Genomic DNA, 72,089 nt, shown 5'->3' with positions numbered 1-72,089 from the left:
TCTTGTCCACCTTCAAATGTTGTTAACAACATTAAAAGCAAAGGATTTCATGTTCTTCCGAAAGGACCTGTTCCACCTACTGCACCTTCACATGGTTGCAGCACTCCACCTTGTCCACCTTCAAATGTTGATAACAACATTAAAAACAAAGGATTTCATGTTCTTCCCAAAGGACCCGTTCCACCTTCTGGACCTTCACGTCCATGCACCCATCCACCTTGTGGAAATAGAGTCAACTAATTCACTATAACAGTGATATTATTGCACCAACTCAACATCTTCTTTAGATACAAATGTGTGACTTTGTTTTCATTCTCCAAAATCAATAAGGGAAGATCAAGATACACATTTGTAATAAAACAATTGAATAATGTTAATATTAAATAATTTAATATTTTCATACTGAATCACACCCTTTAATCACTAACTCCTTAATTTTTCTTTTTATCTTTTGTTCCATTGAATTAAATTAAATTAAAATAATGTGTACCCGTGCGGCTCAAGAGTTTGGGAGGTTTGAAGCAAACTTAAAAAATGAGGCTCTTTATTTAAATTTTATTTTTTGAACTTTTTTTTATTCAAAACTATTTATTATTTTGTCGTAATTAATTTCATTTAAAAGTTTTTTCAATTGATAATATGGCTAATTCATTTAATCTTTATTGGGATATTGTTATCTTAAATAAGTTTTTATTATCTTTAGCTTGTGCAACTTCTGAGGAATGAAACAACTGACACAGGAAATTGTTAACATCCTCCTCTTCACTACTTCTCTTTCTCTGTTATTGTTTTGACCTAAATTTATATTGTTATTATCTTATTCATTCAAAGAGTAGTCACATATATTTTCTAATTTATTTTGATATTATTGTTATAATATTTTATTAAAGCTACTTGATTCATTATTATTATTATTATTATTATTATTATTATTATTAATGTCAATGTTCAAACTACATTTAAGTAACACATATGCTTCGATTATTGAAAGTGAAAAGTGAATGATTTCTTGTTGTCGTTGTTGTCATCTTATGCGAATAGTTCAAAATTCACTAATACTTGTATTTTTCATGTACATCAATATCAAAATCAATTAATAAATTTTAAAAATACATTAGATGGACAATAGAAAAAGCATAGAAGATAATTTGTATTTATATAACTTTAAGAGAACATTTATTGAAAGAGTAAAACCAAAACATATAATCTTTATTAATAGTATACATACAATATATATATATATATATATATATATATATATATATATATATATATATATATATATATATATATATATATATATAATTTTGAACTTTTTTCTTTTGACTATGTATTAGATCTAATAACTTTGGAGTGTAGAATTATGGTTGGCATAACACATTTTAAATGTTTGAAAATGTTTCAACTAATAGTATAAACCTGCTAAGAGGGGATGTTGAAACACATTATTTTTATATAATACATGTATTTACTTTTTTTTTTGTGATAATAAGAAATTGTAAAATTAATTTTATTATTATTGTACATTATTATAATTAGAAAATCAAATATAAATAATTTTTATGATTTTATTGTAAATAATTTTTTTTGTACGCCGTTTTATAATTATAAAATATTTAAATTTAAAAAATATTAAATTGAGAAAAACAATTAAATTTAAAGAAGTAGTCATTTAAGGAGTAAAATTAATAAAATAATTTTAATTGTTAAAAAATATTTAAAAGAGTAAATTTGAAAACTAATTATGGACATCAAAAATATTTCCCTTTATATGTATATATAAACAAGTATATATAAAAGTAAAGATGTTTAAAATTTAAGTATTTATAATGATACAATTTAAATATGTAATATATTTAATAAAAGTATATGAATACATTGTATTTAATGAATACTTTACATTTAAAGTTATAGTATAAAGTACATTCACTAAAGTATATTAGTTATTGTATTTTTAAAAATATAATATATTTATAGGAAAAGAAATTGATTGATAACAATATATTATTAATAAAGTTTATTAATTTAGCTTAAGAAATGTGATTTTTATATTTTTTTTACGTTATCGATTAATTATTAAATAAAAGAAGTTAAAACTTTGAATTTATATTATTATTAATATTGAAAACATATGTGTTTTGTATATTTGTGTTTAGTATAGTAGAAGAGTTATTATTATAACTTTTATTAAACTAAAAAATACAATTAAATTAATTTTTATAAAAATATAACTACGGAAGCGAATAATTTTATATTCGTGTGTTTTTTTATTATGAGATTCTTGTATGTAACTTATTTTTTTAATCTTTTAAATAATGAATTTTTAAATTAAAATAATTATCTTATCAATCGTTTTTTATTTTTATTAATTTTTCTTTATAACCGAATTCAAACTAAAATAAATACTTATAATAAAGAAATTTAAAAATTATTTATTTTAATTTTTATAATTATAAAATTATATTGATTATTTTTATCATAAAAAAGTGAATATACATTCTAGTCATGCATATGTTTTCACTATTGAAAGTGAATGATTTTTTTTCTAATGCAGAATCTTCAAAAATTCGTTGGTATTTATATTTTTAATATTTGATATTTGTATTTTTAATATGCATTAAAATTAGTGTCAATTAACATATTTAAACACACGATAGTGTGATCATTGATATTATTATATTTGATTTTATTTACTTTTTATGTTTAATTATTATTTTATTTTTGGATTTTGTTTGATATTTTAGATTTTATTCGATAAAAATGGATAAAGATTATATTAAATGAAGAATTCAAAATAATACATTACACCAAAGTCACCTTAATAAAGAAATTAGCTAATCTTAGACATACCGAAGACAAAACTATAATATTGATGTTAAAATTTGAATGTTTTCATAATGTCCTTCTACCTTTAAGTGTATGTTTTTTTACCTATGTATTAGATATAATAATAATAATAATAATAATAATAATAATAATAATAATAATAATAATAATAAAATAAGAAGCAATAAATACATCTAATAAAAAACATTAACTAATAACAATCAATAAATAATATATTAAATAAATATATTTGGTCTTAATGTACATGAGATTTGAATGTTTCTTTACATTAATAAAAAGAATATTCTATATTAAATGAGTATACCTCTTAAGATACTATAAAAGTTAGAATTGGGCTTCTGATTTTCTCATCTAGAAATCCAAAATGGCCACTACCTTAATTCCATTTCTTCTACTCATTGTTGTTTCAAATATAGTGATAGCAAATGCTACATTTGAATCGAATGAGGATAATAATGTGGTCATAGATTCTGCACAACAACGTCTTATTACCAACATTAAAAACAAAAGATTTCATGTTCTTCCGAAAGGACCTGTTCCACCTTCTGCACCTTCACATGGTTGCAGCACTCCACCTTGTCCACCTTCAAATGTTGTTAACAACATTAAAAGCAAAGGATTTCATGTTCTTCCCAAAGGACCTGTTCCACCTTCTGCACCTTCACATGGTTGCAGCACTCCACCTTGTCCACCTTCAAATGCTGTTAACAACATTAAAAGCAAAGGATTTCATGTTCTTCCGAAAGGACCTGTTCCACCTTCTGCACCTTCACATGGTTGCAGCACTCCACCTTGTCCACCTTCAAATGTTGATAACAACATTAAAAACAAAGGATTTCATGTTCTTCCCAAAGGACCCGTTCCACCTTCTGGACCTTCACGTCCATGCACCCATCCACCTTGTGGAAATAGAGTCAACTAATTCACTATAACAGTGATATTATTGCACCAACTCAACATCTTCTTTAGATACAAATGTGTGACTTTGTTTTCATTCTCCAAAATCAATAAGGGAGGATCAAGATACCTATTTGTAATAAAACAATTGAATAATGTTAATATTAAATAATTAATATTTTCATAGTGAATCACACCCTTTAATCACTAACTCTTTAATTTTTCTTTTTATCTTTTGTTCCATTGAATTAAATTAAATTAAAATAATGTGTACCGGGGCGGCTCAAGAATTTGGGAGGTCTAAAGCAAAGTTAAAAAATGAAACTTTTTATTTAAATTTTATTTTTCGAACTTTTTTTGATGCAAAACTATTTTTTATATTGTCATAATTAATTTCATTTAACATTTTTTTTCAATTGATAATATGGCTAATTCATTTAATCTTTATTGGGATATTGTTATCTTAAATAAGTTTTTATTATCTTTAGCTTATGAAACTTCTTAGGGCTGAAACAACTGACACGGGGAATTATTAACATCCTCTTCCTCATTACTTCTCTTTCTCTATTGTTGTTTTGACCTAAATTTATATAGTTATTATCTTGTTCATTCAAAGAGCAGTCACATCTATTTTCTAATTTATTTTTCTTATCTATTTTTATAAATTTATTCATATCTCCTTTGTGATGTATTTAATGTCTCAATTCTTCTCTTTTTTTGGATTTCTCAATAGCCTAATTCAAATCTTCTAGTTGATATATCTATATATTTTTATATGAAATAAAAAATTATAATATATAAAATACTACTAAAGATAAATATATAAAACGAATGAATTAAAACAATAAAATCTGGTTTTGGTTGTCAAGGAAGTAAACTTGATCCTATACTTGTAGTATCTTGAAGTGTGAAACCTCTTTTTTCTTCTCAAGTCTCAACTTTTTTACAAATTTACAAAGTTTATTTTAAGATTAATCATTTATAAAAATAATTAAAAAGAATTATTGTTTTCGATAGTAAGTGGACAAGATATATGAGAAAGAAAACTCTTGAAACCCATCAATCAAAAAGTACCAAAAAATAAAATAGGGCAGAAGAAACGCATTTATAATTCTAATACAAATCCAAAACAAAATAAAAATAACAGCAACACAAATAGAAAGAAAAAACGTACTAATCAGAAATGAGAATGAAAATACTGGTACACATGGACAACATGAGATTCAAGATGAGGAGATTCAAGGGATGTATTATGTTAAAACCAAAAAAAAAAGACTCTTAGAAGAGAAGTAATTAAGGAGAGACAACAGAAGTCAAAGAGAGATAAATGAAGAAAATATAATACAAATTGATTATAAGAGAATATAGATATCTCTACTCATTCTCCTTTTCTAAACACAATTATAATTTACTAAAAAAGTTTTAACTTATTAATTATCATTTTTAATACCAATAAAAATTATCAGATAATTATAATTTAATTAAATTTTATTTTCAAACATAAACTTATAATTAATTTAATAGAGTTATATTAGTAATAAAACATTTATTTGGCGCCTTTTTTTCATAAACATAATTTTATAATTAATTTAATAGAGGTATATTGGTACTAAAAAAATTTTTAAAGGTCTTTTTTCTTAAAGATAATTTTATAATTAATTTAATAAAAAATATTAGTATTAAAAAAAAGTTGAGGTCTTCTTTTGTTAGAGGCATAAAGCAGTGCTTTACTCACTTAAAACGAGCGCTCTACTTGCTTTACCTTTGAGCTAACCCTGAATATGTAATATTCACAGTAATGGCTTTTTAAATTAAAATAAGTCTCGTTTTTTCTTCACTCCTTCACATTCCTATCACATGAAACCTATTTATAAACCAAAATTTTGTAAAGTAATCATTGCATTAAATGTAATACATGTGCATTATGTCATCTTATCTCATCTTTCCATCATCATCTATTTCATTCATCCATTTGCAAGCCATGCATGTGCCAAGTAATGAATGCATGCATTAAATGAAATGTTATCATGTATTAAGATAAGATTTCTTTCATTAATGAATAGTTATATCTCTTTCTCTAGCTTTTCTTTCTTTCCTTTTTTTTATATAATTTTTTTTATTACTAAGTTATAATATTTTATTAAAGCTACTTGATTTATTATTATTATTATTAATGTTCAACCTATATTTAGATAAAATATGAAACATTAAAAATAGAACATTTTCTAAATCTTATTTTTAAAGATGAGGATAAAATAAATATTATAGTTATTTAAAAGTAGGGATATTACATCATTCAGGGAACATTGGTGCTCAATGTGGGGTCGATAACGAGGTTTTAAGATGAACCATCAGTCTCGTAAGCCCTCCATTGGGGATATACAATAATTGTTAGACTTTGATTGTATGGCTTATGTTCCTACTATGCTCAATAGTCTCACGTTGCTTAGGAGTTGACGTCAAAGGTAGTTTAAATACTCCTTCATGCTTTCACCCACTAAGGCACCAATGTTTTTTATCCCAACTCTAGCAGCATTGTTAGGATAAATCACTGTGATCTCAAGGTATTGTCTGCTTTGGAGCATGAAGCTCCGTTCAATTTTGTCTTTAAAGGGCACCTTAAAAGGTGAAAGGAGGAAGAAGTATTTAAATTACCTTGGTTCTCAATTCCTAAACGATGCGAGACTATGGATGTGGTAGGATAGTTTATAATCTGGATTGATAAATTTATAAAATGTAAATAGCTCATATAAGTCATTGAATCCGAATTATGTTGGTTTATGCCTTTTAGTAGTGTAAATATGCTAAACTAGGATGATGCAACACATTCTTTTCATATAATACTAGCATAAACACATGCGTTATTGAGCCTATGTGTATCTATTGTTTAAACATATATGATATTATAATATCATTAAGTTAGTATACAAAAATAAATTTATATTTATTAAAAACAAAGTGAAATAAATGTATTTATTAAAAATAAAATGGAAATAAATGTTAATGAATAAAATATATTAAAAAAATAACAGTTAGAATAGTTTTATAGAAAAAATGTAAAATCATTATTAGTATTTAAAAAATAATAATAAGTAATATTGGACACAAAAGAGGAAATCTTCTTTATATATAACTAGCGAAAACACGTGTTGTCGCGCCTGTGTGTTTGCATTTTTAAATTTTCATATAAATTAGAGTTAAGATCAATAAAGAAAATATAATTAATTTTTAAAATATTTGTTAAATGTAAAATTAGAAAAATAAAATATGCACACAAAAGTGTTATAAAATAAAGCTAATAATAGATAATAAGAGAGAGAAGAAGAAAAGGCAAACCAGAGAATGAGAGAATGGGGAGCAACTTTTCTTTGTATTATTACTGATAGGAAGAATCTTATTTATAGATACAACATGTTAACCCATAAAGAATACAAATCAAATAATTAATACGAAATATTCACATAAAGAGTAACGAATCATATGAGTATCAGTCATATGAGTATCTGTATTAAATCAATGGACAACCATTAATTCATAAACTCCCCTTTGGGTGTCCATTGATAAAAGAATGTGTCTCGTTAAAACCTTACTAGGAAAAACCCTTTGGGATAAAAACCTAGTGAAGGAACAAAAGTACATCATTCTATGTAATAATGTTCTTTGCATCTTCTATTTCTCCCCCTCATGTAAACTTACATCATTAAGATGACAGAGTCCAATTTTTTGAACCAATTACTTAAAAGTTCTCCTTGGCAAAGACTTTGTAAATAAATTGGCTAGATTTTCACATGACCGAACCTTTTGGATCTCTACATCACCATTTCTTTGAAGATCATGAGTGAAAAAGAATTTTGGAAGAATATTTTTTGTTTTGTCTCCTTTAATATATTCTTCTTTCAATTGAGCAATACATGCACTATTGTCTTCATATATGGTTGTTGATTTCATTTTACCCGAGGATAAACCACAAATTTGTCGCACATGTTGAATTATAGATCTTAACCAAACACATAGACAACTTGCCTCATGTAATGCTAAAATTTCTGCATGATTTGACGATGTTGCTGTTATTGTTTGTTTCACAGACTGTCATGAAATCGATGTGCCACCATATGTGAACAAATGTCCTATTTGTGATCGACCATTATGAGGATCTGATAAATAACATGCATTTGCATAACCAGTTAGATCTGATTTTGAATCATTTGGGTAAAATAAGCCCATATTCATAGTGCCCTTAAAGTAATGAAGTATTTGTTTTACTCCATTTCAATGTCTTCTTGTAGGAACATTAACCTTCTTTAACACCTAATTAAGTGATCAATTGAGGGAGAAAGGGAGGGTTTTTGGAGCTGCCAAAGGAAAGGGTTGTAAGGAGAGACTATTCTGGATTTTTGGATTGGAAGCAAGCTCGGAAGGAGACAAGGGTTGGATTGTTTTGTGGTGCACAAGAGCTTTAAAAACATTCCAAAACTAAGCAAAGGAATCCAGGTTAGGCGAGCTGGACTTCATTATTTTTACTTGTGTTGTTAATATTGCATGATTGAATAATTGGATGCATTAATTGTGATAAAACTGTGCAAATTCACGTTTTTGGAAATTTTCTAGAAACTGCCTGGCGGGCCTTCAAAGCTGCCAACCGATTCATACCTTGTTTGTCTGTTTCTGGCTTCCAGACGAGGAACCGCCTGGCGGTACGAGCCTGACCGCCAGGCGACACATGGATGTTAACCAAATTTCTGGGTTTTTGAATGAAGGGCTTGGCGGAGATGATCTAACCGCCAGGCGACGCGAGCCTGTTTGGCTCACTTTCGATGTTTTTGGGGTTCTTGAAGAACTTAAACGAAGAGAAATGGAATGCGTATATCTATGGATTGTGGAGTATTAAGAATTATTATAATTTTGCAGTAGTTGGATAATAATTGGGAAAAATTGTATGAATGTGAATTTTTGGGTTGATGAATTGGAAATTTCATAGTCACACTAGATTAAGTGGTAAAAGTAGTGGAATTCGGTATATGGAGGAGCCTTATGAAGGAATAGTGAATACAAACATGTGAATGTAGCCTATTGGATTGTAAATCGAGTGGAATCAGAATTGTAGGGATTGGAATAAGGTTCGCAGGTGTTCAGAAAATTTTTGGGTTCCTGGAATAGCAGGAACCGCTTGACAACACCCAATTGGCCGCCAGGCGCCATAGCAATGATCCATGGTACTCTGATTCACGAAAAATGTTTTTTTCATATTTTTCGCAAAATAGGAACCACCCGGTGATAGTATAGTCCCACCAGACACCACCTTCCTCGTTTTTGGGCGCTAGGCGCCACCAATTTTTTTGGTTCGTGCAGTTTTCGTAAAACTGCATTTTCCGGTTCGTTAACCGTCCATTTTAGATGAAATTTTGACAGGTGGTCCATAACATGTGGTTCTTCACTCTGAGCGGTGGAGATTTGATTTGGATGTTAGGAGTTAGAGATATACGTTGCTCAAGATTGCTGATTTAGGAGTCTTTAAAATAAATGAATAAGCTCTTGATAATTCCAAGTAACTTATAATGAAGCATGATTGGGTTATGAGGTAAGTCTGTATCAATTTGAATGTTCCTTTGGGTTTGTAACATGTGGAGAATTGGTTATTGATGAAGGCATGTGTGTCAATATTAATTACATTGGTGCATAGGATTATGTGCTTAAATCGTTAGAGTGGTTCTGCTTATATTTGTTTGAGCATGCGTTATTCATAAGTTAGAATTAAATGCTAGCATGGTTTAAAAGGGGGAATATATATATATATATATATATATATATATATATATATATATATATATATATATATATATATGTATATAAGAAATGTGAATGGTTTGTTTTTACTTGTTCTGGGTGCTGAAAAACCAGTACTGCACAAGTATTGGTGTAGCGCCTGGCGGTGGTGTTTGACCGCCAAGCGATGACTACAAAACCAGTAGAGAATTGGAGCGTGTTGCGCCTGGCGATAACGGTTGTCCCGCCAGACGATACTTGTGGAAGCAGTAATATTAGAGGCACTTGACGCCTGGTGGCACGTGTGCCCCGTCAGGCGGTCTGGAAGCCTTTTGCGCCTGGCGATTCGTATGCAGCGCCAGGCGATTTTTGATGAAGCAGACATTGTGTTTTGCTTGCTTTGGATGTGCGTGGTCTACGAGGCTTTGGGCAATATCTCAAGGGTCAGATGCTAGAGTATTCCTAGAGTTGTGGCTCAGGATGGAGGGTAACACGAGCATTCTTTGAGTTGTGGCTCGGAATAGTGAGTATTCTCGTATGCGTTCTACAAGTGGTGGCTTGTAGGTTGGATAATAACGATAGCTTGAGATTATCAACCAAAGACGTAGAACATGGATTACATGGTGGTGGCCATGTGATATGAGATCAAAGGATGAGGATCCTTGGATTGTGTGTGTTTTGTTTTATAAATTAATACATATGTTTTATTCTGTTAGCTCACCCTATCTGCTTGTGTTTGGCGATGATCGTGTACGCGGTACACGGGAGTAGTCGATGTTGCAGGTGGATCTAGTGAGGCATAGAGCCAGAGCGGGGCTAATCTTGGGAGATTTTTTATCATAGCTTTTATGTAGTTTTATGATTTCAAATAAATTGTAATTATGGATATTACTGGACTTTTGGATAATTATGATCTTACTCATACTTATGGATTTTGGTTTATTATTGAAAGTAATAAAAATACTAAATTTTCCGTGTTTTAGGAAATGAAGTTTTATTAATTGACATTAAATTATTATTTCTTTATTTAATTAATTAAATTCATAATATCCGGTCGGGATGTTACATTTGGTATCAGAGCAATGGTTTTCAAAAGATTTTTGGGGTCTATAGGGAGTGAGCTTATTGTGTTCCGCTTACGAGTCAGTATGTTCATTCTTTTATGTTAAACCTTTTGTTGCATAGTCATGACTTAAGCTGTGTGGTTTAATCTAGCTAAAATGTGGGGTGCACAAGCTTTGGCAAACAAGAGAAGATGGGATAATACTAGGGCAGATGAGATTGCACATGCGATTCATCGGATGGTGGACGCGATGTAGCCTAATGCAGTGTAATCCAGTGCTAGAGTCGCACCTACTCGTGCCGTGACTATGGAAGACTTCATCAGGCACAGGCCAGCTAAGTTCACTGGTAAGGCCACTCCTAGGGATGTTAAAAAAATTCGTACCCGCGGGTATCCGCGGATTAAACCCACACGGGTAGGAAACAGATATTAAAAATGGATACCCGCTACCCGCGGGTACGGGTATTTTTGATACCCGCATGTTAATGGGGCAGGTACGGATATCATAGTATCCGTACCCGTGGATACCCATACCCGCTAAACTTTATATATATATATATATATATATATATATATATATATATATATATATATATATATATATATATATATATATTAGTAAAAAACATTATGAGCCTTCCAAGCCGCCAAGCAATTCATACCCTGTTTGTCTATTTATGGGTTCCAGACGAGGAACCGCCTGGCGATACGAGCCTGACCACCAGGCGACACATGGATGCTAACCAAATTTTTGGGTTTTTGAATGAAGGGCCTGGCAGAGATGATCTAACCGCCAGGCGACGCGAGCCTGTTTGGCTCAATTTCGATGTTTTTGGGGTTCTGGAACGAAGTTAAACGAGAAGAAATGGAATGTGTATATGTATGGATTGTGAAGTATTAAGAATCATTATAATTCTGCAGTAGTTGGATAATAATTGGGGAAAATTGTATGAATGTGAATTTTTGGGTTGATGAATTGGGGATTTCATAGTCGCACTAGATTAAGTGGTAAAGGTAGTGGAATTTGGTTTATGAAGGAATAGTGAATACAAACACGTGAATGCAGCCTATTGGATTGTAAATCAAGTGGAATCAGAATTGTAGGGGTTGGAATAAGGTTCGCAGGTGTTGAGAAAATTTCTGGGTACCTGGAACAGCAGGAACCGCTTGGCGGCAAGTAATTGGTCGTCAGGCGCCATAGTAGTGATGCATGGTGCTCTGATTCACGAAAAATAATGTTTTCGTATTTTCGCGGAACAGGAACCGCTCGGCAGTAGTATAGTCCCGCCAGGCGCCACCTTCCTTAACTTTCAATGAATTTTGGAATTAGTCAATTTCGAAACTTTGGATCCATTTAGTCATTCATCTTTCAAAATACGTAGATTTAGTCCTTTGAATCAAATTTTATTAGATTTATTTGATGTTTCGTACGCATTTAAAGATTGTATTTGAGTTTTTTATACTGTTTGAGACATTTTTGTTGTAGTATTAAGTCAAATACTATTATGAAATGTGCTTGAAATATCAAATAAATCTAATAAAATTTGATTAAAATGACTAAATTCACGTATTTTGAAAGATGAAAGACTAAATTAGTCCAAAGTTTTAAAATGGACTAATTCCAAAATTCACTAAAAATTAAGGGACTAAAAACATACGTAATCCTATATTTATATATATATATATATATGTCTAACGGTTGCTCTGATATCTGAAGTGGTAATCCATATCTTAGTAATTTAATAATACACTAATATATGAAATTACATCGAAAATAATTACATATCATATAAGTAAAATAAGCGAATATTATATAAATTATACATTGATATTGTATATAGTTATTGAAATCTTATTTAAAAGTAAACTATTTCATTTTATAAGTTGTATTTTTTAAGAAAATATTTAACATAAAATAATGTCATTCATGATATATATATATATATATATATATATATATATATATATATATATATATATATATATATATATATATATATATATATATATTTAAATTAATTTATTATTAAAATTATTTATAAAAATAATGAATAAAATATATTGTCATAGATGTGCATGTGAGCATACATATATTTATCTAATAATTTATGTGTATAAATATAGTTTGAACTGTGAACTATAGCATAAGAAAAGTGAAATTATGGTACAAATATTAATTACTTATCAAGACCCGTATTATATGTATAAACTGTTATGAAATATATAGACGTCCATTGAGTTGTTAGCAGTTACCTATGATTCATTGTTATTGATGTTGTCATTAGTGTTGTAACCATTGAGTTGTATTTCTTAGGTTACCTTTTGTATATATAAATAGAGACTTCTCCTATTGATAAATTACACACAGAAAATGAGTCTCTACTCTCTATTCTCTTTCTCTCAATTGTTTTATATCTTTCTCTCAATTATTTTCTCTCAATTATTTTATAACACGTTATCAGCACAAAGGCTATCCAACTGAATTAGTGGAGATATTTTCTCTTTAAGGACAATGCTCTGCCACTGCGTACCTCAGTCCAGGCTCTTTCTAACCCTTTCCTTATTGACAATTTTATCTTATATTCTTATTTTTTGGTAATAAAAAAATTATTTGACTTTATCAAGTTTCATCTGTCTTGTTATTATTATTTTTATTGTGATTATTTTAATTATTGTCTATATTAATTTTATAGTTTCATAAATAAAATTTGATTATTATCAATATTTTATGAGTTAGTTTAAAAAAAAGTCAAACCTTACAAAATTTGAATTTATGACTTTTGATATTATAAGAAAATATTATTCATATTCTTAAGTATCAGAGACTGAAATACATCTAGATGTGATGAGTCTTGATGATGCTCTAAAAAAAGGGAAGAAAGAAATAAAGCATCTGAGCAATAATTTGCTCTTATAACAATAATATCGTGAAAAAATTATTTCACAAATATTCTCAAATTATTTATGCTTTCTTGTGGTTAAACAAAACAATGAGTTTTTGATGAAAAATCATGAGACCAAATTGGTTATGCTTGATTCCCAAAAGTGAACGGAGCAACATCCATGAGAGTAAATTGGTTATGCTTCATTCCCAGAAGTGAATGCAGCAACATCTGATGCATATTTTTGTAATCATAAAGGAAATTTCAAAGAGAAATTTTGTCATCAGAAGTGGAATGGTAGTATGAAAATGAGAAAAGAAGAAGATGAAAACAATGACAAATAATATGAAAATATAATTTATCACTACGGTGGTAAAGACCATTTGGGTCATACTTGTCTTACATAAAATCATCCTAAAAAACAGGGATAAGAACATAGAAACACACTTTGTGTTTATAAAATATGGATGTCACTCATCTTGATATTGTTGTTTTTCTGAGCTAAACTAAATGGAAGTATTAAGAACTTTATTTTATAAAATTGCAGAAGAGGTTTTTATGTGACAATACAAAATATAGTTTTATATATTAAATTATTTTTATTATAATTTAATTGAAGGTGAATTCTCTATGACATTATTACTATATAAAATATGCATGTTTGATGTTGGTTATCTATAAGTAAGAATCAATATTTTCTTTTATATTATGCAATGCACATGTGAAATTAGTGTATAATGAACATTTATTATTATATATAGTAATTGTTATAAAAATGTGAACGTATAATATTGATATTTTCTAATATTGGATGACATATGAATAAAATTATTAAACTTGAATTGGTATTATGTAGAGAATATGCATGATAATTGAAAAGTCTTTCCTAAAAAAATATATATATAATGTCCCATGATAGAAATGGAAATGTTGAATTTTATTAATTTCATCTTTTTTAAATGTTGAATACAAAAAGTCATCATTTGTGCCTTTACGTGCACAAATTAAATGAAAAAATATAGATTTATGGTGCATTAATTGATTGAAATTGAATTAGAGTATGTAACTGAATTTGTACAGTTAATTGACGTAACAAGGGACAATGAAGTAACTTTTAAATAAAAGTAAATGAAAAGGACCATGTATTTTTTGGAGTGGAAAATTTAGGTTTTGGAGGGTAATAAATCTGAACTTGATTAGTATTAAAATATAATGGGTAAATTAAGGTTGCATTAAATGATATATTAAAATAAAAACATTTTTTTTGTAAGAATGTGAAGAGTTTTGATATGGATTTGTGGTTCTAATTTTATTATAATATACATATATAAAGGTTCAAAGATTTTTGATATGATATTTTATACTTTTACTTTTATTTGATAATATATGACTTGCGGAGTTGATTAATTTTGGATGGTACCTGCAACAAATTGAGGTTATTAAGTTCATTAAAATTTAAAATTTAATTTATATATATATATATATATATATATATATATATATATATGATCATTTTGATATGTAGTAATATTGGATAGACTAAATATATTGTGTTTTGCTGATAGTGCAAGAATTAAACTCTCAATATTATTAATTTATTTTTCTCATGTTTGGTTATTTGAGAAGTCAATATTAGCATGATTTTTATATCACAAGTAATGTTTTAAAGGCTCCAGAAGAGCTACTACACTTCTATAAAGAAGTCTAATAGAAACTTATTAAGTTCTAAAGATATTTGTCTAAATAGATATCATATTGAGACAAAAAATGAAGGAGATATGAAATATATTTATATCAATGGACTTGGGTTGAATAAAAAAAAAGTGTATTGGAGAAATTATCAATCTTCTCTTATGGTTTGCACTACACGTGTATTAGTACAATTGAAATGATATCATTATAAACCAGAAATTTACGAATCAAAAAGGAATTCCTTGTTTGGCATGATCAATTGGGTCATCCTAGATCTATCATGATGCGAAAAAAATAGTTGAAAACTCTTGTGGACACCCACTTAAGAGTCAAAAATTTCTTCAATCCAATGATTTCTCATGTAATACATGTTTACAAGGAAAGTTGATAATAAGACCATCATCAGAAAACTTTAGAAATGAGTCAATCTCATCTTTTGGAATGAATACAGGGTGATTTTGTGGTCCAATGCACCCATCATGTGGATCATTTAGATATTTCATGGTTTAATTGATGCATCAACTAAATGGTCACATGTTTGTTTATTATCAACTTGCAATCAAGCATTTGCAAAGTATTAGCACAATTAGTTAAGTTAAGAGATCACTTCCAAAATTATCCGTTTAAGAAAATTTGTCTTGATAATGTTGGTGAATTTACATCTTATATTTTTCATGAGTGTTGTATGTCAATGGGAATTGTTGTTGAACATCTAGTAGAACATATGTTCATGCTCAAAATGGACTTGTAGAATTATGAATAAAACGTCTAAAGTTTGTTGCAAGACCATTACTTATGAGAGCTAATCTTCCAATGATTACTTGGAGATATGTAATTTTACATGCTACAGGATTGATTCGCATCAAGCCAACAAGTTATCATAATTATTCTATTATGCAGTTAGTTTTTGGTCAGTAACCTAATTGTCTCATTTAAGAATTTTTGTATATGATCGAATTTCCCCACCAAAAAGGACTATGATGAGTCTTTAGAGATGATTGAGAATATATGTTAGATAGGAGACATATTTATAGTTTGATTTATCAACTGTTATTTTTGATGAATAAGTTTTTTCAACATTAGGGGGAGAAAGAAAACATTTGGAAAAGGATATTGGTTGGAATGAATTATCATTATCTCTCGTGATCCTCATACAAAAGAATGTGAACTCGAAATTCAAATGATAATTCATTCACAAATTAGTCAATCAATTATCAGATGTTTTTTACTGACACAAATAGGGTAATTAAATCACATATACCAACTGCTAAATGCTCCAAATATAAGTGATATTTATTCATAACACGATTGAAGTGTGGTAAGCCTATTGGTTCCAAAGATAAAAATTCTCGAATGAGAAAATGAGCTAAAAAGACAAGATGACCTAATCGAGGAGGTGTAAATCATAAAATTCATTTGACATAATTAATAATTTGATTCTAAAAGAACCTTGGTTCCAGAAGAACCACATGTACATGAAATTGTTGAAAATGATGAGATCTCAATAAATTATATCATGAATAATATAATATGGAACCAAAGTCAACGTTGACGATGTTTTAGCATATAATATAACGATGAATGTTATGAGTAACAATGAAGATCAAGATTGTCGACAAATAAATGATTGGCCAAATGGAAAGATGAAATAGAAGCAAAATTAGATTTGCTTGTTAAATAAAAGATTTTTGGACCTGTAGTCCGCACACATGAAGGTGTAAAACTCATTGAGTACAAATGAATTTTTGCGCAAAACAATATTGTAAAGAATGATAATTATATGAAAATCCCTGAATGATTTAATTTACCCAATAATGCAAATTCTAAAGTGGATTATTCAATAAAATTGAACCTGTTGTATTTTATATAATTTTATTATATAAAATTATTATTCCCTATTATTATAGTGCATTAACATTAATTAATAAATAATATTATTTGTAAATATCAATTATATTGCACAATTATTATTAATTTATGTATAATATATATTGGGTTTCTGATGAACGATCTGTGATGGGTTGGATTGTTCAATGAACGGTCTGTGATGAACTTAAGTATTCAGGAACTTGTTGAGAGGTCCCTGGTCTCTGCCGGTAAGGATATAAAACTGATACCCATTAATCAGTTTTGTATTATGACGTAAAATTATACTCAGATACGAGATACATTTTAGAATAACCTACCAGAAAGAGAACAATATGGTCTCAACACACTTACAGAAAGATGGATCTTTTTATTGATTTCATGTGTTCTACAAGTGCTAATTTTTCATCTACTCTCTCAATAACGAGGTACGCTTCCGCGTTTTTGTTTGTTTAAGTATTGAGAACTGTTCAATTAATTTAGGCTTTATGCTTTATATGATTGATCTTTGTGATTCATAATCTAACAATCCCTTTTGTATGGATTAAAGCAATCAAGATGTATAATTGTCCTTGTAAGTACTTGTTGAAAGATCGAAAAATGAATTTGTCATAATTGTTGTTTATGCATATAACATAAACATCGTTGGAACTCCTAATGAGTTCACAAAGGTAATTGATTGCTTAAAGAAAGAATTTGAGATGAAAGATTTTGGAAGTACAAAGTTTTGTTTAAGATTACAAATTGAGTATTTAAATACAAGTGTTTTTGTTCATCAAGGTTTATATAATGAAGGTGCTTAAAAAGTTCTATATGGACAAGTTATACATTTTTACACTTCAATTGTGAGGTTGCTAGATGTTGATAAATGTCCTTTTAGACCTAACAATGATGAAGAACTTCTTGGTTAAGAAATACCATATTTTTAATGTTATAAAGCACTAATGTATTTTGCTTATTATATTCGATTTGATATAGTATTTGTTATAAATTTGTTAAGCAAGATATAATTATTCACCTACAAGACATTGAATTAGTGTAAAACATATATTTCGTTACCTTAAGGGTACTTTGAATATAGCTTATTTTATCCAAATGATTCAAAATCAAATGAGTTATGTATATGCAGGTTATTTATCTGATCCTCACAACAATTGATCACAAACAAGATTCTTCTTCACAAGTTAGGGCTCCGACATCTTAAAGATGAAAGTTTACATGAGGGGGAGAAATAGAAGATATGATGAATAATATTATATTGAAGAATGAAGAATGATGTACTCTTTTTCCTTAACTAGGTTTTTATCCCAAAGGGTTTTTCCTAATAAGGTTTTAACGAGGCACATTTTCTGATCAATGGACACCTAAGGGGAGTGTTATGAAATATATAGATGTCCATTGAGTTGCTAGCAGTTACCTATGATTGATTGCTATTGATGTTGTCATTAGTGTTGTAACCATTGAGTTGTATCCCTTGGGTTACCTTTTGTATCTAAAAATAGGGACTTCTCCTATTAATAAATTACACACAGAAAATCAGTCCCTACTCTCTATTCTCTTTCTCTCAATTGTTTTATATCTTTCTCTCAATTATTTTATAACATAAACCAATTATACCTTCCATTTTTTCACTTACATTCTTTACTTCTCTCCATGACGTGGCTTAATGTGGATTATTAATTAATGTACCACTATCTTTTCTTTTGAACAAATTAATGATTCATACTAAATCATGTCAGAAAGTAAAACATGAGAGTCAAAAAATAGGAGTTAAAAGTATAATTTTCTTATATGTTATTATATATGATTGTATGTAATAAATGTCCTGACACATAAAAAAATTTGTCATGCCATGTAATAAGGTTTAAAATTAAATGACATACGTAAACACATACGCATACACATGAAACCCGCATACGCCATACGAAAGCATAACATAAGAAAGAAACAAACACATAAAGTCAAATCATCACAATAAAACCATGCATTCACACAAAGCACTATTTTATTCTTTGGTTTCCTTATTTATATGCAATTATTTTCGTATTCATGGTCAGGATGAAAAAAATATTCGTACTCATGGATATTTATGGATAAAATTTATTGTAGATAGTTAGTATCTGTGGGTAATAAGTACCCACAGGTAGCGAATAATTTAATACCTATTCATTAACGGGTCGGGGTCAGATATCATACTATCCGTACCCATGGGTATCCGTGACCCGTTAAGAAAATGAAATTATATTTTTATCCTTAAGTTTTACGTTATTAAGTTACTCATGCCTTGTCTGCTGAGTTTTTTTTTTCTTTTCGCTCTTTGTTGTTGTCAAATGCCAGAGAAGTATTTCTCCTCTCTGATTGAGGCAAATCAAAATGTTGGCCTTGACGTTCTGACTCTCAGCAAGTTTGAGTTCGAAGTTGAGTTGTTGGCATTCCGATATTGGAGTTCGAAGTTCGAAGTCAAAGTTGATGGTGGGCTTGTGGTAGTTTTTGCCTTGAGGTTTAAATCCTGACGTAGAGGGGCGACAAGGCTTTTGTTTCACTCTAAGTTGTGAGAAATGACGAAGAAGATGGATTGAGACGAAGGTGGGGATATTGTCGGTGGTGCTCGGGAGTGGCACGAGCAGAGGCGTATTACAATGATAGGTTGTGTTGTTTGGTTCTCGCGGCAACTCCTACGGTGGTGACAAGCGTTTCAGACGTCTCTCATTGTCATGGGGCATGTGGTGGCGGAACCTGCTGCTAGATTCATGATGACTCGCAGACCAAGGGAAACCCTAATTGCCTTTGTGAGGGAGAAGAGGAGAGAGTTAAGTCTAGGCAAGTTTTTACTCGTCACACCCCTCATTTTACTATCTACACTAGTTTTCATTATATGTTGGGTTGTTTAAGTTTTTTCTGCACCTCTATTTATTTTTCTTATTTGTAATTTAATGTGGATCTTATAAAAATTTATTTAAAAAATATTTGTGGGTATCCAACGGGTAACCGTGGGTTGAAAAAAATCTGCGAATTTTTTTAATATAGGTATCCAGCGGGTAATGGGACGGGTAACATGTGCAGTTTTTTCAACGAGCCAGGTAGCGGGGTAAGCACTATCCATACCTGACCCGACCCATTGTCATCCTTGTCCACCACTCTACCAATATAAATATTTATTATATTTAGGGTTAAATATATTTTTGGTCTCTTAACTTTCGGTATAAATTAGAAACAGTCCCTCCTTGAAACTTTGGACTAATTTAATCCCTCAACTTTGGAAATGCGTGTATTTAGTCCTTTTAATCAAAATTTGTTAAGTTTATTTGACGTTTGAAACGCATTTCATGATACTATTTGAGTTGTTTACATCGTTTAACTCATTTTCGCTTCAATGTTTACTTAGAAACACGTTTAAAACATCAAATAAACTTAACAAAATTTGGTTAAAAGGACTAAATTCACCAATTTATTAAAGATGAAGAACTAAATTGGTCCAAAGTTTTGAAAAGAGACTAATTTCAATTTTCACTAAAAATTAAGGGACCAAAAATATATTTAACCCTATATTTATGAATCGATACTTCAATTTACCAATAACTTGGTGTAATTTCATCATCCTCACTTGAGTGGTAAAATGCCATACTTTAGGACTTGGCCAATCTTGGGCTTTAGAGGGTTTAAACCACAAGCTGCTTCTTCCTACACCCCTTATTCTCTTCCTGCAGCCCCTAAATTAACATATTTCCTTTTTACCCTTATAAATTTATAATAAATAAGAGAAATTAATCTTCAGGTCACTTTCTTCGTTCAACCGTTTCCTCCAAACCTTTCTTCACCTTCGTTCTCAGGCTTCCTTCAGTCTTCGTTCACTTTCGGTGGTTTACCATTGAAGCTTTTTAAGTTTTTTGCCATATCGCAACACGTTCTTCATCGATTGAATAGAGGTATATGACTCTAGTTTTTGTTTTCATGTTATATGTGGGGTCTTCGGTGGAGATGAGGTGTAAGGTGATTTGGGATTTTAAGTAAGTTCCAAATTTTGGAATCCAAAATGTATCACCAGATTGAGAAAAAAATGTTTCAAAATCTAAATAACATATAAAATAATAAAAATATAATAATATTATATATATAATAGTATTAAAGATTAAAGATAATATATTGTTTAAATTGTTAACATTAAAAAAAATTAAAATCATATAAAATGTCTATATAGTCATTTAATCAATTGACAATAAAAATTTTATAAAGTCGTTACATTATTATATAAAGTTATTAATATTAAAAAATAACTAAAATTAATAACAACATAGTAGATGAGAATTTTAACAGTTTTCAAACATATTTCCAGATTGTAATCCATACATAATCTACTTAAAATCTCAAAGGCTGCACACTCCACTCCCATGGGAAGATATGATTTTAGGGGAGTGCAGGAGAAAAATTGGAAGTGCAGAAAGAAGGTGCCCAAATCACCTACGGTGTTAGCTGATTTCATTCCTGCACCCCATAATTGCTATCTGCTCCTCTACGATACTAGGAAAAGATTAAAACATCTTTTGTTAGTACACCCCACTCTCACCAAACATGCATTTTATTTTTGTCCTTTTCTTGCATGGGAGAAGAAGTTGGTAAAGAGGAAAAGGTCAGACCGTTGGAATAGAGAAAAATCACAATATTTTTTTTTTAATTTTCATATACGTTTATTGAAAGTAAGAAATTTTACGAGTTTAGTTCTTTTGGAAATTTCTAATTACATTTTTGAAGTAAGAAAATAATAATTTATCTCTTAAACAGATAATAGCATTTTAAGTATAAATTATATGAGAAAAACTCCTATTATTTAGGTTTATGATATTGGATGGTGTTAATAATTGTTGTGAAATATAAATAATTTGGGAGAAAGAAGCGAGGCCATCAGAGAGTACTGGCAAGGCAGACCTGACCATCCAATCCTTGTAGACAAGCTTCTGCCTCTTAACCACCGATCAAAGTAAAACCTTTTCAAACCATAGAGACTTGTCAAATCACGTTAATGAATATATTCATAATAATAATAATAATATTATTATTATTAATCGCATTTCATAATTTTATTTTATTTTTTACTATAATTATTTGTTAAAATTTTAAAAATTAATAGTTCATATTCTTTATATATTTTATTTTATTTTTATAAATATTATTTTATTTTATTTATTAATTTAATAATATTATAATATTACTTGATACTAATATAATCTCATATATATATATATATACATTATACACAAATATGTTTACATTAAGAATTAATAACACTAATAATAATTACAACTTCACGGTCAATACTTTCTTAATATATATTACAAATAAAATTACAACTCCACAGTAACAGTTTACATACCAATAAAAATAAATATATTACAAAACTTTTTCTATTATTAGAAATATTATTTAATTTATAAAATTGATTTAAGTGGAAATATTACGTTAAAATATGTAAAATATATTAATAATTTAGTTTAAATTTCATGTAGAAATTATCTGTTTTTTGTTAGGCAAATTAAATTTATAAATAAGCTAAAAAATAAAAGTACATTTTTAATTATCCAAATATTTAAATTCAAAAATTATAAGAAAAACTTTACATTTATATTTTAGTATTTTGTTTTTGTTTTTTTTAATAACAATTATCAAAATTATACAAGAATATATAAGTAACAAAATAAAATAAAATAACAGGAATTGTTTTCTTAACAAAAGACTAAACAGAAAATATCTATGTTGTCGTCTAGCTCTTAAATATACTTTAGATATTATTAAAAAATATTTATTATTTCATTCTTATCCTTTTTACTGTCTGTTCAGTTTCTTAATGAATGTTGGTATTTGATCGTTATCTCTGTTCCGAGATTGGTTCAGTATCTCACCCAGGACAGAGTTGACAAAATTTATTTGTAGAAAAACACAATAATTGCGGACAACTGTCATTTACTCTTTGGGAAGATTTTCATATGGCGAGTTTATAAAAGTAAATGTTTTGTTTAAGAAACAAATTAAATATGTTTTGATTTTTTAAATAAAAAATAAAATTAGTTTATTTTTAAAATTTTGGTTAAATTTAATCTTTTAATTATAAAAATAAATTCAATTTTTTTAATCAAATTTTATTATAATTATTTAATGTTTCAAACGTGTTTCTAAATTAATTGTAAAGTTATTATGAATTTTTATTTAAAATTTTCTTGCTCAATAACTTACAAGCTCACTCAATGAGAGAGTACTGAAATTAAATTTATTAAAAATTCACTTTATTCTAGGATTTTTCACATTCTCATACTTGTCTAGCGAGGCTTTTAATTAGTATAACTTCTAAGATTAGTTTTAATAAGCTCGTCTAATGAGAAATGATTTGCCTGATGAATCAAAATGTCGGAACTCTCTGACTTGCAAATTATGCACTTTCGCTCAATGAGCCATATGCTCATCCAACAATTTTGTTAACAATGTACCCATGACCAACTTGTCCAAGTTTTTCACTTATTTTCAAATGAAACATTCATAATCTTACTTATCAAACAACCTCAGACAAGTTCAATCAGGTCACACAACCAATTCCCAAATATTATCAATGCAAATATATTAAAATTATAGACTAAACTTCACTTTGAATATTTAAATTATACTTCTAAAACAAATTCACCTAATTAATTAATCACCAATCATCATCATACAACTCACATTTCATCATTCACTATTAAGAATTAATTTTAAAACTAGCTTCCCTTACCTGTTGTAGAACACACTAACTTCCCTTATCTGGATAGACATTCTTAGACTCAAAAGGTGTTCCCCATAGACTCTACCTCATATAGAATGCTATTGCTTTGGACCACTTGTAAAGCACTTTAAGGGCAATATAAAAGTAATCAATTTTGATAATTATGAGCATAATCTATGAATGAAATATTGCAGTTTGGAAAAGGTTTAGTAATAATGGATTCCATGAATTATTTTGTGATTTGATCTCCTGTTTTACCAATTTCATAGTATCAGAAAGTAATTTTGAATGAAAAATTATGACTGAAAGAATGGTATACAATGTATGGTGAATAAGGAATAGAAATGCGCGTTTCATTCAAACAGTGCATCAACAACGTCATTGATCAATAATGCCAAACATGTGATCCAAAGCAATAGATAAAGTGTTTCCTTAAATTGAATACAATAATGCAAAAAGTGGTCCAAAGCAGGCAATTGGTCCATAACTTTAACTAAATATTGAAGTACGACTGCTCCAAAACAACATAGTGGTCCACTATCACTATGCCCAATGTTATAGAAGTCTTAATCTATTACAGATGTCTTTAATGAAGCAACAAAAAAGTAGGATTCTTCATTCATTTTCACGTGGGTTGTGCACAAGTTGTAGTACTACTAGCTTGAGACCCAATGCTTGTGTTGTCATGCTTCTTGTCTGTGTTGTTGGTGCTCTTTCTCCTTAGTTCACGTTTGCTGCAACTATGGGTGTGGATCTTGTTCTACTGCATGTTTGGTTTGATGGTCCAGCAGTGTTGGTAGCTCTAGTGGCAATTCGAGTCCGTTGTGTGTTTCCCTGTCAATTCAGTATGTTTTCAACTTTCAAATTTGTATTTTGTAAAAGAAAAATCATTAAAAAGTAAAGAACATGATGTCTTACCTTTTTGTATAATATTTTAGTTAAGGTTATGGACCACTTGCCTGCTTTGGACCACTTTTTGCATTATTGTATTCAATTCAAGGAAACACTTTTGCTATTGCTTTGGACCACTTTTAAAGCACTTTACGGGCAATATAAAAGTAATCAGTTCAGATAATTATCTGCATAATCTGTGAATGAAATATTACAATTTGGAAAAGGTTTGGTAATAATGGATCCATGAATTATTTTATGATTTTGTCTCCTGTTTTACCAATTTCATAGTATCATAAAGTGGTTTTGAATGAAAAATTATGACTGAAAGAATGGTATACAATATATGGTATACAATGTATGGTGAATAAGGAATATAAATGCATGTTTCATTCAAACAGTGCATCACCAACGTCATTGATAAATAATGTCAAACAAGTGGTCTAAAGCAATAGCAAAAGTGTTTCCTTGAGTTGAATACAATAATGCAAAAAGTGGCCCAAAAAGCAGGTAAGCGGTCCATAACTTTAACTAAAATATTGAAGTACGACTGTTCCAAAACAAAATAATGGTCTACTATCACTATGCCCAATCTTATAGAAGTCTTAATCTATTACAAATGTCTTTAATAAAGTAACAAAAGAGTAGGATTCTTCATTCATTTTCACGTGGGTTGTGCACAAGTAGTAGTACTACTAGCTTGAGACCCCAATGCTTGTGTTGCCATGCTTCTTGTCCGTGTTGTTGGTGCCCTTTCTCCTTGGTTCACGTTTTCTGCCACTATGGGTGTGAATCCCGTTCTATTGTTGGTTTGGTTTGATGGTCCAACAACGTTGGTAGCTCTAGTGGCAGTTCGAGTCCGTTGTGTGTTTCTCTGTCAATTCAATATGTTTTCAACTTTCATATTTACATTTTGTAAAAGAAAAATCATTAAAAAGTAAAGAACATGATGTCTTACCTTTCTGGATAATATTTTAGTTAAAGTTATGGACCACTTGTCTACTTTGGACCACTTTTTGTATTATTGTATTCAATTCAAGGAAACACTTTTGTTATTGCTTTGGACCACTTGTAAAACACTTTAAGGGCAGTAGAAAAATAATCAATTCTGATAATTATGTGCATAATCTGTGAATGAAATATTGCAGTTTGGAAAATGTTTGGTAATAAAGGATTCCATGAATTATTTTGTGATTTTGTCTCCTGCTTTACCAATTTCATAGTATTAGAAAGTAATTTTGAATGAAAAATTATGACTGAAAGAATGGTATACAATGTATGGTGAATAAGGAATAGAAATGTGTGGTTCATTCAAGCAGTGCATCACCAACGTCATTGATCAATAATGCCAAATAAGTGGTCCAAAGCAATAACAAAAGTGTTTCTTTGAATTGAATACAATAATGCAAAAAGTGATCCAAAGCAGACAAACGGTCCATAACTTTAACTAAAATATTGAAGTACAACTGCTTCAAAACAAAATAGTGGTCCACTATCACAATGTCCAATGTTATAGAAGTCTCAATCTATTATAGATCTTGTTAATAAAGCAACAAAAAAGTAGGATTCTTCATTCATTTTTGCGTGGGCGGTGCACAAGTTTTAGTACTATTAGCTTGAGACCCCAATGCTTGTGTTGCCATGCTTCTTGTCCGTGTTGTTGGTGCTCTTTCTCCTTGGTTCACGTTTGCTGTAACTATGGGTGTGGCTCTCGTTCTACTGCAGGTGTGGTTTGATGGTCCAACAGCTGTTGTAGCTCTAGTGGCAGTTCGAGTCCATTGTGTGTTTTCCTGTCAATTCAGTATGTTTTCAACTTTCATATTTGTATTTTGTAAAAGAAAAATCAATAAAAAGTAAGGAACATGATGTCTTACATTTCTGGATAATACTTTAGTTAAAGTTATGGACCACTTGTCTGCTTTGGACCACTTTTTGCATTATTGTATTCAATTCAAGGAAACACTTTTGCTATTGCTTTGGACCACTTGTAAGGAACTGTGATGACAATATAAAAGTAATCAGTTTTGATCATTATGTGCATAATCTGTGAATGAAATATTGCAGTTTGGAAAAGGTTTGGTAATAATGGATTCCATGTATTATTTTGTGATTTGGTCTCCTTTTTTACCAATTTCATAGTATCAGAAAGTAATTTTGAATGAAAAATTATGACTGAAAGAATGGTATACAATGTATGGTGAATAAGGAATAGAAATATGTGTTTCATTTAAACAGTGCATCACCAATGTCATTGATCAATAATGACAAACAAGTGGTCTAAAGCAATAGCAAAAGTGTTTCCTTGAATCTAATACAATAATGCAAAAAGTGGCCCAAAAAGCAAGTAAGTGGTCCATAACTTTAACTAAAATATTGAAGTACGATTGCTCCAAAACAACATAGTGGTCCACTATCATTATGACCAATCTTTTAGAAGTCTTAATCTATTACAAATGTCTTTAATAAAGCAACAAAAGAGTAAGATTCTTCATTCATTTTCATGTGGGTTGTATACAAGTTGTAGTACTACTAGCATGAGACCCAATGCTTGTGTTGCCATGCTTCTTGTCCGTGTTGTTGGTGCTCTTTCTCCTTGGTTCACGTTTGTTGCAACAATGGGTGTGGATCTCGTTCTACTGTAGGTTTGGTTTGATGGTCCAGCAACGTTGGTAGCTCCAGTGGCAGTTCGAGTCCGTTGTGTGTTTCCCTGTCAATTTAATATGTTTTCAATTTTCAGATTTGTATTTTGTAAAAGAAAAATCAATACAAAGTAAAGAACATGATGTCTTACCTTTCTGGATCTCATCTCCCTTCTACAACTTTTGATATTATGTCCCATTTGCTTGCACCTGGATTCAAATTCAGATTCTTTCCCTTCAAATGTAGATTTTGACTCATTAACCCATTTGAAATAATTACAGTGAGAATTGGACTGCACAAAAAAAGGAAAGCATTACAAAGAAAACCAAATGAAGCTCGAGAAATAGTGAAGGAATTTGTCACTTACAGCCCAATTCCTACACCTCCAAAATAATTTGCCATTGTTCTTCACAGTACTTACCTTTAGAAGCAACAATTTTTTCCCACACCCACACACTTTGGATGTTATTTCTGAAGAGGACGCACAACTTTGCCATATTTTCTAACCGCTACTCCTTCGTACAATCCAATCCTTTGCTTCCGCTATTTATCACTGTAGAACGCTGAACAAAACTGAATTTTGTTGCCTAAGATTCGCTCACACCAACACGATCTGCAATCTCTCCAACCTCTCCAATCCTGAAATTAAAATTTTAGGGTTTCATAAATTACCCACAAATAGCCTACCAATAACCACGTATTTATTGTAACTAAAGAGAAACCTCTAAACGGGATCCTGACGTGGTCATCCGTTAGCCAAGTGTCAATTAATACTAACTAGGGATGGCAACGGGTCGGGTCGGGCACGAATAGTGCTTACCCGCAACCCGACCCGCCAAAAAAAATCCGTCCGCTACCCGCCCCTTTACCTGTCAGGTATCCGCTTACAAAATACCCGCGGATATTTTTTAAAACCCGTGGATACACAATACCCGCAAATATTTAAATATATATATATATATATATATATATAATTATAAAAATAAAATATAAATTTAATTATAATTAAATTATAATTAAATTTGACATAATAAAATATATTGTTAATTTTAATTTTAATTAAATTTAACTTAATAAAATATAAATTAAATTTTAATTTTAATTTTTTGCGGGTAACGGGTACCCGCGGATACGGATAATATGATACTTGTACCCGACCCATTTATATGCGGGTATTAAAATACCCGCTACCCGCGGGTAGTAACTATCCGTCGCGGATTTTATCCGCGGATATCCGCGGGCACAGGTATTTTTGTCATCCCTAATACTAATAGAGTTTAAAATTGGAGACCAATTCCATGCAATTTAAAACGTCAGGGACTAAAATGGATCAACCTTCAGATGAGGGACTAAAACCAAAATTCACTGATAGTTGGGGAACGAAAAACATAATTAACCCTTGAATTAAAAGAAAAAGAATATGATGAATGTGTATTTGATTTGATTAATGTAATAACTTTTTAAATATACTTAAAGAATAATTAATAAAATAAATTTGTAAAATAATTTGATATAAAAGTAATTTTTAAAACATAAATTAAAGTCAAATAAATATACGTTGAAATAAATTAATTTATAAATATCAAAATTTAAATTAATAAATTTTATTTATTTATTATTTTAATAAAAATAATATCCAAAAGGAAATGTAGATTTATAATTTCTAACCATGGATAATGAACTTGTTGAAATATTTATAAAACCCTTTATAACTTTCAGCCTTCTTCAAACTCACACCATAATATAAAATATACCGAAGCCTTTTCTTTCTATGAGGGTTCCTAATTTTTTCTTGCTACAACAAAAACATCAATTTAAGTCAATAATTTCAAGTAACTGATCTTCATGCACTCATTTTATACTTCTAAACTGGTAAGGGTTTGATCTACTAAAAGTCTACTAAATTTGAGAATATTAAGTGCCTAAATCATATAAAAACAAGTAAATTAAATACTCATCAATCGTTTAATGAATAAGAATAATGCAAAAGATTGAGTTTGTGGAAAGTTCCATTAATTGTAAATATTTATAAAGTGAGTACACAATAAAAGTGAGAGTTTCGTGTAAAACTAAGAATTTAAGTATTCTTAACTTTCACTTCTAGCTACAAATAACAATGAAGAAGATAAACCTAAGGGACAACTCCCATAGAGAAGATATATAATGAAGGCTTCTCTACAAGGGTTTGTCATCATCTTATATTTATAATTGCTCAAAACCATTGTAGAGAAATCCTTTATAATATTGAATAGTTTGTTTAATCTCTCAAGGATTTATACGTTTACTTAATATTAATGACAATGATTGTTCATGAATTAAAAATTGAAAAGAAAATATTTAATATTAATTTTGATCCCAATTTTTTATTCACAACTTTTGTCCCATAATATTTACTTATCCATGATTTTGGTCACTAAATGTCTTGTTATGTAATTTTGACTCTTTAATTTTTAATCATACGAAACATTAGTCCAAATGTTTTTGTTTACTTTTCCATGAAAGTGATTTAATATATTTTTTAAAATTGTAAAAAAAAAATAAGTAATTAGAAATTTTGGAGTTGGAATTGCGTAAAAAAAAAGTTCAAAGAACTAAAATAGGAATAATTGATTTAAAGTTTCTGGCAAAAAAAAAATAGAAACCGAAATTGTGGATATTGTAAAATATATGGAGCACAAATTAAGATAAAAGAATTAACATTGAGCAAATAAAATTCTAAGAATATTTAGGTATTATATACTTAAATTTTAAATATTAATGATAATAAAAACAAAATACACAATATATTTAGTAAAAAGTATATAAATATATTATATTTAATTAATACTTTATATTTAGAATTTGGCTATAGAGTATATATATATATATATATTAATTATTGAAGTTTGAAAATATATTAACTATTGATGTTTGAAATTTAATATATTTATAGTAAATTAATTAATAAATATTAAATTATTAATAAAATTTATTTATTTAGCTTAACTAATAAATGTGACTTTAATATTCTTCTATTTATTAACAATTAATATTAAATTAGAAATAGTTTTTAGTTTGAACAATTCTTACTATTATTATTCTAATATAATATATCATTCTTGAAAAAAAAAATTGACTAAGACTAGATCAAATAAATGTATATTAATGATAAATAACAATCAATTAATAATTTATTAAAATAAGTATTGTGTGTATTAAAATCAATACATTTGACTTTTCAACCTTTCATTTCCTTTTTAAAGAAAAAAAAAATCTATATTAAATAACTTTTCCTGGTGACATGGTATAAAAATCAGAATCAGAAACTGGATCTTTCATTTTCTGGTCAAGAACTCAAAAATGGTCATCATCAGCTTCCGTTCATTTTTTATATTTCTGGTTTTCTCAAATGTTTTCATAGCGAATGCTATCCTTAACCTCGAAGGTTTGAACATGGAAGAAATAGTTAAAGTTGGAACTGGTGCGAACTTTCATCTTCTCCCCAAAAGTTCTTCTTCTTCATCTTCTGGAACTCAACATGGCTTGAATCCATCAAACGAAGCTCGTCCTCGTAAAAACATACATTTTCATGCTCTTCCCAAAGGACCTGTTCCACCCTCTGCACCTTCACATGGTTGCAGCACTCCACCTTGTGAAAATGAAGTCAACTAATTGCTATGACAGAGACATTGTTGCACCAAAATTGTAACCCTACTTAGATACAAATTGTGTCTTCATTTGTCTCGATGAGTGAGGATCAAGTTACTATTGAAGTAGGTTTGTAATAAATAATTCAACAATGATAATATTAAATAGCTTAATATTTTCTTACCAACACACACATCAAATACTTTTCTCCTCATTTTTTTTATATATTATTTGTTACATTGAATTGTTTTGCTAAAATATGTGGTATCCCGCACACTTTTAGGAATTAGGAAAAGTAATTGATAAATATTAGTAATTTGTAAAAATATTTATATTTAATTAATCTTAATCTTATTTAAAAAATTAAAAAAATATATTTCAATTATTAAAAAAAGCAGGATAAAATTGAATTAAAAAATCAAATATATATATATATATATATATATATATATATATGAGGACTAAATTTAAATTACGAAAAAATATTTGACACTCAATGACAGTTTTTGATCAGAAATTTTGAAAGGACCAAAATACTCAAATTTTATATATTTAATTATTGATACTAATGTAACAAAAGTATATAAAAATTAGTATTGAAATCTCTTTGTAATTTTTTTCTTAAAAAAATTATAATTTTGAAGTTGTATTTGAAATGTTTTAAATATGTTTTTCTAATTTCATTTCTTTCCCTAAATATTTTTATATTTGAGAAAATTTTCTTATAATAAGTTTCACAAAATTAACAAAATTAATATGAAACTTTCCACTAATAATTTAAAAGAATTAATATAAAATATTTCACTTATAATTCTTTGAATATTAAGGAATGATTTTCTAATTCAGCAATTGAATTTTTAGTATCATGCTTGAAGATAGGTGAAGAAATAAATGTGTATTGTTTTCATCTTCAAGGTATCTTCCCTTTATCAATTTAAAAAAATGAATCTATTATTTTATTCTTTATCAATATACTTATTTTTAAAAAATAAGACTAAAAAATAATTTATCAAAATCTAATAAAAAATCGAGAGACATAATTACTAAAAAAATTATGATAATCAAGTCACATATAAAAAATGGTTATGAAAAAACATATATACATAAACTTTCTTTTTATATTCATAAAAGAATAAATATACAAAAAACTCATAAGATGAAAAAATAAATAAATATCAAACTAATATTTTCCTATCAAGAGAAAAAAGAAAGCTACCTTTTTTCATCTTAAAAGAGAACATATGAGCACTTAAAAGAGAACATATGGGAATGGATAGCGATGAGAATGAATTTATGTCTAACTTTCTACTTTTTTTTTAAACAAAAAACAAAATAAGAGATGCAAGAGTATAAATATATACAATACGTCAAAAAATTAAAATGAGAAAACAAAAGAAATATATCTCAAGAAATTTTATTATTCTTTATTATATTTTTTATTTTATTTTATTATTATTAACGTTAAATATTATATTTTATAAAAATAATAAAAATCAATCTATACTTTTTTTAATTTTAAAAATACTTTTAAAAAATTTTAAAAATCACTACTAGAAAAATGCAATTTAGTCACCGATATTAGTCACCAAATTAATTTAGTCGCAAATTGTGACTAAAATAGCCACCACTTCACAGTAGTCGCAAATAGCCACCGATTTAGTGACTGAATAAATGTACAATAATATTCATTATTATAGCGACTGAAATAGCCACCGAAAATTTTTAGTCTCTAAATATTATGTTTTAGCCACCGATTTAGTGGCCAAAATAAATCTTATTTTGCAAAATATATTTAATATGGTAATTAGTCACCGAATATTTTCGGTCGCTTAACATTATTTAATATGTAATGTTTTAGTTATCGATCTAGCGACCGAAATAAATTTTATTCTGTAAAATATATTTAACATGGTAATTAACCACCAAATATTTTCGGTTGCTAGACATTATTTAATATATAATATTTTAGGCACCGATTTAGCGACCAAAATACATTTTATTTTTGTAAAATATATTTAATATGGTAATTATCCCCGAATATTTTTTGTCGCTAAAATAATATTTAATATGTAATGTTTTAGTCATCGATTTAGCGACCGAATAAAGTATTATATTATAAAATATATTTAATATATTAAGTAGTCACTTAATATTTTCAATAGCTAAAATATTATTTATTTAATATAAATTATAATTAATTAAATTATGTATTTTTACATTTTGTCGACACTTAAAGAAAAATAATATCCTACTTTAAAAAATACTCCACTACCATTAGAACCACTACCACCAACATCAGCACCACTATCACTATCACCATCATCACCACCACTATCACTACTACCACCTTCACCACCACTACCACCACCTTCACCACCACCACCACCACATTTCTTTTCTCGTTGTCGTTTTGCCCTAATCGTTAATCTTTTGTCTCCTAACAGCTGTTAAGGTCACTAGGCTACGGTCACCCACAGCAGCGACGGTCACCCATGACAGACGTAACGTCACGTTCCCTTCACTTCATAATTCCTTTTCTATTTCTTAATTTTTCTTTGCAGCTTAATTGTGTTGATAACTAATTATTGAACTCAGATGCAATGCAATTTGATTGTTATAGTTTAGGAACACCATATTTTGTTTGCTCTCTTGCCTTATGTAAATATGAATTTTATTTAAGTTTTGAATTGATTCTCACTAGTTTTGAATTTAGTAAATATTTTGGTTTAAATGGATTAGACAAGTGACAGTTGACTGATTCTCAGTATCTTGATGCTTAATAAACAATTCACATTCAGTGGTTATTAAATAATTAAGAATTAAGAATTAATCCATGATTATTATCTTCCTTCTACATTCTTCAAAGTTTATACCATAATTTCTAAATTCCTTTTGCTTGATTATACTGCATGGAAAAAATTGAATGAAAATGTTAGTTTCAAATCCATGTTATAAAGATATACCTAGAATGAAGGTTGGTTTGTATCATATTCTAAAATTTAATTGGTATATAATATTAATTAATATATGTTGGATTCTCTACTTTTTTTCTCTATCACATTATAATTTAATTCATTATAAGAATTACACTGATTAGCTACCATAAACAAGAGTCCGCTAAAAATAGGATGCTATTAAGCGTCCCTTAAACCAACTCTATATGATATAAAGTAATTAAAAAAAATTAAAGTCACCAAAGTGGATGCTAAGCGGATTCTAAAAATTTAAAAACTAAAAAAAATACAATAATAATGAGATAACGTGTACTTGGAAAAACACATATAAAAATATTAATATAATATTATAAATTAAATAATATTAATGAGTAATTACGTAATCGAAACAGTTAATGATAATCATTAATGAAATTCAAAGTAATTATGTGTACGTTTAAATGATACAAACAATTAATTTTTTTATTAAAAATAAAAAATTGTGTCTAAAATTTATTACGTCTGGGCCAAAATTTAGTTTTCTCTCCTTTTCAAATATTTTTCATGTTTTAAACTTTTTTTCCCTTGCACAGACTCTTCAATGGCTATTGGAAACTTAACTTTTGTCTTTAATTTTTTTCCCTATCACTGACTCTTCAATGTCTAGCTTCTATTCGAAACTTAGCTTTTGTCTTTAATTTTTTTCCCTTTCACATACTTTTCAATTCCCTTTCACGACTGCCACACTCATGTTCCTTCAGAAAGAGAAAAAATTACAGTTTAGAACCACAAATTTCGGTCTCTCCATTTTCTTTAAGTCAGGTTAGTTTGGTTTGTGTTGGTGGTAGTGTGTGGTGTGGGTTCTGAATTATTTTGAGAACAAGAAATATATGTTCTGGATTACGCTCTGCCACTTTCCCACTACACACTGTCACTTTTCTTACTGTTGCTTATTTTTTTACACTTAAAGCTTTTTATTTGTTTTTTGTTAGGTGATGTTAGAAGCATATACAGACTAAAATTTTCGTATCTAAAATTTTGAGAATAGCACATTTTATGACTTTGGAAAATCTTTTTATAAGTGAATGTTTTTCGTTTTACAAGTATGCTTGGTATTTTTAATTCTAAATATATTGCTATTTATATGCTCATGTGTACTTGAAATTTCTGTTCTACTCTATCTATGATAGACTATGTTTGAATTTGAGATAGTATAGTTGAGCTCCTCATTATTAGTTTTCTTAGTAGTCTATTCATGTTACTCGATGTTAATTTGGATTAAATGTAACAAAACAATAATTAGTAATTTAACAATTTTTTATTTTACTGGATTTTTTAGTTTTTAAGTACTCTAAATATTTTGGTTTTTTGCCTTATATATCTTATATAAAATGATTTTTCATAGGTGGTTATGTAATGTGTTAAGTTTTGAGTCACGACTCATTAGTAGTTTTTCTTATTTTATTTACAACGGATTAGAAATTTTAATTAAAATATAATAATGCAGGTGCAAGGATTTTGCTATTATTATAGCCTAGTGTTTGGGTGAAATAAGAACTAATTGTCACCTAGCCTTATAGAAGAAATTCGTAACCCACGAAAATGTCGTAGACTTTGCAGTAAATTGCTTACTAATATTTTGATTTTATGGTTAATATTGAAGTTAGTAATTCATATTTTGAAGACTTCTTTTATCATGTTTTGTTATTGTCCAAATTTGCAAATTCTGTTTTATTCTTTTTAAAGTTATTATTTTTGTAAATTCTAGGGTTTTAGGGACATTATTTTCGTAAAGATATGAAATCTTTACGATATAATTGATTTTCGTAAAGAGAATTTAATATACTAAATTCTCTATCAAAATTTAATTGATATATAATATTATTTAATATATATTGGACTTTTCTATCACTTTACAGTTTATTTGGAGAAGCTTGCTTGTGTAAGGTTTCACTAAGTTGTCTAGTCAAGACTTGGGGAAAAATAGAAGTAGAGACAACATTCAAGAGTTTTGAACTTTAAGCAAAGGTGAGTTATTGAGTTAGCATTTTATCTTATTCTTGTTCAATTTAAATTTTAATTAAATGTTGTGATTTGAATATCTTTTTTGTGTTAATTATATTTTATTACCTAATATTTGATTAGGTAGGTAATAAAATATTACATATTTCATTTGTGATATTGTTAGGCACTTATTTACGTAAAATTTTAAAATAAATTATTGACTTTTAGGTTGTGGTAATTTTGCATTAATGAAAATCCCTAAAGGTAGAAAATTGATGTATAAAAGATTGGATGCTAATAAATATTTGACAGATGAATTTAGAGAAGGAGTGTATGAGTTCCTACAATATGTTATTGGTCAAGAAAAGTTTGTAGAACAAGGTGAAATGTTAAGGTGTCCTTGTGTTAAATGTAGATGTAAAGTTTTCAAGTATGTAGATCAAGTTAGGTTGGATCTTTATGAAGAGGGATTCATGCCTAATTATTATTGGTGGACAATTCATGGTGAAAAATTGTCACAATTCGCCCAAGTGGATGTTTAGAGTACCAATTATCGAACTTGTGAGCAACGAGATGAATTAGATCCTTTTCATCAAATGATCATGGATCATGTTGGACCCTCAAATGCCTATTGTATGCAACAAGATGGTGTAATTGGATCAGAGTACATGAACGAAGACCCTGATCCTGAAACTCAAAAGTTTTTTTACATGCTTGCTGCTGCACAAACACCCCTGTGGGAAGGATGTGAGAATCACTCAGAATTGTCGGCTTCTTTGGAAGCTCTAAGCTTGAAATCTGATTACAATATGTCTGAAGGATGTTTCAATAGAATGGTCCAACTTATGGGGGAGATTATGCCAAAAGATCATCGAATGATTAATATTTTTTTTTGAAGCTAAGAAGTCAGTCGAAAAATTGGGTTTGGGTTGTACGAAAATTGATTATTGCCCAAAAGGATGTATGTTGTATTATAAGGAAAATTATCATAAAAGTATAACTAATTGCTCTATTTGTGGAATGGATCGATATAAGACAATAACTAGGAGAGGAATTGAAAAGAAGATTGTTGTTAAAAAAATGTGGTACTTTCCTATTATCCCAAGACTAAAAAGGCTATACTCTTCAAAGCCCAACAAAATCAAATGCTTGAAGGATCATCTTCAGAGAACTTTCATGTTGCCTCCATTGATGACAATGAAATATACTTTACTACTTCTACAAATAAAAAGGGTAATGTGTATGGACTTGGTGCATTGAGTAAGAGGTTTACTACTTCTACAAGTGCTTACTCTAATACTAGTCAAACTCCAGTAGATCATGGAATAGAAGAAATGCGTGAAACTATTCAAAAATTAAATATTGAACTTATGGCAAAGGATGCCAAGGAAAGGACACTTGAAGAAAAGATGGAGCACATGACGAAAAATCACGAGCAACAGAGTGAACGCATGCGCCAACAAAATGAGCATATGCGTCAACAAAATGAGCAAATGAAACTTATTTTGCAGCACATCCAATTAAAGAGTCCTATGCCAACTACTCCTTCTGATCCTCCTAGTAGTGATGATATAGTGGACCTCTCTTGTGATGGTAGACCATAGGATCATTAGTTATAATTTTAATTGTATGATGACTTCAAATTTGCTTTACAACTATATCCATTTTTTCTTTTTAGAAATGGTTCTTGTGACTAGAATATGTTGGATCATGTAATAGATATACTTTTAATTTTTATATTAGTTTTTAATAAAAATATTAAAAAATTAACAAATATATAATTAAGGGTATGATAAGATGAAAAATACATTAGAGATCTAAGAAAACTTTTCAAATATCAAAATATATACTCAATGGTTGAGAAATAACAAAAATTGTTTTAGTGAAAAAAAAATTCTTCAAATGAAATAAAAATTAATATAATAAGTAAATATTTTTTTTATATTACCTAATAAATAAAATATTTACACTATTAAATAATTAAATAAAAAGTATTAAATATTCTTATGTATAAGAAAAAAAAATTATTTCATTTTAATTTTTATTAACTTATATTCTTTTAAAACCTGTGTTTGTCTTTTCTATAGAAATTTTTCAATCGCAATTGTCAAAAGTAAAAGGTATATAAGGAAAAAGAATTAGCATACCATAATAACGTTGTGATCACAAACGAAGAAAATTAGTTACACGAACACTATGAAATAACAAGTATTATTGTTTCAACAAAAGACAAACAGAAAATATATATGTTGTCATCTAGTTCTTAAATGTGACGAGTAAAGTACATGTTTATATATTTATTATTTCATCCTTATCTTTTTTTGTACCGTGCTCAGTTTTAATGATGATATTTCATCGTTATCTGTCGCAATATCGGTTCAGTGTCGCATCCAATCGGGATAGAATTGAGAAAATATTTGTATTGGTTTTGTGAAAGAAAGTAAACTAAGATTTGTTCCTCGGGATAGAAGAGACAACAACTGAAGATAACTAAGATTTGTTTTTTTGGGAAGAATTTGATGCAAATGAAAAGCGAATGTTTTGTTTGAGAAAAGAAAAAGCAGTGAGAGAGAGCATAGATAACTGAGTTCTCTAGGTAAAATAAACTTACTAAACCTGATGATCACTTATTTTTTCTGTTACGTAACAAAAATAAAATAAAATTTAAACTAACAAAAAAATATAATAATAATACTAATAATAAAATGAGTATATATACTGTTTTTTAAGTCAATAGTTTGATTCTCATTTTAAAGTAAAAACATTTAGTCTTTAAATTTTTTAAATTATTAATTTTAAGTGAATCTTCTACATTGGCATACTTGATTTGAAAGTGATTTATATTCTTTCTCTATTAATTTTATTTGATTTGGTGTTTTAAAAAAACAAAGGAAAAAAATCTTTAATTATTTTAAACACCAGAAAGAAAAAACATGTGCATAGGTGTTCACTTCTTATCCTACAATAAAAACTTATATTATAATAATTATTAAAATAAAAACATTAAATTTATAACAAAAGTATTTACATAAAATAATTATATTTATTATTCTTCCAATACTTATAGTCAGTAGTTTTCTGATAGATCATTAAATAAATAAAAATGTTAAAAAAGTAAAGACAAAAAGTATATATATATATATATATATATATATATATATATATATATATATATAATTAATTAAAAAACACTATCATTATTAATTACTAATTATGAGTATAAGAATATAAAAAATAAAGGAATTTGTACTCAACAAATAGATTTAAAATACAATTCCATTATATATAATTATAAATAAACAACAAAATAAAACTTAATATAACATCAACTAAAAGTATTTTGTATCTCAACGTATCTAAAGGACAACTAGTCCAAAATCAATGATTTAAAATAAAACTGAAAATTTAATATCCTTTTAAAAATAAAAGGACTGAAAATACATATTGAAAATGTCAGGCATGAAGATTAAAGTTATAATTTAGCTTTGGATAAAAAATTAACATAATGAAATTTTAAAATATATTAAAATATTCTAAAAAATATTAAAGCATAGATCATTTCGTTCTTTTTAGTTGTTTTAATTTTGACAAAAAATAATATAAACGAAAAGTATAGATTTGATTATAAATTTGATTTCTATATTTTTTTCACAATTTTAATTCTGTAATTTTTAATTCTTTGAGAATTCTTTAGATGGTATGAGCACAGGAAAATACATTATATTCATTATTCAAGATTGAAAAAAGAGTGTGAGAAAACTTCTTGATTAAGTGAGTTTAGGTTCAGTTTCTTATATAAAGTCTTAGATTTTGAGTTTTTATCGGAAAAGGTGTTTGAATTTAAAAACTATATTAAAACATATACATACTTTAAATCAATTAACAAAATAATAATAATAACATAAATTCTTTCATTTTAATTCTTATTAATTTATTTTTCAAGATATAACCTTGTTTGTTATTGATAATTTCCTTTTTTTTTAAAATTACAAGTGTCAAAAAGCAAAAAAAAAATGTAAGAAACAAAAAAAATAAATAATGTGGTATGTTCCAAAGGAAAAAACTTAACTATACCAATAAAGTAAAAAAAAATACCAAGAATTATTTTTTTAACAAAATGCTAAAAAAATAAAATCCTATCAAACCCTGTCATTGTTTAAGTTTTAAATATCTACACTATTATTATATAAAGGAAAGGATTTTTCTGTGTGTGTATATTTTGTTTCCAGATTTATTTTTGAAGTACTTTTTTAAATCAAAATAGTTATTTAATTAATTTTACTTTTTAAGTGATTAAGTTTTTAATTTTTTTAAAAATTAACTATTTTTTAAATTACAATAACTAATATAATAAAAAAGTATCTAAAATAGAATAAACATTATCAATAATAATAAAAAGGTAAAAATTATTTAGTAATAATAATTTTATTTTATTTTATCTTAACAAAGTGAACATACAAAATGTGGGTGTGTATTTTAATATGAAGTACATGTTTATATATTAATAAAAAATTTATTTTTCATGGTTGTCGTTTTCCTCTGTTGATTCGATCTCCTCAAGGTTGGTGTTTGGTCTTTAATCATATATGTTGTTTTATCGGTTTATGACTTCGATTGGCACAAAATTTAAAAGATTTCTGTGTCAGAATTGTGAAAGAAAAGTGTGATAATCACAGTAACTGAGAACAACTTTGATTTGTTAAGCCGAGAATTTCATCGAATTGGAATAAAAGTTGTCTTTTTCAAGACAAAAAATAAAAAAAAAGAAAGTTTTGTCTTTTTCAAGAAAACAAATAAAAAGATCGAATAAGAGAAAAGAGACATGAATTTTTAAATCACTTTACTTTTATCTATGCAAAGTAAAATTTTAAACCGGTTGTTTTTCTATAATAAAAGTAGAGTTTAAATGGGATCTATATTCTTTCTCTGTTCATTCTGATTTATTTGATGTTTTTAAAATCAAAGAAAAAATAATGCACTGTGAAAGTCAGTATTATTATAATATAATAATATTTCTTAGTTTAAAGTAATGACAAAAATGTGTGTATGTTCATTCTCTGTCTTATAATAGAAATATAATTATTATAATGATTATTAAAATAAAAGTTATTTACATAAAAATGTGTATTTGTGTGTATCTTTTATCCTATAATAAAATTTTAATTATTATAACAATCAATAAAGTAAAAAGTATTAAATTTTAAAAAAAATGTATTTATATAAAATAATTAGTATTTATAACATTTATATTTTTTTCATTATAGTAAGTGATACTTGTAGTGAGTATTTTTTTTTACAGATTATTAAATCAATAAAAATGTTAGAAAATAAAGATAAAAAAGGTATATACATACATATATATATATATAATTTTTTAAATCAAATAAATTTAAAAGGTTAATTTCATCTGTATATTTTAATTTTTCTTGAAACATGTATTTTTTATCATATTTTTATTTATTTATTTCCTAAATACTTAGTTTGTTTGATCTAATAATTGTGTCGGAGGATTGGGAGTTATGTGTGAGTTTTAGGATCTTGTCCCACCATTTCTTTTTTTCTTTTCCTCAAAAATTTATTTCTCTTCTTCTTTTAAGTTTTGATGTCTTCATTCTTCACATTTTCTTCTTCTCTTTAAATTTCTTACTTTAGTTATAACATGTTTTACCAGCCTATTACATTGGATGAAAGTTAGTGAGTTATAAAATAATTCCACTTTATCATAATTTACTACTCTGTCATAATTAAATTTATAGTAAGTATGTTGTTAATATCTTTTAATTATTTTTCTTTTAGTTTATTATGACAGTATTTGAGAAATTTATTGTTTATCTTGGTTGAGAAACTTTATTTTCTCAATTAAACTCTCACTTAGTAAGAGTGCTGATTTGTCTAGTGATGTTTTTCTTTTAATATTTTTAAGGAGTTTGGGATAATTTCAACTCTTTCTACATATTATTTAGAGTATAAGTAATTATTAAGTAAGGTAAAACCTTTGACTTGTTGATTTGAATACAAGAAGAATTAACATTGTTGGATCTATTAGAATTATATTTGTGATTGATGTATTTAGATTTTCTTAAATTGATGTTGTATATGATTTTCAAACTTTTGGTCACATGAGTTAAATTGATACGTAATGATTATAATACACAAATTATATATTATATACTATAGAAGTATGATGTATGTTAGGTTTGATAGAATGGTTAAAATTCTGAAAAACTTTATGTGTCTACTTATAGTATTGCTTAAGCAAATTGAAGATGCTCAAATGAAACAAAATTTCTTATTAAAAATTTATTATATTATAATTTTTACAGTTTTTATAATTATTTTTATTATAATAATAACTATATAGAAAGAATTTATATAAACCATAATAATCATTACATCGTAAATCAAAATAATGAAAGCTTCACATTTAAAATTCTTTGATTTTTTAATATATTATTCCTTTACGTTTCATATATTTTGTTTTCCATGTTAATGTCATATTAACTTATTGGTATGGATTTTATAAGGACTTAAAAAATAGCTAAAAAAGAGAAGTGATAAATGGAACTTAATAATTTTATTATTAAAATACACAAGTTTATGAATAGAAAAAATCACTTGATAGAATTTTATTTTATAAACATGACCATTTCTCTTAAAACTATTCTCTTCTTTTAAATTTCTAACATCTCTGTTAATTTATTTAAAAATTTGATACTACCAAAGGAGTCTTGTTATAGAGCACTGTTAGGTTTATAAGAAAGGGTATCATTGGGAAGATACAATACCTATGAGACCTGAGTCCAACCACATAAGATATTGACACCACTCTCAACCCAAAATCTGAAGACAATGGGTTTATGGGTCTTTATCGTATATAGTGCTCCACTTTCTCATTTTTAACCAATGTGAGACTTAGAATCACACTTGGATTCCTAACGAGCACAGTAATTATGCATAATCATAATTTTTATTAAAATAAATTTATCTTTTACTCTTCTATCGAGTCATTTTAGAAGTTTTACATATATATGTAGTTTTGTGCACGTGTATGACTTAAAAGAATTAAAGATGAATCTATAATTATCTAAAAATATTAAAGTATGTGCATATTATTGATCTAAACTTTATATGTACGAGTATTACATCATGCGTGACTGGAGACATTTAAAGTTCTAATGGAACTAATAAACTCAGTATGAGTAAGATAAGTTAGTTTATTCACAATTAATAACACTTAGCTGATTTGATATATTTGTGGAGATTCTAAAATTATGTAAATTCATTGTGTGAATCAGCCAAGAGTGAAATTCAATTTTTGAAATTTTAGAGAATTCGAGTTGCTTTACTTGAGTGAGCAAACACTTGTTGGATGAGCCTTGTAAATAAGACTTCCAAGGTTTAAGTTGCTAAGGAGAAATCACCCATTAAAATAAATTTATTTTAATAAAATTCAAAGAGCTCATGATCATTGGATTGTTGGATGAATTAGTTTTGTTGATAGCTTCATTACTTGCTTTGGAAAAGTCAATACCCTCATTGAGCAAAATTTGAGATATTAAAATCAGAGATATTAATTAAAACTAGCAAGTACATTTCCAGGGGTGTCTCGCTGGGTGAGCTTATATGTTGTGAGAAAGAGGGGAATAATTTTGAAATAAAATAAATTATCGTAAAGTTTAAAATAAAAGCGTGTGGGTGTGTGAAGTCGAGTAGAGCCTAGGTGTTAGCCAAAATCTACAGTGGATGTGTGAGGTCAAGTAGAGTTTGAATGTTAGCCAAAATATAATGTAGATGAGTGTGAGGCTGAGTAAAGCCTAGGTGTTAACCAAAATCTATTGTGGAGTGTTAATTAATATATGTTTGATGTGAGTGTGATTATTTATAAGGAGGAAATACTATATTGTGTAGTTTTATGATGTGTATTGCATGTGGGGATTCCGAGACTGAGGTTATCCAGACTTTACTACTATTGAATTCATATATAGAAATATATTAGATGATGAATTTGTGAATGAGTCAGTCTGGAAAGAAAATTGTGTCTTGTACCTTTGTCATATGGGGAGAACTTGGTTTTTGAGATGTGACTTTGCAGAGCAGGAGATCATATCAAAGATAGAACCTCTAAGTTTAATTCAATACATAAGTCTTTCGAAAATATAATCAAATGTCTATTTTTATTAAATGATGATAATATGAGATTGAACCATATGGATTGTTAAATATAAATATTTGATTGTGATTGTTGTGATTAATATTTTTATGTAAATGTATGTGTGACAAAAATTAAATTAAATTAGAATGAATGATATTCTTTTTAATAAACCATTGACTTACCTTAAATATACTTAAATTGTGCATGAATAGTATAATGTAACTATTACATAAAGACAATTAAAAATTGTGTAGACGCTGATTTTTTATGGAAATAGTATAATGTAACTATTATATATAGAGACGTTGCAAAGTTTATTTATTAAATTCTATTATGAAAAAAAAAATGAATCCAAGTTAATTTTAAAATTTGATTTTCAAATCCAACCGTTATTCAAAGTGAAAAAGGAAGACAAACGTGTTTATGTTTCACATAACCTCTCCTGATGTTAGTGTTTTATTTCTCAAATTTCCTTGTCTTGTCTGGGTGGATTACAGGTATGATAAAACTTCTCCTAATCATTATGTTTTTGTGAAGAAATTTTCTAATGAAAAATATATTATTCTCTTGCTCTATGTTGATGACATGTCGATTGTTGATCATGATAAAGATGATATTTAAAGTAAACTTGAACAAGTTCTTTGTAATGAAGGATTTGGATCCTGTAAGACAAATCCTTGACATGAAAATTGTTCGTGGCAGGAAGGACAGAAAATTGTGGCTATCCCATCAAAAGTATATTGAAAAGGTATTAGACAGATTTAATATGAAAAATTCTAAGACTATTAGTACTCCATTTGCAGGTCACTTTAAGCTGAGCTTAAAGCAATGTACTAAAAGTGAGAATGAGAAAGAAGAAATGTAGAATATTTCATATTCATTTGCAGTTGGTATTTTGATGTATGCCATGGTATGTACAAGACCAGACATTGCTCATGTTGTTGGTTGGTGTTGTTAGTCGTGTCCTTGACAAGCTGTGAAATGGATACTTAGGTATCTCAAAGTTACTTCTAGAATTTGTTTATGCTTTGGAAGTGGTAAGTCTGTGTTGAATGGTTACACCGATGCAAACATGGCTGGTAATATGGATTCTAGAAAATCTACTTTTGGGTATATGATGACTTTTGCAAGGAGAGTAGTGTCACGACAACCCAAACTACAAAAAATGTGTTGCTCTATCTTCCATAGAGGCAGAATATATCACTATTACAGTTGTTAAAGAGCTCTTGTGGATGCAAAAATTCCTACAAGAGTTGGGATTGTCACAAGAAAAATATGTTTTGTATTGTGATAGTCAAAGTACAATCCATTTCAGCAAGAACTCAACGTGTTCATTCAATGTCAAAGCATATTAAAGTCCGATATCATTGGATATGAGAAATATTATAGATGAAACAATTATCATTAGAAAAAATTCATAGTGATGAGAATGGGTCAGATATGATGACAAAGATCTTACTTGTAGGAAAAAACCACTTTGGTTGACTATGGCCCCAATTAATTGGTAATGGGGAGATTTGTCAGATGTGTCACCAATTTATTAGGTCCACACTGATTTAATTAATAAAAATAAAATAGATATTTTTCTTTATGGACTCCCAGCCCATTATGCAATTTAAAATATGCAACCCTTGCATCAAATTTGTTATGAGAGAAAATAATGTGAGGAAACAGAGAAACAAAAGTTGTGAGTGCCTTTAGTGAGAAAAAAAAAGGAAAGAACCATCAGAGTGAAGAAAAAGAAAATAGCAACTAGTTTATCTTGTGCAAGTCTGTGCTGAAAAATTATCTTGAAGAAAAAAATTTATTTATTATCTCATGTATTGGTTCTCTCTTCCCAATAATATGCTTGAAATCAATTAAATTCTTAACAAATTATTAAGTTTAATTGAAGTCTAAGTTTTTGAATCAAATCATATGAAAATCCATGAAGAATTCAATTATGAGAAAGTTAAAAAATCAATATGTTTTTATCATATTTGTGTTAAATCTTTTGTATCGTCTATTTTTCTTTTTCTTTTCAAAACCTCCTATTTTTATTGTTTTTATGTTCGTAACCTTCTTTGGAGATTTTAATAAGGATTGTTCTGAGTGAACTTTTTACTGAAATCATTAAAAGATAATGAATTAAGTTAACCCTCTTTATAATATGTTGTATTAATTTTCCTATGTCTATTAGAAGATTAATCTTGATTTGATCACCCCAACAAAAATAGTTAATGATATTATGATAAATGAGGTAAAAGAAGAAAACAAATATTATAAGATCTTAGAAAATTGTAATAATAATAAAAAAATAAATAAATGAGGTTAAATGATATTTGAAGTAAAAGATAAAAGGGTTTAGTAATTATTTAAATAAAAAATATTTTTATATACCAAAAAATATTATGAGGTATTCTTAAATATTAAGTGATAACTATTAATTTAAAAATATTTATTTAAAATATTTACTAATAGATAAAAGATATGATAAATAATTATGAAGAACATATTAACAAATCCTCTAAGAGATAAGGGATTTAAAAACTGAATTAGATTTCATAAATATAATATGTATCCAAACAAGTTCTTTAGTTAATATTTTGTTAGGAGATAATTGGATTTTTAGTCTAATAGTTTTATTATAGATAAGTAAGTTGGGATAGTGGTAAGACAAATAAATCTATTATAGATAAGTAATTTGAATTGAATACATGTGAATAGCTTTATGTGAATGTTGTTTGTTGGTTTGTTGAGAGCATGGTCCTGGAATGCGTGCCCTGAGATAATTTCTATTGGTTGGTAGATCAATGAAGTGGATGGTTGAGGGTCCAAAACCAATGACTGAAGTTTCTAGACAGAGAAATTTATGAACCATGCTTGTTTGTAGAAGGTCTCTGAGGTGTCAGGGACAAAGGACGAATATCTATGAACAAAAACCAAAATTTAGATACAATAAAAATGTTATTATTATTATTGAATGAGTAAATGTTGTTGTTATTATTATTATTATTAAATGAAATTGTGGCCGAAGATTTAATATTTAATAATATAATGAGTAAAAATTAAGCAAGAAGAAATAATTTTGTATTATTAATTAAGGTGAAATTGATTTATTCGGTGATTACAAAACTAGTCGAAAAATTTTAAATATAAAAGTAAAAAAAAAATGAATAAAATTATAAATTATATATATATATATATTAATTTGTTTTAATTATTTAATTATTTTATATGCTATTTTTTACTTTACTTTTTTCTCTCTCTTAATATATGAATACACTAAATTATTTAATTTCATTTATTTTGTGAGTAAATTTCAGAAAATAATGATAATTTACAATATTTATACTTTTTAATTTGCTATCAAAATATAATTAAATTATTAATCACGATATATATATATATATATATATATAAATTGTTCTGTTTTTTTTTTTACTTTTTTTTTCTCTTTATTTATGAATGCACTAAATTATTCAATTTCATTTATTTATGATAAAGCTCTTCATTTGTTTTTAAATAGTATTATATATATATATCTTATATTTTTATTTTTATTTTGTGAGTAAATTTCAGAAAATAACCATATATGATACGAACTAATTTAGAATTTTTAATTTATTATCAAAATATAATTAAATTAGTAATGACGACAATGTGACATTATTTTTTAAATTTTAAGAAAAAAGAAATTGAAAAAAACGTTAAGAGTATTTGAAAATTCGTGTAAAGATTACAAATATGACGAAGAAAACAAAAAATAGTAAAGAAAAGGAAACTTATGACGATTTTACTCAGAAAAATTTAAAAATAGGTTTTACGAATAAAAAAAATAATTAATAACAATTATATTGTAAAAAGTAAACTTGAAATATAAAATGTGTACATAAAAGATAAAATATTCTATTTATATATGTATAGATATATTAATTATAGGAAGAGGTGTTATAAGAAACTTTTACTTTAAATATGTTGAAAATGTTGTTTTAGAAAATTATAGAGGAACCTAATATATTTTATAATTGAGTAGTTAAGAGAAATAAATTAACTTAGTTACTTAATACTTTAAGTTAATTTATGAGCATAATTACCTAATTTAGGATAAAGTTAAAACTTTTGTTTCAACCTTTTATTGAATTTCCTGGCCAAGTGATATTCTTGAGTCTTAGTTGAATTGTTTTGATTCTCTTAACATTTTATGAAACTTATCGAACCCATCTTCTAATCTTCTAATTCTATAGACAGAAAGTTTATTCTTTACAAAAAACATATTTGATACATATGAAAAAACAATACATTAAAATTTATTGTTTGAAAACTAAAACCCACTCTCATAATTAAATATTCTTAATTTACTCTCATAACTAAATTTATTCATTTGTCCATTTAACTTGTATAAATAAATAAAAATGAGTTTCTGAAATTCTTTACTATTAAAACAAACTTGAATATATATTTCTTACAAATAATATTATTTATACTTTTGGAACTAATACGAATATCAGAGTCATTAAAAAAATACTTTAAGAAACTTCTATAAAAGAACGGTGTCTTTACTAATTAAATTTATACAAGTTGTTTCTAATTTTTTAAATCTTCTTCTGTCACTTCTGTGATTTAAATTCAATGACTTTAAACTCATGAAATTTGATGATTTAAAAAAGAGTAACAACAAATTATTTAAAATTTAAATGCACCAATGATATAAATATGGGTTATTTTTAACGTTGCATTTCGTTCCAACTTTTAACAATTTTATATTTAAAAATTAACTGCACAACCGAGACGTGACAGTAGGTTCTCTCTTCATCGTTTCTTTCTCCACTACAGTGTGCTAAGGAAGTTTTTGTTTTTGTTCTTCCAAGCATTTAAGAAGGGTAATAAATCTCTTCTTGTTTCTGTCCTTTCAAAATTTTCATTTCTATTTCTCAATATCTCTGCTTCATCAACAAATAGCAAAAGGTGTTGATTCCAGTGGGTGTTTACTTCATTTTTCTTCTCTGGTTTGCTTCTTTCTTTACTTGTTTTTTCTTGGTTTTCATGGGGTGGTTTCTTTCTTTCTTGTTTTCACCAAAGTTTTACTTTTTCTTCACTTAGTTTATGATTTCTGCGTCATTGTTTCCCTGTTTTGTGTTTTGCATGTTATTGTTGCCAGAAAGTTCGTTCCTTTTAACTGTGTTTACTCTGTATGAATCATTTTTCTACTGTTTTTGCAACTGTACTACTGGCTATATACTTCTCAAGCACCTCTTGTTTCAAGTGCTCTCTTGAAGTCTTGGTTTCTGTGATCTTTCAAGTTCTGTTTCTTGTCGCTTTCTGAGAAACTAACTTTTCTTCACTCTAAACCTTACAAGGTATGAAGTTTTCGTTTTCACCGCTTCTAAATTTTTATTTTCTATCATTATTATTTTGCACTCGAATCACCCATTATTCTTTAATTTTCTACATTTGAACCCTTCCATTACTAAAAAAGCTTTCAGCATTTGCATTCTTACCGGTCATGGATTAATGTTTTTCTCTTCACACACACACACAAACATATATATATATATATATATATATATATATATATATATATATATATATGTTTTAAACAATGGGTTTGTGATTTTTGTTGCTGTTATTTGTTCATTCTACATGGTTTGTAAACTGTTCTTTCTCTTGTTGTGGTACCATCGATGGATATCTCTGATGCGAAGTCTCTTTCTTTTGAATTGCGTATGTAGAAATGGACGCTTCAAAGTCCTTTGGGAAAAGGCATAATGATGGCTTCCGTAGCCCTTCCTCTGGCAAAGAATTGAGTGAAGTGTTTTTGAAACGCAGGAAGGTGAATCGAGCATTGGTGACATTCAGGAACTTGTTCGACAAGCTAATGCATCAGTACAAAATGTACGAACCTGGGAATCCGAAGGTTAAGAATAAAGCTCTGTTGGATGCAGCAATGACAATGAAAAGTGAACATCAATGGGAGAACACTCAAAAGCGCGTGGGACATGTACTAGGAATCGAAGTGGGTGATGTTTTTCAGTACTGGGTGGAACTCAATGTCATTGGCCTCCATAAGCAGTTTTGGCATGGAATTGATTATAAGATAATGGACAACGGCTCGTTGGCCACAAGCATTGTAGTAACAGATCGCTATGATAATGCTAGGAAATCTAATGGGACATTGGTTTATGAAGGTCATGGAGGAAATCCTGCTGTTGGGAAAAATGTTTCACTTCGTGATCAAAAACTGGAAGGAGGAAATTTGGCGCTGAAAAATAGCATGCAAGCTAGAAGTCCAGTGAGAGTTATATTGAAAGTTTGTGGAAAGTTTGATGGTGCATTCAGTTCCAGTAGCAGTAATTCTCATTACTCATATGTTTATGATGGTTTGTATTTGGTGGATACAATGAACATAGAAAGAGGGAGATATGGAAAGCTTGTGTTCAAGTTTGGACTGAATAGGATTTTGGGACAACCTCCAACTTGTGTTTCCCTTAAGGACCATGATGAAAATTCTAGTCAACTTGCAAGTTTTAGTGCTAGGAAGAAACTCAAACCGAAAGATTGTGATGCTGAAAAGGAGGTTGTTCGAGTTGAAGATCTTTCAAATGGTAGGGAGAAGTTTGCTATTAGGGTGGTGGCTCCAAGTGATTGTGTTCAGCTACCCACATCCTTTGTTTATGTTGTAAGTAACATTTACTCCAAGAAGTTCGAGCAGGCAACTCTTTCTGGCTGTGATTGTGCTGATGGGTGTGTTGACAAAGAAAATTGTGTCTGCTTGAGGAAGAAAAAGGGTAGCAAAATGCCGAATGGTTGTAATAAAAGAAGACTTGCTTCTGGGATGGAATCATCGGTTATATATGAGTGTGGCCCATCTTGCAAGTGCTTCTCTTCTTGCATCAACCGAGTAACTCAGCATGGTATTCAGTTTCAGCTAGAAATCTTCATGACAGAACAGAAAGGTTGGGGTGTTAGAACACGCTCATTCATTCCCTGTGGAAGCTTTGTATGTGAGTATATTGGAGAAATCAATGACTATATGGAGGCTAGATGGAGGCTAGATAGTGACTATATATTTCACATGGGTATGTTCATGATGGATGCTTTACTTTGTTGTGTTTGGACTTAATGTAACAGTTTCAGTCTTTTTTTTTTGGCAGGTGTTGGAAAGGTCTTCATCAATGCAAGCAAATTTGGAAATGTTGGAAGATTCATAAATCATAGTTGTTCTCCAAATCTCCGTATAAAAAATGTTCAGTATGATCACAGTGACAAGAATCTTCCCCACAAGATGCTGTTTGCTGTAAAGGACATTCCTGCTGGTAAAGAGCTGAGTTATGACTATAATTCCTTCAATGGAAAATTTATCAAGTGTAGGAGTAATAGCTGCTACTGCGGAACACCGGAATGCAATGGACGGATCTACATTTAAAGGTGGGAATTTTAAACTGTCTTTAAGTTCTGCTTTTTTTGGCACTGTTGAAGGTAATATAGATATGCATATATTACATATACTGGCACCATTATTTCAGATGTATAAGGTGGTGCACAGTATGTCAAGGATGTATGTATGTTTAATGTTGTGTCAATAATAGACATAAGGGAACTTGGAAAGGAGAAGTCTGGTTGATGACTTTTTGACATAAAGTTGTCATTGAATCTCCTATAGTAATATTCATGTTCAATTTCTTGACACTTACACGTCATCTTGGAAAATGTTGTTGATGAGTTCTGCTCTATTGGCTGAAACATGGCTGTCAAAATCATGATTTAGAACACGTCATCTTGGAAAATGTTGTTGATGAGTTCTGCACTATTGGCTGGAACATGGCTGTCAAAATCATGATTTAGAACGTAAGATGCTACAAGTAAAATTTTGATTTTTGACTATATGCTTTTTCTGTTATTCTTCTTGAAAGAGCAAATATATCGTGTTGGAAGATTTTATGGCAAGGATGTGAATCGAAGAATGTCTTGCTAGCTTTTATATTCTCCCATATTCACTTCCCACATTAATATACTGATTTTCTTAGAAATAAGAATTATAGAGTTTAGTTTAGTTTATGCTTTTTATTCTTAATGTGCCTTTGCATTGATGCTTGCACATCATTGTAATTTTTTTTTGGTGCAACAAAATGACAGGCTAGGCTCACGGATGGAATTGGAATTTGGAAGCTTATAGTTGAATTTAGTAAACTTGTTTTTGTTAGTCACATTTAAGTAGAGTCGTTCCACATGGGTCTAAGTCAAAAAAGTTTCCATATAAAAAAATCTCAATTGATCAAAATAGCAACACAAGTCTTATTGGTCAAAGTCGACTTATGGTCCTGTCTGTGCGAGTCAATCTTAGGTTAAGATAGACATGGTTGGGTCGAGATCAAGTCAAGTAGATAATTTAGGTTGTGTCTAAGTTAGATTGTGTCTAGATCAAGCCATGATTGACAAAGTTCAAGTTGAGTTAGATAAACCTCATGATAAGCCAACTTTGGTCGACCTAAATAAATTAAGATGAGTTAGTCCCAGACAAAGGCTGAGTTGAGTCAGTTCTAGACCAAGGTTGAGTTGAGTTGAAAAATTAAATTGAGCCCATCCAGGTCAAAGGTTGAACCAAGTCAATTTGGGTTAAAGATCAAATTGGTTCGGGATGAAGATTGAGCTTTGTAGGTCGGGGTTCAAAGGTCAAGTCAAGTTGGTCAGGTCTGAAAGTTAAGTCGAGTTAGTCGGGTCTGAAAGTTAAGTCGAGTTAGTCAGGTCTGAAAGTTAAGTCGAGTTAGTCTCAATTGAAGGTTAAGTCAAGTCGACCTGGACAAAATGTCAGATAAGCAAAAGGTTGACCTGACCAGGCCCAAGTAAAAGGTCGAGTCGAGTCTGGTCGAATCAATGAGTTGAATTGGTTCTGGTCGAAAGGTTGAACTAAGTTGATTAGGTTCGCAAGTTGGCCTAGGTTGAAAGGTAAAGTCAAGTCAACTTGGGCTAACCCTTTGGCTCGAGCTACCCTCGCATGACTTTCAACTTAAGTTGATTTATCTTGACCTTTGGCTCGAGCTACGGATCAACTTGGCTTAACCTTTGATTTCTGTTGGAGTTATTGTATTTAGGAGTTAATTAAATTTTGTAATGAGGTCAAATTCACTTTAATTCTAAATTTAATCTGCTTTAAGAGGATGCGTTGGAAATTTGCATCGAGGCTTTTTGAGACTCTCCATTTGGTGGACTAATGAAATAAGGGCTTATTAAAGAGTGGATTGAGGCTAATCCATTCGAGATTGATCAAGAGTTATTGTTCCTATCAAATTAGTTTAGTCTATAAAGCTTGACCTGAACCATATAGATAAGGCTAAAAAAAAGTTTGCTAGATAGAAAAATTCACACAAGAAAAGGTATGTAAGGCCAAAAGGTCTGTCTGCATAAATCTCATGGGTTTGGTTCAATCCATAAGTCATCTATTTTTAAAGTAAAAATACTTGTTTAAAAATGAAAATGAAAAATATATTAAAAAGGTCTTTTACATTACATACATGAAAATTATTTATTCAATTCAAATTTAAATCCAATTTAGTGTTGTCAGGTAGGGTCATACTTAGGCCAAGTTAGGCTAGGTTGAGATTCCGTAAAGTTGAATTCCGGTTAAGTCAAGTTAAGTTAAATGTATATTAGGTTGAGTTGGGTTAAATCTAAGCTAGAATAAATTAGGTCGGGTTCAAGTCATGTTAAGTTGAGCTAAGGTTAAGTCAAGTTAGATTCATGTTGGATCAAGTTGAATTTGACTCATATTTGGCCAAGTCAAATTGGATCCACATGAAGAAGTCAAGTTGGAACATGTTGAGTCAAGTCAAGGCAAACCAAATGAAGTCGGGCTTAGGATAAGTCAAGTTGAGTCAAACTAGACTTAGGTCAGTCTAATAAGTATAGGGATTGCCGACAAGTTAGGTCAAATTGGGACCATGTTAAACTAATTGAGTTGGGTCCAAGTTAAATTGAGTTGGGCCAAATCCAATTCAGGTCGTATCAAGTTGGATCCAAATTAAGTTGAGTTAGGATGAGCTCATGTTAGGACAAGTTGAGTCTGGGTATGATTGGGTCTAGATTAGGTCATGTTATGTTGAGTTGAGATGGGCTGGACTTGGGTTAGGCTTATGTTAGGTGAGCCTAAGCAAAGTCAAGTTGGACTAAAATTAGACCAACTTGGTTCAAGTATAGGTTAGACCAAGTCAACATTGGGCTCAAGTTAAGTTAGGCCCCAGTTAGTAAAGAAAGAGTCTGGACGAGCTGAGACCAAGCTATGTAAGCTTAAGTCAAGCCCAAGTGAGTTTGGGTCAAATGGGTCTAGATAAGTTAGGTTGGGTCCATCGTAGTGATGAAGTTGTAAATAATAAAAATTAATCAAGATAGACATGGTTGAGTCGGGGTCAAGTCAAGTAGATAATTTAGGTTGTGTTTAAGTTAGATTGTGTCTAGATTAAGCCCAAATTGATAGAGTTCAAGTTGAGTTGGATACACCTCATAATAACCCAAGTTGGACCTATCAAAAAAAGTGAGATGACTCGACTCCAGACGAAAGTTGAGTTAAAGATCAAGTTGAGTAGTTGAAGAATTAAACTGAGTCAATCTAGGTCAAAGGTTGAGCGAAGTCATTCTGGGTCAAAGATCAGGTTGGCTCGAGATGAAGATTAAGCTTAGTTGGTTGGGGATCGAATGTTAAGTTGAGTCGGTCAGCCCTGAATGTTAAGCCGAGTTAGTCTTGATTGAGGGTTAAGTCAAGTCGGCTTGGGCAAAAGGTCAAATTGAATAAGTTTATGCAGAAAGTTGACCTGAGTAGACCCGAGCAAAAGGTCGAGTCAAGTTGGTCGAATCAAGAGCTTGAGCCAAGTCGACTAGGGTCGAAAGTGGAGAGAAGTTGATTGAGTTGAAGGTTGACTCAAATTGGCCCGAGTTGAAAGGTAAGTAAGTCATCTTAAGTTGAAGGCTTTTGACCCTTTGGCTTGAGTTATCTTATCGTGACTTTTGACTCAAGTTGACTCCTCTTGACCTTTGTCCTGAGCTAACTCAATTTGACCTTTAACATAAATCAACTTGACTTATCCTTCGATCTAGGCTGGAGGTATTATATTTAGGAGTTAAGTAAAGTCTTCTATGAGGTTAAACCAACTTTGATTTGAACCCTAATATACTTTAAGAAGAGAAATTGGAGGTTTACACTAAGGCTTTTGAAGACTCTCCATTATAAGAATCTCCTTAAAAGTGAAGAATTCACGGTTTTGGATTGAATGCAAAAATTGTTAAGAATTAAATTATAAAAAATTTTAGAAATAAAAGATGAATATTTGTGTATCAAATGTGGATATCATTTGGAAAAGGACAGTTTAACTGCATCAAACTTTCGATTGATTCAGGTAGAAATGATTTTTCTCGATCTCATTGAAGTTCATTCAAAAGAACCTTACAAAGATTAAATTGATTCTTATTATAAAAGAAACAGGATTAAAAAGTTGTTCAAACAAGGAAAGATCAGGTAAATGGTATTATTGTAATAATTGGTATTATAGAGTTTAAGTTTGAGTAGAATATGTTACTAATCACATCTTATGTTTGTCCAGAAGGGTGCATATACAAAAAAAATAATTGAGTTTGATACAAATGGTTAAAATTTATTCTATTTTATATTCAAACAATTTAAAAATTATTCTATATTTACCTAATTTTTAAAATGCATTATTCTACCTTTATGTATATTTTAATAATAACTTTCTTGAATATATAAGAGATACTTTTAGAATATTACGGGATATCAGAGATTTTTATGAAACATGCTTTTTCGATGTACCTTTTAGAACAAAATTTTGCGCAAGTTTTCAAAAATAAACTTTCAAGAATATATAATATAATTTTTGAAAAAAATTAACTTGTAAGATCCTTTCTGAAAATAAACTTTCAAGAATATATAATGTAATTTTTGAAAAAAATTAACTTTTAAGATCCTTTCCGATAATAAACCTTCAAGAATATACAATATAATTTTTGAAAAAAACTAACTTCTAAGATCCTTTTCGAAACATTTCGGAACAAACATTCTACAATTTTTCTATCATTTTGATTTTTTTTTCTTCTTTATCTCTCAGAGTATCAGTAGAGAATGGGAATACATTCAGTAGTGCGATGAAAAAGTAGTGCGATGAAAAAGAAAATACAATGATGATTGATAATAATGACCGTAACGAGAACAAAACTTGGTTTAACAAAGAAAAGTATATTAATCCTTTTACTATCACCATAAAGTACTGGTAATCATTATGGGGTGCAAAACAAATAAAAAGCCTAAAATAGTGAGAAAATCAAGTAATCAACTAGTTCCATATCTAACATGACCATAATTAAACCTCCTCTCACTGTACAAATACTTTAATAGTCCAAATATCAATTTGGATGAAAAGAAAAAAGCAAGGATATTATTGTGTGAAAGCAGTACAATGGAAGATTATGTAAATCCATATTTGAAAAATAAAAAACATCGTGACAAATTTGGTTGTAAAGATTATATATTTTTAGAATGGTTTTCCAAACTTTTTCTTGATAATTTGTTTAAAATAATTAAACAACATTCTATAATGTTGTGAAAAGTTAACTATATTTTTAACCCAATAATTGTATAAACATATAGTTAAGTATAAATTTTTTTAATATTTTATTTTTAAATTATGTAATCATGTAAAAATTAGTAAAAATATAAATAAATTAAGTACATGAACTACATATTTAAGTTTTAAAAAAGGTAAAATAGTCACTTTATTTTGTCACCAAACTAATTCGGTCTTTATCAATTGAATTCTAGCATTATATAATGAGTAAATGATGAAGTTAGCCATTATATATAAAATAAAATATCATTTGAATGGAGTTTAAATTTTTTTCAAGTATCTGAAAAACAAAACTGCTATTACATTATTTAACAAACAATTGTGTATGTTTGTTTTTTAAAAACCTTTTGATACAATTCTTGCTGCTTACAATTTAAACAAAATAAATATTCTACTCATATAATATAAGCATAAATTCTATGATTGATAGAGTTTTCCTACAATGACAACTTAAATTCTAGCACAAGCACAGGACCATTTGAGGCTTTGTATGGTACAACTGCAAAACTTGGTAAAGGCTATGTATATTAAGTAGTAATGACCTAACTAGCAGTAATATAATTTTACTGTACAAAATCAAATTAACCAAGTGAATTTGCTCTAACGAAGACATTTTGAAACTGTAGAAAATACACTTGTGTCACTCAAACATATATGATAAAGAGTTTGTATAGAGATGTATAGAAAATTAAATTCATAGCACATACTGTAAATCCAGACTGTAACAACGTATGAGAGTATTGCGGTTTTATTTATCAGCAATGGCTGCCATATCAGACTCTAAACTCAGTGAGGCCTCTTTGGGCACGACCTTCATCCAAATCTTCTCGCCATAACCAAAAGCTGCTTCGGCCAAACGCTGTGCCACTTTGTTGGCTGTGGGAAGCACCAGTGACAAAGATGATCCTGTCCCCTCGATCATGACTTTGCAATCTTCCAGAACCGAATCAAGGTACGAAACATCACTCATACCTTTTCCTTCAGATATTAGGTTCCAATGAATCTGTAAAATTTTGCAATCACTTTCAAAAATAATATTTGAAAAACCCAGTTCCCCTGATTGCTCTGCCACCCATTTGAAGCACAATGCAGCAGCAATTTTAGGATCATAAGTCTCTTCTTCAAGAAGATTGGTGCCTGCAGTATTTCATTCATGCACACAATTTTTTTCATTCCAAACAGAAAAACAGACAGTAATCACTGAAAAGCTACGAAAGATATTGTACCTGATGCTAGAACTACACCGGAAGAGTTTCTAAATACAACTCCCATTCCAGTACCAAGATTGTCTATCACAAGAGCAGCAAAATTGGCCTTAACGTTCTGAACCGGTGGTGGGACCCATTTTTGGGGAGCGACCATGGACCAGGCTTTGGCCATAACGTGCTCGCAATCCAGTATCTTGTCTTCGAAAACCCTCACATTGCGTCTCTGCCACACTGACCAAATGATGGCGCACACCAGGCCCATGGCTTTCTCGTCCAAAACGTGCGCAAACTGTTCGACAAATTGCGACATCTTCTTCACTTCGCCCACTTTCAGCCCCAGCGGCGACGCAAACCAGATGCGCTTAACCTCCTCACACTGCAGCAAAGCATGCACCGTCGTCTCCTCGGCCTTGCCACAGCATGGACACGTGGCATCGTTCAGAATGCGTTTCTCTACCAACAAAGATTTCACCAGCAGTTCCTCATTGCACGCTCGCCACGCCACGCTCTTGCACCTTGAAGGCGCCTCCGCGTACCATATACCCCTCCACACCTTCGACTTTGAGTCTAAAATACTTTTCGAATATACCATTTTTCTGCAACCAAATAAAATCAATAACTTGTGAATCTTGAACTGCACCAAGAATTCTAAATCAAGAAGAAAACAAGAAAGACGATTCTTTTAACCTAATTAGGGAACTTCTTGATTAGTAAATTAACAATAGGAAGAACATATATATAACCTGTGAATTCTGAATTCTATAGGAAGACGATGCCGAAGGAGGAGGAATCAAGAAAACTGACAAAGCAAAAGATATGGAAACAGCTTCAGAAGCGATAAGAAAGGTGAATAAGATAAAAATCACAAATAATAATTTTTTCTTCGGGTGGTTAAATAGAGGAGAAGATAAAGAATTACGAATGTGATGAGTGTGTGTGTGTGAATGTGTTTTTAACTGGTTAGTCAGAGTTGGGTTATTAATATTTGGACTCAGTTGGTAGTTGAAACTGAAAATTTATGATAGTGATTAGATCTCATGAGTGACTTAATTGAAGTTTAAGCACTCTTAATTAAAGTTTAAGCACTTCACCTAAGTTTTAGGATAATGATTATGGACTATCTTTCCACATAAAACAGATTTTTGTTAATAAAATAGAGAATTTAATTGACCTTTTGTGGAAACTTTTATGGGAACGGTTACTATACTATGAAATTGTGTTGACCAAGATGTAATATTATTAGTTTAAATTGATTTTAATGATTTTTTTTCGAAAAATAAAACTATACTATGGAATTATTATTAAATTTAATAAAAGATTGAGTATTTCACATCAATTATTTACATGATTCTTTACTATTATTACACTTTTGATTTGGTGGGTGGGATATGTTTCCACATAATACGATTTTTTAGCAAAATAATAGAAAGTTTATGCAAGTTTTATGGAAACTGTTACCATACCAAAATCGGGATTCAGACACCATAGAATTTCACATAAATTCAAATAATAGTGTTGACCAAAATGTAACATTATTAGGTTAATGTGTTTTTAAGGATCCATAGAAGTTTATTTTAAAAAAAAATTAAAAAATATAAAATTATTATTACATTTATGAAAAGTTTAATCATTTCACATCAATTCACATCCATCCCGATACACTTCTAATTTTTACTATTAATTTTGATGTGATTCTGTTGTTGGACCATGTTGCCACATAATAAAGATTTTCTTAGCAAAATAATAGAAAATTTACGTGAATTTTATTAATTTCTAAAATTTAAAGAAGATAAAATTATTACTAAATTAAAAAAAAAAAAAAACTAAGCATTCAACATCAATGATGCACATGAATCCCTACAGTCACACTTCCAGTTTTTACTATTAATTTTGATGTGATTCGTTTGATGGGCTATGTTTCCACATAATAGGGATATTTTTAGAAAAATAATAAAAAATTTACGTGAATTTTATGGAAGCAAATACTATACGAAAATATTTAGCGGCGACAAAATTTCAGACAAATTCAAAGAATGGTGTTGACCAAAATGTAATACTTTAAGGTTAAATTACATACAACATTAACTTTTTCTAAAATTAAAAAATATATATTACTAATTTAAAATAAAAAAAAAGCATTCCACATTAATGATTGACATAAATCCTCCCTACCATCACACTTCTAGTTTTTACTAATAATTGATGTAATTCATTGGATGGGCTATGTTTCCACATAATACGAATATTTTTAGCAAAATAATAGAAAATTTACATGATTTTTAAGGGAACGGTTACTATACAAAAAGTTTTAGCAGGATTTAGACGTGATAGAATTTTACATAAATATAAAGAATTGTTTTAACCAAAATGTAATATTGTTAGGTAAAATTGATTTTAGCAATGTATACCAGGTTAACTTTCTCTTAAAATTAAAAACTATAAAATTATTAATATTATATTACATGGTACAAGTTGAAGTTTACTCTAAGAATAAAGTTAGCTTAAACAATTCTAAGTTCACAGTAAGCTTTTAATAAACAAAAATATTTATATTAATTTCTAATAAATAAAGCTATTTGTTTGTATTAGTGTTAGATTAACATTGTATTCATTTTAGATTAGTGTCATTTTAACTTACACTAACTGAAATAAAAATAAAAAATGAATAAATATAGTGTTAATCTATAGTTAATATTGATTTTATTTATTTTTAATATTTATACTTTTATATTAACATATTTTATTATTGTTTTTTATTTATTTTTTAGTGGATTGCTTTAGTTAAAAATGAAAAAGTATATATATATATATATATATATATATATATATATATATATATATATATATATATATATATATATATATTTCATAATCAAAAAAAGTTGTATCGAGCTTTAGTTTAAATACTGAAAATAGAAGATAAGGAACGTCTTTCAATATAGTTTATTATTTTATTATAATTGTGAGGAAGATTTGTCTGTTATATAGATTATTATTTTTATTATAATTGTTATCGTTAAAAGTATTAAAAGAATCGACAATCTTTAAAAGATAAAAATATTTTGAGAAGATCTAAATGATTATTTTAAGATTGATACAAAAATAAAGGAAGATTGATTATTATTATTGTTATCATTATTATATGGCTATCGTTTCGGGCACAGGGATCTAACACCTATCTAAAATATTTAATTTGTCTAATTTTTTGTTGTAGTTTCTCTCGTTCTGTCTTCTTTCTTTCTCTCCCGTTCGGTTGTCCACGATCGGGGTACATGTCGATAAGACTCTGATGCTTAAGTCAGTTCAAGTCCGTTCGGGTGAATGCAATTAATGTTGTAATAAATGCGAAGTAAAAAGTCCCTACCAACTTACCTTGGGCTCCTATTTATAGTTTTTTGTATGAGCCTGTGTTAGGGTTTTCTTAATCATGGCCCAATTGCTTTTTAAACTTGATTACTAACTTGTTTTACTTTTAATCTAAGTTTTACTTCTTGGTTCATCCGGCTGACTGATCGACGATGTTGTTGTCCCCTTATAATTAGACGAGAATGGAAAATCATGGCCTCTGTTCGTCGATACTTACATTGAGAAGAGTCTCAATGTGATTTTCAATTACATATGGACTACCGGTCGTAGCGGGTGGCCTTTGGCCACTTTTCCTTGGGCCGCTCGGTTGTGAGCTCCCTAAAATCACTCGGAGAAATTGTCACATCAACAACCTACAGAATTATCCGCTTGTAGTAGGCGACCTTCGTTCGCTTATCCTTTGGTCGCTTGACCAAAGGTCTGGTTGGGGATGTTGATAGGTCATACGGTACAGTTATAATTATGGTTATAATTAGGAAATAATTTTTTTAAGATGTGGAATATAAAGGAAATTAATATAGGAATTGTAACATCCCATTTAATAGTTTCTACACTATTAAATACAACATCATATCATGGTAAAACATAACATATAATAGAAAATAAGCCAATATAGAGTATTAATACAGTCATCTAAATAACTATAGAAATACCAACTATATGTACAACCTATGCTAGAAAAGAGTTAACATAGAAAGTTCCAACTCTTAAACAAAAACATAAAACAGAGACCACTATCTTCAACCACATTCTACTGTCTCAACTCCTATCCAAGAAGGGAGTATCTTCACCTGCATCTTTCTCTGCTCACACCAATTAATTGATTATCACTGCAAAAAATGAAAACCATACAAAGAAACATATGCAAGCAAGAAGGGTAAGCTAATCTGATTAAAAGAAACATACAATCCAATTATAAACACAATATTCATTTTCACATTTCCAACAAAATCACTTAAATCACCATAACACAAGAAAGATAGATGACTCTAGACTCAATTATCCGGATTATGTAAGCGACATTGAACCTCTTGGTGGCATGTACCTGTGATGGTTCCCAAACTCTGTAGAGTTTGGCCTCAAGGGGCTATCACCCAACCACTCACAAGGTAAGTTCCCTTCTTGTCTAAGACTTGATCAAGTCCAAAGATTAGGACCTCCTACTACTCCTCACGACATAATCCATTCGGCTATACCTGAGCGTGAATGATTATTGAAGTTTCAGGATACCCCCAATAGTGAGTCCTCATGTCCTTACATACACTAAGAACATACCCTTTAGAATTTCCCTTTGGAATTCTAGGTCAACCACATCTCTCATCATCCAATTTATACATTTAAACCACACATTTTGTCAAAAGCACTAGTTCATGCATATCATTATCACAATTCACACTTTAACATTGAAGGTATTAATTCATCCATCACAAAAAAGGAAACAAACACTCTACTACAGTGATTTTCACTCAAGCTAGAAGGTCTCACCTAGGCGAAAGAGTTCTTTCGCCTAAGCGAGACTCAAAACAGAGAGTAACCCAAGAACTGAGCGAATTCTCGCTTAGGCTAAGTTTTCTCGCTTAAAGGAGATTGCCTCTTGCTCAAGCGAAACTTGCTCGCCTAGGCGACAATTCATGCAGGGGCAGAGATGAGTTTCTGGTGTTTTTCGCTCAGGCGAGAGCTGCTCGCTTGGGCGAAAACATCAGATTCCCAATATGTTTTCACATGCAGAGCCTAGAAATTCAAACCAAAAACTCCAATTTAGCACAAACAAGTGATTCAAGCATCAATCAAGAACAAGTTCATGCAATCAAAGTCATCAGAATGGTTTCTATACGAAATTCAAGAAAATCAGTTAGCTCCCTTTACCTTTTTATTGATTTTAAGCTTGGTGAAATCAACCTTAACCAGTAACGGCAAAAACCTCAACTCAACTTGGAGGAAGGAAGTTGGGAGTGAAATCAACAGAGAGCTCTGCAAGGGTTTCCCTATCTTTGATACACTTTCTAGAGAAGAATCAGAGTTACAAAGAGAACAAAAAGGCAATTGTTTGGAAAAAAAAAATTGAGGGAAAAACTGTGTGGGTGGAAAGTGTTTTGTTTGAGTGTGGGGTGGGCTAGTATACTTAGACCAGAAGAATAGGAGAAAGGGATCACACATGAATGATTTTTTATGATTTTCTAAATAAGGTTTTATAGTCTCTAGAAAAGTATTTGGATGAAAAATTTAGAGAAAAATTGGCTTGTGTGGTAAAAAGTTCTGTTGGAATTTCACCTATGTAAAACTAGATAATGATGCTTATGAATTTTGAAAAAAAAAAAATTGATTAACGCAATGCTTTAAGTATATGAGTATGTATGTTTTTAGTCTCTAAACTTTGACACGAAATGAAAATTTATCTTTGTCCGAAATTTTAATACATCTTCATTTGATATATTTTCGTTTCAATATCTACTTAAAAACGCGTATGACATATCAATAAAATTTAACGTAATTAAATTCAAATAACTATATTCACTTGTTTTAAAAATTAAAATATTAAAGTGTATCAAAGATAGGAAAATTGACAAATTCAAATTTGAATTAAAGAAAGGACCGAAAATATTATCAACCCTTAAATATATAATTTATAAATTGAATAAATGATTATAGGAAAGTTGTTCGACACTCACCTTTGAAATTGAAGTGATTCATATAAGTTTGGACTCTTTTAAATTTGTTGTGCATATGTGAGGGTTCTAGGAAACTGTGAGTAGACAATTTAAGTAAAAATTAGCTTCTGTGTTTTTATATTTGTAAACATATATACATATTCTTTTTGTCAATAAGAAAATATTTGTGGCTCTTTTTTTTTTCTCTTCAGTAAAAATCAATTTATTTTCTTAAATTGATTCGTTTTAATTTATTAATTTCATGGCGGACGAAAGACATACTCACATAAATACTCAAATATACTAGACACAATATAGAAAAACCAAAAAAATAGCAAATATAGCCAAATATGTATAAAGAACAACATATTTAAATACGTCCAAATTCATAAAAGTGCTACTAGAGAATGAAAGACGATGTGAATCTTGTTAATAACATACACATGGACACCAAATACTTTTGTGTCAACCATAGAACACAACATTGAAAGAACCCATAAAGAAATTCAATTATTATTTTTTGCAAAGAAATACTTAAAGAAAAGTTCGCTTTAACACGAAGGTTTTGGTTAAGACATTTTCTCAAACACTTGGTGAGCATCGACCAAATTGTAATCCCCACAATAATAGCACAATATTGAAAATCTAAAAACCCCAACAAAGAATCAATATAAGAATAATCATGAACACAATTTAAAACACTCCCAAAATTCTATTTTCTTGTCTTAAAAATCATGAAAAGAATCAGAATCAAAATCAGAATACTCTAACGAGAGTGGACCAAGAACATCAGCAATTACATACTGGGTTGCTTCATCCATGACCTCCTCAGTCCAAACTCGTTCACCATAAACAAAAGCTTCTGAAGCTATAAACCGTGCCACTTTGTTCCCTCCACAACCCACCAATCTCAGACACGATTTCGTTCTCCGAATCATCGTTTTGCAATCTTCTAGAAGCGAATCAAGGAAGAAACCATCACTGTTCACTTTTCCTCGTATCACTTCGTTCCAGTGACTGTATAACTGTTCGCAATCAGTTTCGAAAATAACATCACAAAAGCCCACATATAGCACATTGCCGAGGCAATTCCCTCCTCAAAACACTGTTTTTCCATCAAATTTGTTGCTGCAGTTTTCATCCAAAACATGTTAAGTACTGTACCCAATCATCAAAACTTGTTCTTTTCAATGTTTTTCTTAGTTTCTGATAAGATAAACTATGTTGAACACAGAAGAAAAAAGAGAAAGAAAACGTGTACCACATGCTTGTGGGACACCGGCAAAGTCTCTGAAAACCACTCCCATTGCAGTTCCAACACTGTCTTTAACAGAAGCAGAAAAATTGGCCTTGACATGGGGATACGAAGGCAGAATCCATTCATCTGAAAAGAACATGGAGTGGGCCTTCGCCATAACTTCTGGAAAATCAAGTTTCTTGCGTTGCTCAACCCAAACGTTGCGTTTTTCCCACACTGCCCACATGATCACGCACACCATGCCCAGGACCTTTTTATCCATGAAACTCGCACATTCACCGATCCATTCCGACACGGTGGTGATATCATGCAGCAGTTCCACTCTCAGCCCCAACGGCGACCCAAACCAAATGCACTTCGCTTCCTCGCACTGCATCAAAGCATGCATCGTTGTCTCACTGTACTTGCCGCAACATGGGCACGTGTCGTTTTCGACATTCCCTTTTGCGAACAACAAAGATCTCACTTCTAGTTCCTCGTTGCATGCAAGCCACACGAGTTCCTTGCATGCTGGAGCTGCCTCTGCATGAAATATTCGATCCTGCACCGTTGAGTTGGACCCATTGGTTGAACATGCCATTCCTCAGAAAACTGCAGAAGACGAAAGGCAAAGCTTGCAGAAAGAAAACACTCAAGAAAAACAAGAAAAGGAAACTTTACCATTTAGACAACAATGAAAAGTGCTTAGACAAAGAAATAGAACAGAATCATAATAGAAACACTTCAAAGAAATATGTACCAACGAAGCTGGAGAAAATCATAACGAAAGTTTCTTCTTTCTTTCTTTTTTTTTTTTTTTCTTTTCTGCTCTTGATTAACAAAAAGGATTAACATTTTGAGGTATAGAACTCACCCAGTAGAGGAGAAATAATAAAGATGAGAACGAAATTATCTTCCCAGTGCCTTTGAATTGCGCAAGGATTCCTTACATCTTCTTGAATACATAAGTATATATTATATATCATGCCTTTAGAATATTTATGAAACTAATAATGTAAAATATTTGTTTAATATCATTTTCTAAATGATGCCTAAGGTTTATGCTTATTACCCTATTCCACGTTTGCATGTTTAATATTGAATTTATACAAATTTAAAACAAATAACAAATTTTCATGTTCTTTAAAATACTATTAAAGAATATAACTAGTGACAAAAACTACAACAGATTTTTTATGTTTCTTATAATATTACAAAATTAAGATCTTCCTGTTTTCATCGATCATTCATTTATGGAAAATGATTTTTTAACGTCACTTTACAATCTACAAAACGATCACGTTTCCATTCCCATCATCACCGCCATTCATAAGAAAAATAACTTTAAATTATTAACTAGAAAGGGTACAATATGCCAAGTACATTGGTCTTTATTGGCATGCAAGAAACCAAAATACCAAGAGAAGTTTATTTCATCTTCTTACCAAGCCATGCACTGAGATGTGAGAGAAAACCAAGCACCAATCATAAGTTTTTGAATGTTATTTGAAACACTAGTTGTAGTTGATCTTGAGCATGTCGATGAAGTTGTTCCCCTCAGCAATGTCATTGGACGCGAGAAAATTAAGAAAATCTCTGAAGCTGCTCTCTCTATACATCTTAGGATGTTCATCATCCACAAGCTCTTGAGCAGTCTCCATTTTATCATCCAACCCTAAACTGAACAAGGCAGTGATGGAGATCCTTGTCTTGTCCTTGTTAAGGGTAGCCCTATGGACAACACTCTTGTAGAAGCCATTGCTGAGTACCTCAAAATGGTCACCCACATGCACCTGAAGGGCACCAGGAATGTGTGGAACCACCTTCCATGTTCCATCTTCCAGATCCATTATCTCTAACCCAGGGTGGTTCTGGTACAAAATGGTTAAGCAACTATAGTCTGAATGTGGAGGTAGCCCTAGTGCAATCTCTGGTTCAGGGCATGGAGGGTAGCAATTCACAGCCATCACTTGCATCCCATTTTCAATCTTTTTTCTTACATTTTTGCATTCATCTAATTCCAGACTCTCTATCAGTGCCATCATCAACTCTGTGCTCAATTTCTTCACCTCTTCACAGTATCTTCCCATCTTTTCCCTACAAAATTTAAATTCTCTGTTATTTCTATCAACCAGAAAGAGTAAAGAAAACTATTTAAATGTTTCTATTATTGACACTGTAGATATTTTCAATAACTTACTGTAGCCTTATGTTAAAGCTTATTAGAAATTAAAACACCGACTGAGGAATACAATTCATTTATTCTCTTTTATAATAATTAATAAAAAAAATTCTATAAACTATTTGATCACTTTTATCATTTTTCTGATCTTATGCAAATATATTTCTTTAATTTGACGCAAAAAATTATAGATAAAGGAACTGTATCTTAGGTTTTATTTTTCTATATTTCAAATATATATATTTATTATACCTTTCTAAGTGTAGATATATATTTAGATGTGATACAATCAACTAAGTCATCCATGTGATATATATTGATGGCTGAATCTTTGTTTTATGGGAAATTTCAATCTCTTGTATATTTAGTTATTAAATTAAAGTGTTTGGCTACTACTATTCGTAATTTTGGTGGTACCCTAGAAAATTGGGTCGATGTCATTTCCAAAGAGTGTGGGAAGCTAAATTCATGTTACCTAGTTATTGGAATTGTTTGTTTCTCTGTATGAAACTGACACATATCCACCGTCTGCTTTCTCATTCATACATACATATCAATTAATTTGTTATTCTTAATAAAATGAATATTCTAAAAGAAATCCATAATCCAGACCACCTAAATCAATGCTTGTTTTGATTTAATTACAAAAGTTAAAATAATATATTTAAAATTTATATAATTTCAAAAAAGATTAATATTAATTCCTCACTTATATTTATAATTTTTTAAATCTTAAAGAAATGTCTCCAATTCAACCCTAAGATCCTTCATGTTTCAAAATAAATAAAAAGATGAAATATGACTTGTTTTTATCTTTTCTGGAATTTTCCCCCTTATCATAAAAATTATTTATTAAATTAATATTTTATTGTCAAGTAAAATGAAAGAGAAATACCTTTTATTTTCAATAATAGAATAAAATATATAAAAAATATAGAAAGGAGGAGTTTAGAAATATAAAAGATGTGAATTTGTATCTAATTTTCTATGTTTTTCCAATATATATATATATATATATATATATATATATATATATATATATATATATATATATATATATATATATGAGGTTGAAAATATATGAAAAATTCAAAAGATAACAAAAGAACATAAAAATATCAATAAATTTATTATTTTTTAGTGCATTTAATTTTTTTTATTATTTGCAGAAATAAAAATTTAATTAATTTAATTTTCACTAATATAATATAGTACATCTAATTTTAAAATTCTTTAAAATTTAAGGAGACCATGACCTTTATCGAAACACTAAGACTCTCTATAACGAAAGTCAAACATTATGTTATAAAATAAAATAAAATTGGTATATCATTTTATATTAACTTAAAATATATAAATTATTGTAACTCATCTCAAAAACTGATTTTTTTATAAGATTAAATTAAATTTAAAATTTATCAGACATATATGGAGTGAAGTAAAAACCTGTAATCGGATGGATTTTGTGGCCAGAAGTGGATCCAATCCTTTAATGGGTGGGCATAGTGTTTGAGAAAAACCCTCCAAAATTGAACCTTGTCAATTCCATCTTTTAAACTCGTCCCATACCTCACTGGCTTGAAAACATCATTTGACATCAGCTTCATCTTCTCCTTTCTCGGCAATTCAAAGAATTTCGAAGCAACAAATACAGCATCATCAATCACTGATTCACTCACTCCATGGTTCACAACCTAAAAGTTTCCAAATTCAAACATATTATTCATCCCCCTAGTAATTACATAATAAAAATGCAACTTATTTTCAAATTTAATTATCCTTTTGTAAAGTAGGGTTTTTACTTGCTTGTATATTATAAATTATTTTTATCTGATTTGATCATGTGATAAAGGTGTTAGAAGTGAATTTTATGCCTAACTCAACCCACAAAACCGGATTGTAAGGTGAGGTTTGCATCCCACTTACATATTGTGAATTGACCTTATCTCTAGTCGATATAAGACTTCCAACACACCCCCTCACGCCGAGGTATATACATCGCTAAGATAGGCTCTAACTTGGCTCTGATACCATGTTAGAAGTGAGTTTTATGCCTAACTCAACCCCACAAAACCAGCTTGTAAGGTGAGGTTTGCACCCTACTTATATATTATGAACTGGTCTTATCTCTAGTCGATGTGAGACTTCCAACAAAAGGGAGATAAAAAATAAATAAATAAATAATTTGAAAAGTGAAGAATGCATTGGTGTTTTAAGAAAACTTAATAGAAGAATAGAAGAAGTGTTTGAGTAAGTTAAACTTTTAAATTTCGAAGTAGTTTACTATATATAAATGGGACTTGACATACCCACTTTTTAATTGAATGAACTTATAGTAAGAGTGGAATACATTAAATACTGAATTATATTTGGATGTACTTATAATATTATTTTTTTGGGTATAGCATGAAAATGGAGGTGTATCTTTAGTTGACTTTTGTTCATATTGGAAATGAGGATGTATGATATTGTTTAGTTTACTAAAAAAATAAAGTAATTCAACGAAACAGGAAGATACACATATCTATATTTATTGATTGATTACAAGTTTATTATAACAAGATAACCTAGAACACTCATGTTTTAGTTAACTCCTATGTTAAAACAAAATTAAGAAGAAGAAAAACTTACTTGAAAGAAACCCAAACGATGAGAAGCATCTCTTAGTTGTTGAATAGCACAAGACCTTGTTGGTGAGCCATGCTTAAGTGCACCCATGTCAATAACAGCAACATTTGCATAATCTTTTGGTCTATGCAACGTTGGAATCACATATTCTTGAGGGACACAAGAGAGACCCTTTTCTTGAGCACTGTCCAATATTGCGGAGAATGAACTTGAACATCTACCAAACTCCATTTTCATCTTTTCAACACTTCAAAAATCTCTCACTCTTACCAAAACCATACACACATTCACCATTTTATAGCTCAACATTCAGGCCATGACTTGCTCACTAAGTTTTGTTCATGCAATTAATTCAGACCCTCCAACAAATTCTTACGAACCAAACTTATAATTTGTTCCATTGCAGAAACCACAGCTTCGACACTGTTAAGATTCTGAATTTGGTCTTGTTTCTTGAAGACGATTAATTGTTGCAATTTTAAACTAGATGCACTTTTTCTATTCTGTGATTCCTTTTTATAATACGTCATGCAATGCACCTTTATAATTTATGTGAGAAATATTGTTTAAAAATTAAAAGTAAAACATTGCATCATTCGGTCAACGTTGGGTCAAACCATGTTTACGAGTACATCCAAAAACCCCTTACCTATGTTAGAACAACATGACACAGCTTATTATTTAATGTTGGTGTCAAATATTAAATGTTTCTTCGAGTTTAAGGTATACAAATGGTGAATAGTTAAGAATCGTAACACGGGTACCATGCTTTATTCTTATCCACAAACTATAGTGTTGGTTAATTTCCAAGCTTCTAGTGTAGTCTATATATTCTGCGAAGGTTTCAGGAAATTCTAACTTTTGAACTTTTCTCCTATATAACATATTTATAAATTTAGTTTGAAAAATGATAAACCCCACCACTTACGCATTGTTTGAATTTAAAGTAGGTAAAAAGGGAATAAAATTTCTCAGTAATATTTTTCAATAACATGTTCCCTAATAATAATAACAATATATATACACATAATATTTGTAATTTCGACGATTTTTTTTTATAAAAATATATAAAAGAATAATTTTGAGTATATTATATTTTAAAATTACAAAATTACAATAATATCCTCCACACCAAATTGGAAGTTGTCTTCCGACGACAAGATATGGAGCAGGAGATCTAAGCAAAATTGGTTGATGTAGAAGTATTCGAACCGATAAGGAAGTGAAAAATTTTATGGTGAAAGAAAAGTTCTTCAAATGAAATGAAAGTATGAACCAAAAATATAAAAATAAAGAAAGTTTTTTTATATTATCTAATAAACTATAAAATTAAGAATTTAAAATTGTTAGTCGCATACTAAACAATGTATAAACAGAGTATAAAAGACAAAATTATGTTCTAGACGATAGAATTAAAGTTTGCGTTTCTTAAAATGTAGTATATTAATTTTATTTGAATGAAGCCACGTAAAAGAAAAAAAAGTGCAATTGTGGTTGTTGTGATGGGAGAATAAGTACCTTGAAAATTTGGGTAAATTTGATGGAGATAAAAAAGTCAAATTGTAAAAAAAAAATAAAAGGTTGTACAGTAAAAGAAAAATTCTTCAAATAAAATGAAACTAAGAATAAAAGAAAAACAAAAAGCAAAATGAACCTTTTATGTTAAGTAAGGGAGAATGACTTAGTGAAATTGGGATGTAGTTAAAAGTAGGTATAATTACTGATTTGGTATCCTATTTTTAGCTTAAGTTTAATTTGGTTCCCTACTTTTGGTTTGTTTAATTTAGTATCCAAATTATTTAAAAGGATTCAATTTGGTCTTCTCCGTTAAGTTGGAGTAATACCGTGTCAGTATAGGACACGTGTTAAGCTATGAAACTTTTAATTTTTTTAATTTTAATTTTTTTTCAAAAAAATTAAAAACTGTCACGTGTCAGTTTACCATCATGCCACATGCCAACTTACAATCATAACACGTGGCCGTGATAATAGTTGTTTTCAATTTAGTCCTCTATTTAATTTTTTGTTCAATTTAATATCCCAATTCTTTAAAACGATCTAATTTTGTCCTTTCCAATTTGAGACCAAATTAGTAACTAAGTTTAATTATAACTTATATATACATGTTAAAATAATTGTTTTAAATTTATACATCAAATCACTACACCTAAATATTCAAATTATTTTATTTTTTACAAGTGTAAAAAATT

The 72,089-nt window shown here is 29.1% G+C and overlaps 4 protein-coding genes across 4 annotated transcripts; 1 reads left to right on the top strand and 3 right to left on the bottom strand.

Moving 5' to 3' along the window:
• The first annotated feature begins 48,790 nt into the window (after positions 1–48,790).
• Positions 48,791–51,801, top strand: LOC114192587 (histone-lysine N-methyltransferase, H3 lysine-9 specific SUVH5-like). The gene is made up of 3 exons (XM_028082354.1): positions 48,791–48,864; positions 49,714–51,060; positions 51,136–51,801. Exons 2-3 carry the CDS (start codon positions 49,716–49,718, stop codon positions 51,405–51,407), a joined length of 1,617 nt encoding a protein of 538 aa, XP_027938155.1. The 5' UTR covers positions 48,791–48,864; positions 49,714–49,715; the 3' UTR covers positions 51,408–51,801.
• Positions 51,802–57,252: 5,451 nt separating this feature from the next.
• LOC114189591 lies at positions 57,253–58,675 on the bottom strand. Its single transcript, XM_028078196.1, has 3 exons — positions 58,562–58,675; positions 57,837–58,414; positions 57,253–57,747 (listed from the first exon to the last, which is right to left on the bottom strand). Exons 2-3 carry the CDS (start codon positions 58,408–58,410, stop codon positions 57,359–57,361), a joined length of 963 nt encoding a protein of 320 aa, XP_027933997.1. The 5' UTR covers positions 58,411–58,414; positions 58,562–58,675; the 3' UTR covers positions 57,253–57,358.
• Positions 58,676–64,557: 5,882 nt separating this feature from the next.
• Positions 64,558–65,670, bottom strand: LOC114190219. Its single transcript, XM_028079017.1, has 3 exons — positions 65,094–65,670; positions 64,914–64,960; positions 64,558–64,857 (listed from the first exon to the last, which is right to left on the bottom strand). The coding sequence occupies exons 1-3, from the start codon at positions 65,668–65,670 to the stop codon at positions 64,558–64,560; spliced, it is 924 nt and encodes a 307-aa protein (XP_027934818.1).
• Positions 65,671–66,437: 767 nt separating this feature from the next.
• On the bottom strand, positions 66,438–70,110 carry LOC114189662 (flavanone 3-dioxygenase 3). The gene is made up of 3 exons (XM_028078293.1): positions 69,883–70,110; positions 68,698–68,945; positions 66,438–67,166 (listed from the first exon to the last, which is right to left on the bottom strand). Exons 1-3 carry the CDS (start codon positions 70,108–70,110, stop codon positions 66,584–66,586), a joined length of 1,059 nt encoding a protein of 352 aa, XP_027934094.1. The 3' UTR covers positions 66,438–66,583.
• Positions 70,111–72,089: the final 1,979 nt, after the last annotated feature.

This window comes from Vigna unguiculata, chromosome 7 (genome assembly GCF_004118075.2).
Source record: "Vigna unguiculata cultivar IT97K-499-35 chromosome 7, ASM411807v1, whole genome shotgun sequence".
NCBI lineage: Eukaryota > Viridiplantae > Streptophyta > Magnoliopsida > Fabales > Fabaceae > Vigna > Vigna unguiculata.
The sequence above is the reverse complement of the archived record's forward strand: the minus strand, read 5'-3'. Positions and strand labels throughout refer to the sequence as shown.

Bases quoted from the DNA above. Each gene is read 5' to 3' on its own strand.
- LOC114192587 (XM_028082354.1), top strand. From the start codon at position 49,716: ATGGACGCTTCAAAGTCCTTTGGGAAAAGGCATAATGATGGCTTCCGT. The intron at 51,061-51,135 runs GTATGTTCATGA...TTTTTTTGGCAG, and splicing joins TGACTATATATTTCACATGG to GTGTTGGAAAGGTCTTCATC.
- LOC114189591 (XM_028078196.1), bottom strand. From the start codon at position 58,410: ATGGTATATTCGAAAAGTATTTTAGACTCAAAGTCGAAGGTGTGGAGG. The intron at 57,748-57,836 runs GTACAATATCTT...GAAATACTGCAG, and splicing joins CGGTGTAGTTCTAGCATCAG to GCACCAATCTTCTTGAAGAA.
- LOC114190219 (XM_028079017.1), bottom strand. From the start codon at position 65,670: ATGGCATGTTCAACCAATGGGTCCAACTCAACGGTGCAGGATCGAATA. The intron at 64,961-65,093 runs GTACACGTTTTC...TGAAAACTGCAG, and splicing joins CGGTGTCCCACAAGCATGTG to CAACAAATTTGATGGAAAAA. The intron at 64,858-64,913 runs GCAATGTGCTAT...GATTGCGAACAG, and splicing joins TTGAGGAGGGAATTGCCTCG to TTATACAGTCACTGGAACGA.
- LOC114189662 (XM_028078293.1), bottom strand. From the start codon at position 70,110: ATGGAGTTTGGTAGATGTTCAAGTTCATTCTCCGCAATATTGGACAGT. The intron at 68,946-69,882 runs GTAAGTTTTTCT...GGAAACTTTTAG, and splicing joins ATCGTTTGGGTTTCTTTCAA to GTTGTGAACCATGGAGTGAG. The intron at 67,167-68,697 runs GTTTTTACTTCA...TAAATTTTGTAG, and splicing joins CAAAATCCATCCGATTACAG to GGAAAAGATGGGAAGATACT.